Here is a 72,089-nt window from a genome sequence, read left to right as displayed (position 1 = left end):
AAACATTTAAATTCTGGACTTTAGCCACCCTGGTTATCTCGTTACAAAGTATTACTAACAAACCCACACCTAGGCCATTTCTTAAAGGCAAAGTAACTAGCTATTTCATTTTTACGTTCTACCTCTGCTATACGTCCTCCTTGTCATCCTGCTCGGCTTGCTCCTCCTTCAGAGCGTCTGTGTCTGCCTCGTTGGTGGAGGCCTCTATGTGAGCCAACATGTCCGCCATCAGAGCTTCCTCCAGCCTCCTCCTCACACTGTGGACCAGGTCCTCTTGTTTCCTACATACACCAGAGGGAGAGAGAGGAGAGGGGTTAGGGAGCAATGGATGGATGACAGTCCTCGTGGCAGGCTTAAAGGGATACTTATCCAAATTACAAAATGGCATATTGGTTTCCTAACCCTGTAAGCAGTCTATGGATAAGGTATGACAGCAATCCAATGCTTTGGTTTAGTTTGCCTGGAACTGTTTCCACATGTTAACGTTTTAGCAGTAGTGGCACAAATCCCAATCACGGGACCGATATTAGCATTTTTTGAGCACCATGTCCAAATCATCTGAAATCTAAAATGTATTGTGAAGCTCAACATTGTCATTTATTGATGATTTGAACATGATATGTGGCACATTTTTCACACATTTTAAAATCATCTATAAGCGACAATGTTGAGCTTCACAATCAGAGATTATTTCGGATGATTTGGACATGATGCGTAAAAAATGCTAATATCGATCCCATGACTGGGATTTGTGTCACTAATGCTAAAACGTTAGCATGTGGAAACAGTGCCAGCAAACTAAACCAAAGCATGAATTGCTGTCATACCTTGTCCATTGATTACTTACCGGGTAAGGAAACCAATGTGTCATTTTGTGATTTGGGTGAACTATCCCTTTAACAACAAGGCCCAACAGTAGCTGGGTGTTGTTGAGCCAGACCACTGAGTTGTGTGTGTACTTTACCTGATGTCGTCATCGGTAACCATGAAGGCCTTGCAGAGTGGCTGGGTGGTGTTGAGCCACACCCCAGGGTTCTTCTCCACGGCTGCGGTTAGCTGACCAGTGACGGGTGTGGGGCTGGTGTGCAGGGCGCTGGCAATGGCAGAGAGCAGGGTCTTGTCTGAACACACAGGCCCAACACCTGGGGGGAGATTCACAGAGTCAGATATCACAAAACATTGGTTTCATGTGTATATGAGTCTCAAGTACTCTCTGCTGTGTGTACTTACCCTGTAGGCCCTTGGGGAGGTCCATGGTCTTGACCAGCTCCTCTGCAATGTCAAACGCACTCAGACCACTCAGCTTCCTCTCCCAAAACAGCTGAGGACAAACAGTGGGTAAACAGCTCGCCATTTGACTTTAAGCGCATCACATAATGATGTGCCTCATAATTTATGGAAAACCTCTAACAGCTAGTTCAGGTTACATAGCCCTCCCATTATGCTCGTCCAATGAGGACTCTCACTCAGACCACTCCTAGCAAAATGATTTCTTGAGAAATTACTATGTATCTTTTGACTATTTTAATTGAAAACAATCACAGTATAGTACTTAATTGTTACCCAGAAATGATTTGATATTGAGATAAAAACAGCTGCATTAGACATTTAAGTCAGCTTGATAAAGCGAGTGACTCATCCCAATTTGCAATAATACGTTTTCAAAGACTAGGCCAGAGCAGATGACTTCATCTACCAACCATATGGCAGCAATGAAATAAATAACATTACGGCATCGATAAAAGACAAACAATAAGCGCAGAGCATCGTTGGAGTCACCTGTCTTGGTTGGTCGACAGCCTTGTGGGGGTCCGTCTTCACTTTGTTGCTAGGATGATTGGTCACCTTGGTGACCGGCTGTTTAAAGATGGATGCTGTCTGTCGGACTGGTAGGGTCGTGTTCAGGTCCGGCTTAACCTTCAGCACAGACAGAAACAGGTCAGGGATCATAGTTCAATGTTCAAACAGATTACACATGATCCTGGACTCAAACTCCCTCACCTTGATCTGATGGTTGTTGTTGTCATAGCGATGCTTGTGCCTGTTCCTGTGCAGTTTGTTCGTAAGCATCCTTCCTGCACGGGGGTCAATGGCGTGCACCTCCATGGTGTTGCCCAGGTAACGAGCTAGCTGGGGCTTGCTGAGGAATCTCTTTCCAGGGTCACTAAAGGTGCAGGAAAACAGGCCATCAGGAGAACAAAAAACATAGGCAATGAATTGAGGCACAAACCTGCAGGTACAAGAGGCACAAACCTATTGTGGAGGTCAGTGGTGTTGCACTGACAAGACTACAAATGGGCCTAATTCACAAACCTCAGCCTGCAAAACAACCATAGTAGCAGTAGTGAAAGTAGATTTAATGTCTTACTGGTATGGGACACGAAGTGCCTGCACATTTTTCTTTAATGCTACAAAAAATTACAGGGTAGCCTACTCTGCCAAAAATATCAAAAACGATGTCTGACTCATAATTGGCCTACGAAATACAATTCAACATCCATCTAACCTGGAGGGGGAAATTACTATCTAAAAGAAACCCAATGACAAAGACAGTGAATACGCACTCACCAGGGATATGGCCGATGTTCTCTGCTGGTGCCAATAAAATAGGCGACTGTTTGCTCAATTAAGTTTTAAGAATTTTGACACCTAAAAGACAGATTGGAGTCTTTCATTGGCATCTCTTTACAGCAATATCCATTTGCTTTCTAACCGGGTTTTCCGCAATTGTGATTTATAATATTGCGATATGCCTGGCTAGGTCTCCGCGTTTCACTGACAGTAGCAACTCAACCATCATATATCCGACTGTAGGCTATGCAATTTAAAACAATCCACAGCGTTTTTTTTCCAATACGCTAATGATCCTCTGTGGCCAAATCATGCTTTCTGGTGTAGTAGCCTATTTTGAATGATTTGATTTATTTCGGTAAAGATATAAGCTAATTAGGCTATATAATTTTGCCAATTTAATTCAATTCGCTTTAGGGAAGGCTTAGCTTCAACGAGCATTATGGTCACGCCACCTATGCTTTTAATGTGGCATAGACACAACCAGCCAGATGTTTTAAACTCTGATTGCCAAACAATCCCTTAACAAATGCGCTCCTGTAGGCTACCCGCGCACATTCGTCCGCTCACAAAATAATTTCAGCATCCAAACCAACTGTGCACCAGCGGAAGAGACATCTGTTACAAAACACCTACGTGTATTGTAATGCCATTCTGCGATTGTCATTAGGCTTACACTTGTAGTCTGAATTGACGCATTCACTGTTGTCCTCGCACTCCTCGGTCTCCGCCACTAATCTCAGCCTTGTCCGCCACTCATCACGGCCTTGACTGAATATAAGCGTTCTCCTCAAACCACAACGCAATATGGACAGTATAACACCCAGTTTCCAGTCAATTCGAAAAAGCTCATGGGGCTGACATACATAATTGTTAAATAATTGTGTAATAGCCTATAGTTTGGGCATGTATTACTTGTGATAGGCTCACGTTTTACCGGTACGGCGTACCCCCACTATTTATTTTGCCGGGACGCCACACCTGACCGTCTTTCACCCCTGCATAGTAGTAAACAATGAAAGTTAGCTAGCTACTGCCGTGGGTAACCAACAACACTGCACCCATAATAATGTAGTACAACGTCCACATAATCGGAATCAATTTACACAAATCTAAACAAAGACTTGTAACAGAAAGCTATTGATGCTAACGTTACTTGCTAATTTGTTGTCAAATGTGCGGGGAGCTGACGTTTGCTAGCAAGCTAACGTTAGCAATCAATGACTTATCGTTCGCTATCTAATGGTTACTTATCAAATTTGACGTAATCTGTAGACACTGATCATTTGCAATTTTGGTACACAGTTACCTAAGTGGGTGATGTTTTATTTTAGTGGCTAGCTAACGTCTCGGCTACTCCATCGAGAAACAATGCTAGCTAGCTAGAGACATGCTTTCTCTACTGCAGACCAGCTAACATTAGCTAGCTACCGTCTTTTACTTAGCTACTTGTCCTTCTTGCAAGTCGTACAACCCCACCTTTTCCTCTCCATGCTTCTTGCAGGTTATGATTGCTCGATTTATGTTGATTCGGGAATCTGCATGGGGTTTTAAATATTTGGCTATAATTGTTTTGATGTCAGCTGTCCTCCCTGCTTTCTCTTGTCAAGACTCTCAGAAGATCACTCCGCAACGCTAGACCACTGTTACATAAAGTGGACAGCAAGTCATCCGCTGGTCCACAAACTAGTCCCAACTGAAATCCTGTCTTTGTTGGGATCAGTTGAGTGTTTTAATATTGTTTAATCTAGCTGCATTTGCAAGTCTTTTTCGCATCAGTTTAGCTGTATGTTTGTACAAAATTATTTAGATTTCACACTAAACACTTTAAAACTTGCATTTATTCAGGATAGCCCAATTGAGACCAGGGTCGCATTCCCAATGGTGCCCTGAGTACCAACATTGTCTCACAACAGGAAGAACACTTTACATTACAATTAAAACAATAATAAAATATAAAAATCAACCAAGCTGGATGAAATAACCCAATACCAACTTTTTCCAGAAAACAACTATCCATCATGTCAGGTTTGCCAGAAGATACCGACCCTACCTTTGCGATTGTTGACACTTTCGTCTGAACGCAATCATGGTTACAATAAGACACTCTGGAGCCGGTGCGACACATGGGTCGGAAAACATACCTCAATGCAGGGATGCGATATGCCACTGTCCTCCAAATTGTACCTTTATCCACACTGCTCCGTCAAGAAGATTGAAATATTGTTGTTTCTAGGGATGCATATCGAAACGGACGATATTAGCTATAAAAAAAACACCTGCATCGGCCCAACAGTGACAGTGGGCACCGAGGAAGAGACCACAGAAAGAAAGAGCTGAAACTTCACTGCTTGACATGTATGATGCAATCCTGGTTGAGAATGAAACAACTGAACAACGAAACAGCACAGCAAGTGAAATAAATAGGTTTTGATTATGTTTTACTGGTAATGGGGACATACGTAAATGCCAACAAAATAACTTTTTGGTCAGTGTGGTGTGTGGCCTTTCTTTAACTAGGCAAGTCAGTTAAGAACAAATTCTTATTTACAATGAAGGCCTACCCTGTCCAAACCCGGACGACACCCTATGGGACTCCCAATCACAGCAGGATGTGATACAGCCTGGATTCGAACCAGGGACTGTAGTGACACCTCTTGCATTGAGATGCAGTGCCTTAGAACGCTGCGTCCATGTGTGTGTGTTAACTATACTAGAACGCTTAAAGATAGCTAAAATGTAAAATTTCGGTATCGGATTCCTTTTGGAAAGGAAAATATCAGATATCGGACAAAAATGTCATATCGTCGGTGCATCTCTACTAACGTCCCCAGAAAACTGATATTTTCGTCCTCATGCTAACTAGCAGTAGTCACAGCAGCCATTATTGAAAACGGACCATGAAAAGACAAATTTTTTTTACTTTAAAATCAACATAAATCAGACTTCAAACTAACAAAGGAATAACAATGGTATATAAGAGAAATGTTAATTTCTCATGCCTGCATTTCCCATTCCTCCACCTGATTCCTTGGCTGAGCAATTCCCCCCAAACATAAAATGCACAACAGTTATTCCAAAAAATATGTCAAAGATCAGGATGAAAAGTCCAGTTAAGTTTATTGAAAAAGGTGAAAGCATGTTGTTTCTCTTGTCATTGCCCTGGTGTGGAGTTGTCTGATGACATCTGCAGCTCTGGTCACACTGTCCCCATTTCTCTTGGCCTGTCTCTGACAGCACAGACTGACCTACAGGAAAACATAATTGATTTCAGACAGTGGTGGGTGAAGGTGAGTCCAAGGTGAGAATTTATATTTGAGAAGCTCAGTTCCAACTGAAATGAGCCCAATAACATACATATTTTAACATTTTGGACAATGCATATAGCCTATGCATGGTCCATATTATCAGGTATGCTATTAGCAAGATGCATTATCACCTGTAGCCCAACTGATGATGCAGCAGAATAGTGGCTAGGCTGAAGCATGGGGTTGCTCATCTGCATTTACCCTATTGGGCCAATCATTAGCTAAATGTGATATTTTAACTTGTTAGCATCCTATTGATATATTTTATGTCCCAAAAAACTTTATAAACACAGTGAATATAAATTCGGCCTACCTGTTTGGGTAACTTGGTAGTATGCCGCCAGCCAGGATAACATGTCCCTTGCCTGTACTTCTCACAGAAACCTCAATTCTTCCAAACACTTTCCCTGGTTGCCACTACTCTTGCTCAACTAAAAATGTAATCAGTCTCATCATTTTTTAAGTCCCCCAGAAATATTTTGTAGGTAGGGTGGCGTTTTACCCCAAGGTACCGTGTTACACTCTCCCCTGCAGATCCCCATCTTTTTAACAAAGGCTATTAAAAAAACTGCCGTTTTCTCGAGATTGCATTAAGAATTGTTGTGCATTGACTGCTTGGATGTTTCTGCAAAATGAATGCGCCTTGAGAGTAATATTTCTCATATCCAACACACAAGCCGGATAGGTAAATAGATAAACTATTCTACTATGGGGTTGTCGGATTATTCTATTCATTAGTAAATGTGAACTGTTATAGCATCTTCAAAGTGCGTTTCGGCAGAAATATTATTCCAGGGTCCATGTTTTTAGGGCGTGGCGACAATAATTTTTCCGTGGCTAAATGACTGCAGCGGAAACACTGGCCAAATCGACCACTAAACCCAATATATTGTGAAGATCTGAGAACTTACTGTGGCGATTTCACATTGTATAAAGTATACCGAGATAATACCGCATATCCGGGTATAAAATCAGGAAGAAAGGAAGTGAACGATTTGGGATACCACCTAGTCGCGACGCACAGATGCTATCCCTCTTGGACATTATCCGCACACAGAAATCCTTTGCCGAAAACCTTCCAGCTAGCTTCACGTGCACTGTGTTTCACGAATGTTGAATAAAATTACATTTGAATTTCAGCATGAAACACACTGATAATCTCAATAACGATAGACTGCTGCTTGATACTTATTACAGTGGGAGGCCGTTTTGTCTTTGATAGAACAAATGCTGTACCTGCTACGTGTAGACCCCATAGCGACGATCCTGTCTTATCTACTTGTCAGAATCTCAATGCTCGTCAGTGGACAATGACTTGACTTTGAGCCAACCAGAGAGCATGAACCCCCACGTGGGAAGCCAACAGGAGTGACAACAGAATTGAAAAAATGACATTCTCCATACATACACGGTTAAATGTCATGAACCAGTCACACTTAATATGCAATATGGGATAGTAAGTAGCTAAGTGCACAGACGCAATGCACACTAAATACTTCCAAGGAAGCTAACCACTGTAGCTTGTAATGACATAATTAAATCACAATGGATTGCTTTCCATGAAACAGCTGCCGAGTTGGTGCATTTTTTAAATTGTACCTTTATTTAACTAGGCAAGTCAAGTTAAGAACAAATTCTTATTTACAATGACGGCCAACACCGGCCAAAACCAGGCGAACGCTAGGCCAATTGTGCGCCGCCCTTATGGAACTCCCAATCACGGCAAGTTGTGATACAGCCTGGATTCGAACCAGGGTGTCCGTAGTGACACCTCTAGCACTGAGACGAGTGCCTGCGCCACTCGGGAGCATTGTCCTTCGCCAACTAGCTATGTTGTGCTAGCTCGCGAATATGCTAATGTTAGCTAGCTAGCGATGGGCTGGTAGTGGAATTATGGAGATCGAATTAAAGTGCTTCTTCGTGATCTTGCTGTGTAGTTATCTAGCTGTGGCCATCTGGATAGTATCAACAACGGCGGAGCTAGCTAACATTGGAATCTAGACCATGAACAAACAACACACAGACATGCATTGCCGTGCGACGCTACTGCCACCTTCTGGTTTGGAGTATTTTAACATGGCTACGTGTCTGACGACCTCAAGGTCTGTTCAAATCAAATTGTATTGGTCACATACACATATTTTGCAGATGTTTTTACGGGTGTAGCGAAATGCTTGTGTTCCTAGCTCCAAGAGTGCAGTACCATCTAACAATTCACAACAATACACAAATCTAAAAGTAAAATAATGGAATTAAATGTATAAATATTAGGACGAACAATGTCGGAGTGGCATTGACTAAGTACAGTGGAATAGAATACAGTATATACATATAAGATGATTAAAGCAGTATGTAAACATTATTAAATTGACTAATGTTCCATTATTAAACTGTTGTGTGAAAACAAAAGAGACTGACTGTCGACACTATTCAGTGTGGGAGATATTACTCTGCCGATTGTTAGGGAGTTTGTTTCTTATACCGCTCGGAATTTGTAACAAAATATCCAAAGGAACATATTATTAAACAGACTTTCCAAATTCGTCAAAATAAAAGTTATCACTTGCTTCTGTACATATGCCACATGTGCAGGACTTATTTTAACGTAAGGTAAAGCAAGTGATACCTGCAGCAGACCCACGTTTTTAAAGTCCGTTTTAATAACACATTCCTTTGGATATTTTGTCTCTAATTCCCAGAGGTATACGGAACACGCCATTTGAGAAAGGCAGGGAACGTATGTAGTTTTGTCAATTCAAATGAACACAACAATGTTTTCCAAGGGACGTCAGAACGTCAGGGCTAGATAGCACCCAACCCTAGTTAGGTGCTGACGATGAGCATCATACAGGGAGACTACATTATTTCCCATTATCCCATCATTGCCATCAATGTTGCGTTCGAAAGTAACTGCCAAACAGAGGTAGATCGGTGAACTATGCTCTGCAGACTTGTTCGCGCTCAGACTGATCTAGTGCCATATCTTTAGTCCAGTGGGCTAACAGGTTATTGTTGAGTCACATTGACAATCTGTGTTCGTTAATCGTAGAGGGCGAATGCGAGCCTGGGCTGCTGCTTAGTCATTATGAGAGATCTTTCTAGAGCCACATTGACTTCAGGGCAATCACACATCCTTTTATCTCAGATTAGTGGTTAGTATAAAAGTTTGGTAATCATAATGACAAAATCGATTGCTTCAATCTGCCATTCTAGAATTTAGATGACGGTCTTCAGCTAATTCTCCTCAAGCAACTGACATAAAACTTATATCAGATTCAGTGTAGCCTTTGAATAGTGTTAGTTAAACAGTGCATATCACCCAAACGTTTGCTCCCGCTCTATAACTTTTAAGTTATAGATATGAGTGATTATCAAAATAGTGTTGTGTTTACCTTTCCACGTTGGCGACCCACTTGAAACAAAATGCAACAATCCAAAATTGAACCCTCTGTCTTCTACAGGTTGTCCTCTAACCAGTGATATACATAGTATTCCCAGATTCCATGTAGTTTTTCAGTAGTGTTCGTTTGAACAGGACATGCAACCTGACTCCCTCTTGTTTCTATTGATTTCAACATTTTATTTATTTTTATTTTACCTTTATTTAACCAGGCAAGTCAGTTAAGAACAAATTCTTATTTTCAATGACGGCCTAGGAACAGTGGGTTAACTGCCTGTTCAGGGGCAGAACGACAGATTTGTTTTGGCGACCCCTAAATCAAAATAGCTGGTTGTCTTCAGCAGAGTGGTGTACTATGAATCAAGCTCGATCTACTCAGGGTTTTCTAAAGCTAGCCAGCTAGTTAGCTTCACATACCAGCTCAGGCTTCATCCGTACCATGACAGTGGATATTGTCGTCCGCCTGCGGCTAACTCAGTGGGTGCATGTCGCACATGCAGGGTCGGTCCTGGACGTTCTTCCACCCTAGGCGAAACAAAAATATTTTCAGAAAGAGAAAAGCTCAATTAATAGGGACAGAATAGCAAAGTCATTTCAAAATAGAAAATATCCTCGAATATTATTGGCTGCAGTTGAACATCAGATTGTCATAGTGAGGAATCAATGCATCGGAGTCATGTCTTTCACGGGCATTTTAGAGCTTGTTTCTACCATAAGGCATCACCGAGTTAAGCATTGTTATAGAACGCTTGATATAATCTGGATACGTTTTATGTATTTATTTCAAAATATAAAGCGAACAAAATATATCATTTTTGCCCTTTTCTCAAAGGGTATGTGATACACTCACTCAATTCAAGCCCTGGTTTTAGTCAAACACACCAAGCCGTTCTCAGACATGGAGGTATTTAAATAGTGCATGGGACAATATTGGAAAATTTGGCTATACCAACATCTATGGATAGGATAATTGTTTCTGTCAAACAGGGAGGCTTACCACTTATTTTTTGGAAGATGAAGAAATAAGCTCCAATTATCTATGTAATTCTATGTTTATGCCCATAAATTTTTTTGATGGACTCATGCACATATAGGAGGTCCCTTACCAGGCAGAAGGGAATTTTACTTTAACCCCTGCATCAGCGAGTTACATTGTTGCTATCACTATGCAACCAACTACTTATAGTAGGAAAACGAGTTTCTTATTAAATAATATCCCACCTGTTATCACACATGGCACGACTCCATAATTGTTACAATTACAATAAAAATAACACTTTTATATAACATATTTAAATATTCCTATAGAACTGTAAAACAGAGTAAGATCATTTGAGCTTTGGAAAGGAGTGCTTTCATAAATGCATGGCGGCCCTCGTTTGCTGGAGCAGTGTAAAATAAGCTTTATGCCTATGCCTTAAAGAATATTTCGAATTCGATTGTCCAACATCAGCATTTATTTATTTCGTCTCCACCTAGAGTGGCCTCTTTCCTCTGCTGTGGTGCTGCGTTGCAGTCAGCGATTTATTTTAGCTTGGTAGCTGTCCATGGTCCTGAAATCAAATCATCTGAGTTTGCTAAAACACCAGACAGATCTCCAGCTCCTTCCACCTCTGGAAACTATCTAGGTGGTCATGTGACTTCTCATGCGAGCTGAGGAGGTGACACTGATTCTTCCAGTCCCTGGTTCCATCCCTGACCAGCGCAGATTTACACTGTGAAAAACGTTTGCAGCAGAAACAGAAGGCTGCATCGTTTTTGCTTGGAATAGACAAGCCTTGGTCTCTCCACTCTCTCCCCGTTCGCCATCCTCCTATTGTAGTGGGCCACCGAAAACCTTCGTTGCCCCTCATCTCTTGTGAAATTCCCCTCCTTATCCTGATGTGGCCCAGCCTGCACTAACATATCCCGTAAAGATCCATTCTTATATTTTGGCCACTCACCGGGATCTTTTATGTTTTTTGTCTGGGAGTCGGATTTAGCAGCAGCACCACGACTGTCATCCGGGACGGGGAACAACGAATCTGAGTCTGGGTTCAAGATAGTAGGGTCTTCGCTGGCATTGTTTGGAGGTGTTGCTAGGCCTGGTGCGACCACCTGTTCTTGTCAGGCCAGAGAGCTGTCATCATCGGTGGAAGTGCATGGCTCTGACTCCTCCGGTTTGCCCTCTTCGCTGCTAGAATCAGCGATTAGGGGCTCGTCGTTCTCGGCGAATGAATGGCCTGTCCACGTAGGCTTGTCATTCTCCACACCGGCTGATGGACATTGCTGCACACTTAAACATTTCACCCCGAATTTATTTAGTTTAAAGATTGTGACTCCTTTCTCATTGTATTTTTTTAAATATATATATTCGCTTCCTGATAGTTTTAGTCTCTTAAACATGGTAGCAAATTGTTTCAAATCTCTATAGATGACTTTTAGCTCAAATTATATCCACTAGTAGTAGCTAACTAACGTTAACAGGCTAGGTTAGGCTAACGTAAACTCGTACATCGCCTTGGTCCGTACAATTGCCCTCATTTTAGTGCCCCAAAAACGTAATACTTCCAGATCAACTGTAATGTCAATACCATTGTAAAGCACAATTTCTCCCCTTTCCAACAGAATCAATTACATGACCTAAACGCTACCCGTTTCTGCATAATTCAAGCAGGCAATGAGCCCGTCGGGTCTTTTTAAAAAAGGCGGGTGGTGAAGCGAAACTAATAATGTGTGATAGTGAGAAGGAAAGATGTTGTGGTGGGAAAACTGCTTTTTTTCACTCGATCTGTCCAACTTATCACCTCTAAAATGTAAATAAAACACTATAAAGAGTTTATATAATGTGTCATTACTTACCTATTTGAAGGTTTGTGTCGAATTTGAATCTGTTTTTAGGGCGGTGCTAAAGTAATTTTAGAAAAAAACAGTTTACAGTTTACGAAACCGTGTGAAGCGCAAGGCCTTATTTTTATTTGCTAAACAATTTCGAACAGATTTTTGCTTTTTTCAAGAGTCTCACTCAATTTTGGCTGATGCCAATTTCTGGAGGTCACAGTGGGGCAACGATATTTGGCTTTCCCATGGATCTGAACGCTCTGCTGGTGTCACTACAATGAAAAATACCTTTGGTGGTAATATTCTACACTCGGAATGTGACCCATTTGGTCACTTTATTTGTCTTGTGATCAGTTACAATGACATTACACTCATTACTGTAAACTTCTACGGGTACAACACCAAACATGAGAATGATGAGTTGCTTGAATCTATAGAGAAACATATACTTCATTGGTTATCTACATTTCCCAATTCGTTATTATTGATAGGATGGGACTTTAACATTACAATACATAATTCTACTGATAGATGTCCCCCAGGTAGGCCAACCAATCAGAATTTGGGTTTAATACTTTTTATGGAAAAGTTTGATCTTACTGATATATGGAGAGAGAGGTTTCCGGCCGAAAGATCATTCACTTGGAGTAACAAAACAGGCTCCAGACAATCCAGAATAGATTTTTGGCTTATATCCAAATGTATTGATAGTGAGTGTGTTACTACAAATATTTGTACTACTCCCCTCACAGACCATAAGGCCATTTACATTGATATCAAAATATTTACCCCTGATACGAACCTTGGTAGAGCATCCTACTGGAAGCTAAATAGCTCATTATTATGTAATGATATTGTTACATTTGAGGTTAAAGATCTGCTCTCACACTTTTGGGAAAGGGCTTGGGAAGAAAAATCTTATTGCAAGAACTGGGAGCTCTTTAAATTTGAGGTGTCCAAATATCTTAGAAAATATGGTAGTAATCTTGCTAAGACCAGAAGAGCTGAGGAGGAAAAGGTGATCATTAAGATAACTTACCTTTCTCAGAGGTCCCCAGCTGACCTCTTGGGGGAGGAGAAGATGGAACTAATTGAGTTACAAAATAAACTGGATAATATATATATAAATTAAAAGCAGGAGGAGCCTTTATTAGATCTAGGAAAAAATGGATTGAGGGAGAACAGAATTCATCCTATTTTTTTAGACTTGAGAAATTTCACTCTAAAAATAACACTATCCATAAGTTAAACATTGATGGTGTTATTACAGATGACCAAAAATGTATCGCTAAATACTGCAGCAATTTTTACAGAAAATTGTATAGCTCTCTACGTACTGTCAGGAATCCACAGATATGTTTTTTAACTCACTGAATAATGTTCACTCTATCAGTGATATAGAATCTAAACAGTGTGATGAACCCATCAAAGTTGAAGAGATTAGAGTCTATCAAACATCTAAAGAACAATAAATCACCAGGTGTTGATGGTGTTGATGGAATTACATCAGAATTTTACAAATTATTTTCTGAACAAGTAGCTCCCTTCCTATTTGAAGTCTTTTTAGAGAGTATTAAAAACAATGTTCTCCCTCCTACAATGAGTCAGGGGTAAATAACACTAATACCTAAACCTAAAAAAGAAGTGCTGCTCATCGATAACTGGCGTCCAATTTGTCTTCTTAATAATGACTATAAGATATTAGCCTCACTACTTGCAAAAATAATTAAGGAAGTCCTGGATGCAATCATTGATGAAACACAGTCTGGCTTCATGAGGAACAGACATATTTCTAACAATGTCAGACTAGTATTAGATGTATTTCTAGATTTTTATAAAGCATTTGACACAGTATAGCATCAGTTTCTCTTCCACTCCCTTGAGAGACTTGGCTTTGGGGATTTTTTCTGTAAGGCTATTAAGACTCTTTATGCAAATGGTAACAGCTCTATCAAATTGAAATATGGCACCTCACCTAGATTTGAGTTAAAGAGAGGAATTAGGCAAGGTTGTCCTATCTCTCCGTACATGTTTTTATTAATCACCCAACTTCTTGCAAATTCTTTAAATAATAGTCCTGAACAAGGTATTTCCATAGCTGGTAAAGAAATTATTATAAGCCAGCTGGCTGACGATACTACACTTTTTCTGAAAGACGCTAACCAAATTCCCATATCGATCAATGTGATTACAATCCTTTTCCAAAGCGTCTGGTCTATATCTTAACATTAATAAATGTGAACTCATAGCTGTCAAAGATTGTGTGACACCTTCATATTATGGTATTCCAGTAAAAGAAGAACTTACATATTTAGGCATAACCATTACAAAGGATCAGAAGTCTAGAGGCTTACTAAATTTTAACCCTCTTATTAAAAAACCCCAGAAGAAACTAAATCAATGGCTACAGAGGGACTTATCTTTAAAAGGTAGAGTCCTAATAACCAAGGCTGAAGGTATCTCTAGACTAACATATGGTGCTCTATCTTTATATCTTGACCATAACATAAGCAAGGAGATAGACCAGATGCTTTTCAACTTTCTTTGGAGAAACCGTACCCATTACATTAGGAAAACTGTTGTAATGAAAACTTATGAGAATGGTGGACTGAATTTTCTGGACTTTACTACTTTAAATAATACTTTTAAGATCAATTGGATAACACAATTCTGAAGAAGACCCACTTCTATCTGGAATTTTATTCCTCATGTCTTCTCTACTTTTGGTGGCCTTAACTTCATGTTGTTTAGCAATTATAATATTGACAAAGTTCCAGTGAAACTTTCTGCTTTTCATCGGCAGGTTTTCTTGTCATGGTCCTTAATTTATAAACACAATTTTTCTCCACACAGATATTATATATGGAATAATCGAGATATATTATATAAAAATACCTCTCTGTTTTTAGAATATTGGTTCTGAAATAATATCCTATTGGTGAGCCAACTGGTAAATGGAGAGGGTATTTTACTCAGTTATAAAGAATTATTATCACTTTACAAGGTCCCTGTAACACCTAAAGATTTTGCAATTGTTTTAGATGCCATTCCCTTAGGTGTTGCTATTCAGGAACGTGTCAAAACGTGTCAAGACCTGACCCTCAGAGCCTACCTTCTATTGACCCTGTTGACTCATCAGTAGGAAAGATTTGTTTATATTTTGGTCCATTCAACAACAGAGCGATAAGATCCTTGTTTCAGCAGGATGTTTTTTATGGAAACATTTTTATGTAATTCATTTCATTATTCTTTTGGCCAAATTTCATATACACAAATGTAAATTTACAAACAGAAAACCACATTTTCGTACCCTACAAAAAGAAATTGAACTGTATTTTAAGACGGTTAAATGCTCTACTAACAAAAAAGCTGTTAGAATTGTAAGTATATGCATGTCCCTTAAGGTCCTTGTGTAATTGTAATGTGATATTGTACCCCCTAGCTCGATTGTCTATTGTTTGTCATCTATGTATGCTTGTGTTCCCTCATGTGCTTTATGTATTGATTTGTTGTTAATAAAAAAAATATATATATTTTTTAAATTTAATAAAAGTTCTTTGTAGCCTCGTTTGAATGTTGTTGTTTACGTTACTGCCTTAATCACTAATCATCGTCGTAACTCACAAACGTAAAAATGAAAAAAAAAGACAATCATTTATTTGGCAGATTAATTTTGATTAATGTTTCACAATTGGATAAACGCATATAAACACACACATCACCATAGCTACCAAGGACAGTGGGAGTGAACTTCCGGAGAAGCGGGAATGGGGTGGGGGCGGAAACTGTAGCAAAGCTATGGCTGGGGTGCCGCGGGCGGTGTAGTAGCGGATCAGGAGCGCTGGAGGGCGGCAGCCAATTGTCAAAATGCAGCCTCAAATTCAAGTGCCGCCATAGGTAAAGACCTATTCTTGCCGAAAGGGAGGGCCAGACCTGTGCACATGGCTAGTCGAACTCTGCATTGTGACAATGCCGAAACATGAATCCATTTGCAAACCTGTGCCACATATTAATTTAAAGTTCACGCCGCGAAATATGCTTTTACAAGTGCCACCTTTATTTTATTATTAATCGTTAATTCCGTCTTTGGTGTGCTTATCAATGCATGCGCACCTTCCCCCCCTACTCCTATCGATAAAATGATTATCAGAATAATCATTGTATTTGTCATACAAACGTCCTACTGTGCGTGAAGTTTGAACTGCATTCTGTCATTACATGATAATGTGATGGGTACATCAAAATTGAACTTTTTTTTACACAAAAAAAACATTGATTAATAAAATATTTATCAGTCTTCCTCAAATGAATGGAATGAATCTGATTTTTTGGTCCTCAACTGGCAGCTCAGACACTAATAAGTGATGGGCATTCCGGCTCTTTTCAGTGAGCCGGCTTGTTCGGTTCAGTTTGCCAAAAAGAGCCATCTCTTTTGGCTCCCAAACGGCAAAAATATGTTTTGTAATTTTTCAAGTCAAACAGTTAGCGATAGTTTGAATATGATTGATGTTACAACAATTCAAAACAAACTATTGAATGAAATCATACTCTACCTTAACCACAATGTATTTAAAAATGCTTGGTTTGTTAAGAAAAATAATGCTGTTAAACATGTGGATTTAAAGTATAACTTTTTATTGTATATGAAACAAAGTGCACATAAATCTAACCATTCAAAACGAATACAATCTGAACAGCATAATAGAATATTGCACCATATCAAAGAAAAATAAATAACAATTTGCAAAACTGCAGCTTCCTACAAATTGAAATAAATGTAAAAAATGAGGATGCTATTACACAAGTGCATTTAAAGTATATAAACAAAATGCATATAAATGTAACAATTCAAAATGAATACTATCTGAACATAATAGAATATTGCACCATTTTCAAAGAAAAATAAATAACAGTGTGCAAAACTGGTCCCTCTTTTCTGTCATGTGGTTACATTTGCTTCTCTCTGGCGGCTGGCTGTGATTCGCTGCAAACCCTTACACATTTTTGAGGCTGTCACAGAGCTGAAAAGAAAGAACAGCAACTTATTAGTTCAGGTTCATGTTTTGTCTACTGATACTACATTCTCATCTACATATCTAATACTGGATTAAATAATGATGTAGTAATAACTGCTTACTGTACCTCTCTCCACTGATCTCTACAGTGACCTGCTCAAAGGGTTCCAGGACTGCACAGCTCCTCCACCACCTCCCATTCCTCCTGGGTCAGAACATCAGCATGTGCATTGACAATGGCCAGGGTAGAGATGATGGCATCCTTTGACTCAAGAAACCGCTTCAACATATAAAATGTTTAATTCCACCTTATAGTGCAGTCTTGTTTAGGCCTCAGCTCAGGCATCCCCTTCTGGCGTTGTGTAGACTTTAGTTTTTCAGCACCTACTGTGCTCCTGTGGAAGTATTCCACAGCTGCTTTCACTTTGTTCACAGTGGGCTTCATCACTTTCAGAGCATCTCTTACAGTCTGGTTGATTGTGTGGGCAAGACATGGATGATGGGTCCATTTGAATTTTGGGGGGGCTTTTGTTATGTTAGCTGCATTATCGCTAACACAACATACCACTTTTCCATCTACTTGCCATTCTCTGGCCACTCTCAACAGTTCCTCTGCCAAGTTCTCGGAGGTGTGTGTCACTGAACTCACAGTTCACATATGCCGGTGTAGGTTGTGTGTAGAACTGGCTTTATGAGATTTTTGGCAAATTCTACAATGTTCACTAACAGTCTACATTATTAAAATGCATCCAAATGCTACTGTGCTTCTGACTCATTTTCCAGCTGTTGTTTTCACAGCTGTCCTTCCTCTCTCTCCTCGGCTGCTAAGTCCGTGACTGTGAATGAGTTGGCTCGGCCCTCCCTCACGCATCTTTGGTTCATTGGTTGACACTGTCTGTCTGATTGATAGGAACAACAGGTGAGGCTGTTGTCAGAACGAGTGCTTGAGCATTTAGGCCTATATTATTTTTATTTCTTTTTTTACGTTCTTTGAATTAGTTAATTCTATTCACTTCAATCTTTTGATTATTTAGATCTTAATAATTAAAAAAAATTATAAATAGATTTGGCTCTTCTAATATGGGAGCCGGCTCCCAACGTTCACCTACAAGCCGACTCGTTCTCGAACGACCCATCACTATTAGACACGTCATTAAGGATAAATGGAGTTAGCCCTGAGTTAGCCTTCCCCGGAGCAGGTTAATTCTGAAGGATTTGTTGCCATAAAAATATACCTGACTTAAAAAGGTGAGTCACATTCACATGACTAGTTATCTCGAACTGAACTCAGTTGACCAAAGTTACCTCACCAACTCCTCAAAGTTGATTCCTAGGATAGCAGGTTGTTCTCTAACGAGTGATGTAAACAATATTTATGGTTTCCATTTGTTTTTTGAGTTGTTAGCTTCAACAGCACATAGTCGTGGCCAAAAGTTTTGAGAATGACACAAATATTAATTTCCAAAGTTTGCTGCTTCAGTGTCTTTAGATATTTTTGTCAGATGTTACTATGGAATACTAAAGTATAATTACAAGCATTTCATAAGTGTCAAAGGCTTTTATTGACAATTACATGAAGTTGATGCAAAGAGTCAATATTTGCAGTGTTGACCATTCTTTTTCAAGACCTCTGCAATCTGCTCTGGCATGCTGTCAATTAACTTCTGGGCCCCATCCTGATTGATGGCAGCCCATTCTTGCATTATCAATCTTTGGAGTTTGTCAGAATTTGTGGGTTTTTGTTTGTCTACCCGCCTCTTGAGGATTGACCACAAATCCTCAATGGGATTAAGGTCTTGGAGGTTTCCTGGCCATGGACCCATATTATCGATGTTTTGTTCCCCGAGCCACTTAGTTATGGCAATGTGCTCCATCATGCTGGAAAAGGCATTGTTCGTCACCAAACTGTTCCTGGATGGTTGGGAGAAGTTGCTCCCGGAGGATGTGTTGGTACCATTTTTTATTCATGGCTGTGTTCTTCGGCAAAATTGTGAGTGAGCCCACAGCCTTGGCTGAGAAGCAACCCCACACATGAATGGTCTCAGGAAGCTTTACTGTTGGCATGACAGGACTGATGGTAGTGCTCACCTTGTCTTCCTCCGGACAAGCTTTTTTCCGGAGACCCCAAATAATCAGAAAGGGGATTCATCAGAGAAAATGACTTTACCCCAGTTCTCAGCAGTCCAATCCCTGTACCTTTTGCAGAATATCAGTGTGTCCCTGATGTTTTTCCTGGAGAGACGTGGCTTCTTTGCTGCCCTTCTTGACACCAGGCCATCCTCCAAAAGTCTTTGCCTCACTGTGCATGCAGATGCACTCACACCTGCCTGCTGCAATTCCTGAGCAAGCTCTGTACTGGTGGTGCCCCGATCCCGCAGCTGAATCAACTTTAGGAGACGGTTCTGGCGCTTGCTGGACTTTCTTGGGCGCCCTGAAGCCTTCTTCACAACAATTGAACCACTCTCCTTGAAGTTCTTGATGATCCGATAAATGATTGATTTAGGTACAATCTTACTGGCAGCAATATCCTTGCCTGTGAAGCCCTTTTTGTGCAAAACAATGATGACAGCACGTGTTTCCTTGCAGGTAACCATGATTGACAGAGGAAGAACAATGATTCCAAGCACCACCCTCCTTTTGAAGCTTCCAGTCTGTTATTCAAACTCAATCAGCATGACAGAGTGATCTCCAGCCTTGTCCTCGTCAATACTCACACCTGTGTTAACGAGAAAATCACTGACATGATGTTAGCTTGTCCTTTTGTGGCAGGGCTGAAATGCAGTGGAAATGTTTTTTGGGGATTCAGTTCCTTTGCATGGCAAGGAGGGACTTTTCAATTAATTGCAATTCATCTGATCACTCTTCATAACATTCTGGAGTATCGCAAATTGCCATCATACAAACTGAGGCAGCAGACTTTGTGAAAATGAATATTTGTCACTCTCAAAACTTTTGGCCACGACTGTACAACCTGATTTCAAACAATCACTTAAATAGCAGCCAACCGTTGTCGCTGTTGATATCCTATGGTGTCATGATTCGTTGATTTCCATGATAGCAGCCTCCTGAAATCAACATCTGCCATTCCAAAATATAGATAGAAGCCTTCTACTAATTCTCATCTAACCAACTATGTATAGCAGGGTTCCCCAACAGGTGACCCTGCGGGCCAAATTCTGTAATTATATTTGGGCCCCCCCAACAGTGTTGCGTTTTTCTTTTGACGACCCCCATATCAAAATCCAAAACTGAAATGTAGTTGACTGTCTTCTGCAAGTTGTCCTCTAACCAGGTGAGGTAAAAAATATCTCCCTTTCCCATGTTTTTTTTTTTGTTATGTTAAATTCGACAGCATGTACAACCAGATTCAATTTATGTTTTGGGAATATAAATAAGTTTCAACATTTATTTCCAATGTTATTGTACTTAATCAGGTAAAAAAAAAAGACTGCTGAATGAGTCCAAAAACGCGCTGCCATTGATTTTGATGATATACCAGAAATCCTAAAATCGGGTTTGCCCTGCCTACGCAGACATCCTGCAAAGCAGGACAAGCAGTCCTCTTGGTAGAGAGCATATTCACTTACTGATTGGCAGCATGCACAATGATACTCACCTTCAACTACACAAAAAATACCTCTAGTATAATACCTCTAATACCTCTAGTCCTTGAATTTGCTGCTGACATATGGTACATAATCCAAGATCAGTGTACCAATGCCACCCCTCCAACTGAACCCCACAGCACCAACGTTGGAACCCTGCATTTGGGCGGAAGATTGAATAAGTCAATTTACAATCTTAACCAGAATCTGGGTTTAAAAGAGACCTGCAAAAAATATTTCCAGACAGGCCTTTTTTTCAGTTGCATGTACCATACAAGGCAGTGATGCAACCAGTCAGGATGCTCTCGATGGTGCAGCTGTAGAACCTTTTGAGGATCTGAGGATCCATGCCAAATCTTTTCAGTCTCCTGAGGGGGAATAGGCTTCGTCATGCCCTCTTCATGACCATCTTGGTGTGCTTCGACCATGTTAGTTTGTTGGTGATGTGGACACCAAGGTACTTGAATCTCTCAACCTGCTCCACTACAGCCCTGTCAATGAGAATGAGGGCGTGCTCGGCCTTCCTTTTCCTGTAGTCCACAATCATCTCCTTTGTCTTGATCGCGTTGAGGGAGAGGTTGTTGTCCTGGCACCACACAGCCAGGTCTCTGACATCCTCCTTATAGGCGGTCTCGTCATTGATCGGCAAACTTATTGGTGTTGGAGTCGTGCCTGGCCATGCAGTCATGAGGGACTGAGCACGCACCCCTGAGGGGCCCTCCTGTTGAGGATCAGCGTGGCGGATGTGTCGCTACCTACCCTTACCACCTGGGGGTGGCCCGTCAGGAAGCCCAGGATCCAGTTGAAGAGGGAGGTGTTTAGTCCCAGGGTCCTTAGCTTAGTGATGAGCTTTGAGGGCAGTATGGTGTTGAACGCTGAGCTGTAGTCAATGAATAGCATTCTCACATAGGTGTTCCTTTTGTCCAGGTGGGAAAGGGCAGTGTGGAGTGCAATAGAGATTGCATCATCTGTGGATCTGTTGGTGCGGTCTGCAAATTGGAGTAGGTCTAGGGTTTCTGAGATAATGGTATCGATGTGAGCTATGACCAGCCTTTCAAAGCATTTCATGGCTACAGACTTGAGTGCTACGGGTTGGTAATAATTTAGGCAGGTTACCTTAGTGTTCTTGGACACAGGGAGTATGGTGGTCTGCTTGAAACATGTTGGTATTCCATACTCAGTCAGGGAGAGGTTGAAAATGTCAGTGACGACTCTTTCCAGTTGGTCAGCACGTGCTCGGAGTACACGTCCTGGTAATCCATCTGGCCCAGCGGCCTTGTGAATGTTGACCTGTTTAAAGGTCTTACTCACATTGGTTGCAGTCGTCTGGAACAGCTGATGCTCTCATGCATGTTTCAGTGTTACTTGCTTCGAAGCGAACATAGACGAGCTAAATAACTTCTGTTAGGCTCGTGTCACTGGGAAGCTCTCGGCTGTGCTTCCCATTGTGGTCTGTAATAGTTTGCAAGCCCTGCCACATCCGACGAGCTTCGGAGCCGGTGTAGTACGATTCGATCTTAGTCCTGTATTGATGCTTTGCCTGTTTGATGGTTCATCGGAGGGCATAGCCGGATTTCTTATAAGCTTCTGGGTTAGAGTCCCGTTCCTTGTAAGCGGCAGCTCTACCCTTTAGCTCAATGCGAATGTTGCCTGTAATCCATGGCTTCTGGTTGGGGTATGTACAGTTGAAGTCGGAAGTTTACATACACTTAGGTTGAAGTCATTAAGACTTGTTTTTCAACCACTCCACAAATTTCTTGTTGACAAACTATAGTTTTGGCAAGTCAGTTAGTTCATCTACTTTGTTCATTTTTTCCAATTTTTCCAACAATTGTTTACAGACAGATTATTTCACTTATAATTCACTGTATCACAATTCCAGTGGTCCAGAAGTTTACATGCACTAAGTTGACTGTGTCTTTAAAACAGCTTGGAAAATTATGTCACTGCTTTATAAGCTTCTGATGGGGTAATTGACATCAGAGTCAATTGGAGGTGTACTTGTGGGTGTATTTCAAGGCCTACCTTCAAAGTCAGTGCCTCTTTGCTTGACATCATGGGAAAATCAAAAGAAATCAGCCAAGACCCCAGAAAATAAATTGTAAACCTCCACAAGTCTGGTTCATCCTTGGGAGCAATTTCCAAACGCCTGAAGGTACCATTTTTATATGTACAAACAATAGTACGCAAGTATAAACACCATGGGACCACACAGCAGTCATACCGCTCATCTCCTAGAGATGTCTCCTAGAGATGAACGTACTTTGGTGCGAAAAGAGCATATCAATCCCAGATCAACAGCAAAAGACCTTGTGAAGATGCTGGAGGAAACAGGTACAAAAGTATCTATATCCACAGTAAAACGAGTCCTATATCGACATAACCTGAAAGGCCGCTCAGGAAGGAAGAAGCCTCTGCTCCAAAACGGCCATAAAAAGCTAGACTATGGTTTGCAACTGCACATGGGGACAAAGATCATGCTTTTTGGAGAAATGTACTCTTGGTCTGATGAAACAAAAATAACACTGTTTGGCCATAAAGACCATTGTTATGTTTGGAGGGAAAGGGTTGGAGACTTGCAAGCCGAAGAACACCATCCCAACCATGAAGCACGGGGGTGACAGCATTATGTTGTGGGGGTGCTTTGCTGCAGGAGGGACTGGTACACCTCACAAAATAGATGGCTTCATGAGGTAGGAAAATTTGGTGGATATATTGAAGCAACATCTTAAGACATCAGTCAGGAAGTTAAAGCTTGGTCGCAAATGGGTCTTCCAAATGGACAATGACCCCATTTGAGCAAGGAGGCCTACAAACCTGACTCAGTTACACCAGCTCTGTCAGGAGGAATGGGCCAAAATTCACCCAAATTATTGTGGGAAGCTTGTGGAAGGCTACCCGAAACGTTTGACCCAAGTTTAAATTGTTTAAGGCAACGCTAGAAAATACACTCAATTAGTATGTAAGCTGAAAGTCATTCTCTCTACTTTTATTCCTACATTTTACATTATTAAAATAATGTGGTGATCCTAACTGAACTAAGACAGGGAATGTTTACTAGGATTAAATGTCAGAAATTGTGAAAAACTGAGTTTAAATGTATTTGGCTAAGGTGTATGTAAACTTACGACTTCAACTGTATGTACAGTCACTGTGGGGACAACGTCCTCCATGCACTTATTGATAAAGCCAGTATCTGATGGGGTGTACTCCTCAATGCCATCAGAAGAATCCCGGAACATATTCCAGTCTGTGATAGCAAAACAGTCCTGTAGTTTAGCATCTGCTTCATCTGGTCACTTTTTTATAGACCGAGTCACTGGTGCTTCCTGCTTTAATTTTCACTTGTAAGCAGGAATCAGGAGGATAGAGTTATGGTCAGATTTGCTAAATGGAGGGCAAGGGAGAGCATTTGCGCACATCTCTGGGTGTGAAGTAAAGGTGGTCTAGAATTTTTCCCCCTCTGGTTGCACATTTAACATGCTGATAGAAATGGAGGTAAATCTGATTTAGAGCTCTACAGGGAACTTGAGACAGGATTTTGTCGAAGCATAGATATGGGGAAGGGTACCAAAAAATGTCTGCAACATTGAAGGTCCCCAAAAACACAGTGGCCTCCATCATTCTGAAATGTCAGTGGTTTGGAATCACCAAGGCTCTTCCTAGAGCTGGCAGCCCAGCCAAACTGAGCAATTGGGGGAGAAGGGCCTTAGTCAGGGAGGTGACCATGAACCCGATGGTCATTTATTGAATCTGCGGTTATTCTGATATTTTTTTGGTTACCAATATTTACATGTAAATAACTCTCAGGTCTGATGAAACCAAGATTGAACTCGTTGGCCTGAATGCCAAGTGTCACGTCTGGAGGAAACCAGGCACCATGCCTACAGTGAAGCATGGTGGTGACAGAATTATGCAGTCAGGATGAGAATGAGATGTTCGTCGAGCAGGTGTCCACATACTTACAATTTGGAAGCTAATAGATTGCATTTAGTTAAATTAGACAATAATTGTAATAAGATGATACTATTTACATGTAAATATTGGTAACCAAAAAAATATCAGAATAACCGCAGATTCAATAAATGTTATTGAAACGCTATGAAGCTATTTTAGCCTACAGATCACATATTGTAAACAAATAATCTGAACCACACATTTTGGATTTCTGTGCATCCTTCACAATTGCAAATCAATATCCCAAAACAGTACACACGTTTTTTCCCCCGAACCTGCACATCGTCTCTCTTTTGTGGCACCAATGTGAGTACTTATGTTACTGGCAGGGGTAACAGTGTTGCAGTAGTCTTATGTGTAGTGAGTGAATAATAACAAGCAAACCGAACTCCGAACACCTCTCCAGATGGTCTCAGTTCGCTTCAGGGACTCTTTTGAATTGTCTGATTTCCTTTGGAGCGAACCTCACAGAGTTCACAAAGATTGGCTGAAAGGGAAAACTCCCTTTCAGCCAATCTTTGTGGATTGACTGCATTGTTTGAATGGAATGATGGCATATTGGCAGTTAATTTAAACAATTTATGGAATCATTCCCCTGAAAAACTGTCTGGCTCGCTAACAAACATACAGTGCAGATAAATTCAAATGTATTATTTGACATATCTTATCACAGCACTTGCAAACCATGGTCGATCAACTCCCTGACCTTTATCCCATCATAAGAAGGTTCATGTCCATTCTATTATTCTAATTCCTAACAGTATGGTCATCACTATCCGGTCAAGTTAGGAAGTCATAAACCCCACCTATTTCTATAAATTTGTTCTTAATATGACTGATGACTTAATAATTAAGCAATAAGGCCCAAGGGGGTGTGGTATATGGCCAATATACCACCACTAAGAGCTGTTCTTTAGGCACAATGCAACCCGGAGTGCTATATACACAGCCCTTAGCCGTGGTATATTGGCCATATATTTCAAAACCCAGAGGTGCATTATTGAGATTATACACTGGTTACCAACGTAATTAGAACAGTAAAAATAAATGTCATACCCATGGCATACGGTCTGATATACTACGGCTGTCAGCCAATCAGCATTCAGGGCTCGAACCACCCAGTTTATAATTATTAATAACACCTAATAGGTGTTTTTAACACGGGAAATAGTTTGCGAATGTTGGCTAACATTCCATTTGCTTTGTTTGTGTTAGCCGCAACCATTTGCTAAAATGTTAGCAAACAGTCTGAAGGTAGTGTGCAGCGAGCATGTGTCTGTTTCGTGTCTAAACTGCCGCTGTTGACTAAGTAAGTATTTAGCCACATTTTTCGTTCTCATTGAGTCTCTCCTCATAGCTCTAGAATCATTGGAAATTGAATAATCAAACTGACATTGTATGGGGTCATTACTCAAAAAAATGCAAAGGACTGGAGAATATCATAATTAGCCTGTAAATGGGAGTATACTTCCAGTAGCCTTCTTTCAGATCTGTCTTTAGTTGCAATGGAGTATACAGGTATACACTTATAGCCATTTTCCCATCCAGCGCTTTTGTAATTATTCAAAAACATAAAACGCTTGGGGCATTCTCAGCCGCTTCCTTCAGGCTACCTGCAGCACACACCTTCACAAAAGAATTGCCAACAGATCCCAAATATTATGAGGCCTGAGGACTGAAAAGGAACAAATGGTTGTATTGATGCTAGGTCAGGTGGCAATTCAACTATATTTCTTAATTCTACCTATTCCTTCTAAATCCATGAAGAGGGCATGAGCATCAGGCGGAAGGGTGGAATTGCACTGTAGTAGACCTTCGCAGAGAAATAATCATGTTTTCAATACACAGTAGCCTACAAACAAAAGCAAATAATCTAAATATGTTTTCAACCCTTTATTAATGTTTTTTTTCTTATTTAGGTATACAAGCTCAAAAAGACAGACATTGAAAAAAATGTATATTTCTCTTATTAAAAATGGCACATTTATTGCTACATTACTGTTATATACACGACAGTTCTCAATATCTACTTTATATATAAAAAATAGGAAACTGGAGGCACTTTGAGGACAAATGGATTCTGTCCCCAATGTAAGAGAGACAGTGAGTTTTGTAGCAGTGTGTCCATCTGTTAAACAGGGCAGAGATTGGCAGACCATGAGAGGCCCCTTGGCAAAATACTAGTTGTGCATTTTGACAAGGGAAGTTCTAAGGATACTGTACTCAACATTCAGTTAATATTAACGAAAAAGGAACACATGTCAGCGATGTTGAGTTTTCAAATCTCATTCGAGTTATAAATCAAAAGACAATACATGTCCTCTGTGAAACAGACAAACCAATGGCAGTTGAGGTGGAAACAATACATTACTGATACTAATGCTTAGGGTTTCATCTGGAGGATGGTTATTATGAAAGAAACTGACAAAATCAAGACAAATACTGTTATAATTCAGTATCACTCTGCACGGGAAAATACTGTTTAGTTAATAAGTAAAACAAAAAAAACTGGTCAAGTCCTATATACAGGACATGTCAATTTCAGATGTTTGATATGGTAACAAAAAATGAATCTCTGTCCTAATTCAGTAGAAAATAAAGTTCAGACGACTGTTGCAAATAAAAAAGAAGGACATCATACTCTATTCCACATGAGTATTGTTTCCAAATCGCCAATGGTTTGTACAGAAGATAAAAGGTCTGGGGACACTTCTATTATAGAAACTTATAATAGGGCTCAGTAAATCAAAGCGGACTCAGTTGTTTGCCAAAATCTGAGATGCCATCACTAACTGACAGAGAAAAGATGTAAAAAAAAAACTAAAAAAACTTTAGTTTATTTTACTTTGGGCGCTAATAAGAACAATATTCATAGAGATTTACTGAAGCATTGCCCCACTCTTCCCTCCCATGTCAACATGTCCCTCCCATGTTTATCTGTTAAAGGTTCTCTTGGAAAGCCATTCATGCAGAGACAATCACAATTCAACAGTGTTCAGGCACTGGTGAGTAACCACTAACAATGATCCCAAAATCAGGAGAATGACTAAGGTTGCCCTATTCATTAATTCCTCATACATCTTTTTCTGTTTGTTTTGAAATGTTTAACTAGGACCAACAGACATTGACAATACAGCAACTGTAGACCTAGCAAGCCAAAAGGTATTGATATAAAATCTAACTTGTATGAAACACATACAACTTTGTTCCTTTTTCAATTGTTTGTACTAAATGTTTGTGTGACAATGCTTGCCAATAGAGCCCCACAGTAGGAGTCATAATACGCATAAAACCTAGCAATCAAACAGGGAAATGGTTCCAATTGTTTTTCCACCATTAATTTTTCACTCAGGGGATTTTTGGAAACACTTAAAAGGGCTGCTGTGTTTCATGTAGGCTTACCCTGGCCTGACGTTTTGACAACCATGTAAATCTCTCTCAGACAAGGGGACTTTTATCAATATAGTCGGCTCCATTTACTCAGATTCAAAAATGCAAATTACTATCAAATTAGACCATGCAAAACTACAAATCCCTGCAAACCATCTCAAGCGAGCACCTTGAGAAAATGTGCCAATTTATAACTTGCACAAGACAGCTCCCGGAATTGTAAATTGAAAGAAATTTAGCCAATTTATGAATTACAGCAATTAGCTAAGAGATTGTTAATCCAAAGATTACTGCCTTGATTCGGCAGTCTTGTCCAGATCATCATGGCATTGGTATTTGTTTATGATCCCACCCCCAATGCATTTTTTAATTCAAGCGAATACATTGTTAAAAAAATAAAATAAAAATCACCTTGTCCTTAAAAGATTTACTCGGTTTTCAAAACATCACCCAGGGTAAACCTACATGAAACACAGCCCTTATTTTAAGTGTGTCTAAGATCCCTGACGGGAAAAATGAATGGTGGAAAAACAATTGGAAACATCTCTCTCTTTGACCGCTCGGTTTTATGGGTATTATGACTCATACTATGGTACTCTATACTCAGACATTTCCATTTTCCTTTGATAGTGAGTAAGTAGTAATAACTGGTTTAAATTACATATACAGACTTTTTGCATTTTTTTTTTTAAACAGACATTCTCCAAATTACAGGTACTTTCAAAAGTTTGGGGATGTTCTAGCCAGATTAGGAGTTGGCATGAACTACTTTTACACCAAAGAAACTGGCACGTCATGCTTTTCCCAAAGAAGAAGAAGAAAAAAAAGAGATCACTTCGTTTGGGAGGGAAGAGAGACACTTAAAGTTTGTTCCTGGTATCTTTAAAATGAGTCGTCCTTACATTTCAACAATGTTTATGAAAAGAAAGTAAGCAATCCAAAAGAAAACCCATACAGCTATCTTACAAAGTAAAAAACAAACAAAAAACAAATCACTTCTACAAAAAGGATCCTTACAAACAGGCTTCGTAAATTGTTCAAAACACCCAACGCTTCCTGTAATTTAAGGAACACAAATTGTCCATCGATGGCAGTTGAATGCATTCAAGGGAAGATATCCATGACATTTCAGAATGCACACCACAAAATAAACCCTCTTGAAGTCCAACAGCCATTCCTTCTGTATGGGAGAGGCTATACGGATACGCATGGTGCCAAAATGAATGATGCAGCCGAGGGTCGAGTGGAGACGAATGGCTTCGGCGCAGTCTGTCGTCCAGATGAGTCCTTCACAGCTAGCTAGTTTATGCTGGCTAAAACAGCAGCATGGCGATAGTTAAAAAAATAAAAACTTGTAAAAGAAAGTAATGTTTATTTCTATGGTCGAGCAACGACAAAACGGTGCGAATGGCGTGGTGCTTGTCGGCGTGACTTGCTTGCCACTGGGCAGCAGTAGAACATATCCCCAGAGGTAGTTAAAAGGGGCCAATTCGTTCCACCCCACTTGATTTTAATTTGAGTAGGATAGCAGCCTACATGAGAAATAACTTGTACTACTGGTAGTAACCACCTGGATGAACAATTACTCTGATTAAAACTGAACGATTCTGAACACTTCCAAGTCCCAACTTCGGCAGACAAGTTTTAAATTCTTGCTGAATTTTCTAGCCACGAGCATAAACTAGCCAGTTGGGAAGAACTCTTCAGCTCGACTGACTGAGCGGAATCTGTTCAGCTCCACTTGACTCTGCGCGACATACGCCATCAATTTGGGCACCAAGTGTGTACCTATAGCCTCTCCTCTTCAAACTAACTGTAGTCTACTGAAAACCTAGTCTTTTAAGTACGCATGACCTGGACATCTAGGTTTGCCTTGCCAACTGACGACACTTGCGCCACAAACGTGAAGAGAAGGCAATGAAGGCAGGTGGTTGACTGAGTTTGGGGCAGAGTATACTGACCACGTGTCCACATGGACTGGCTGAAATGGAAACAGAACCAGAGGGGCAAAGACGGGTACGGTGGAGTGGGAGAGGCTTGCTCTGGTTCAGAGCACACACACATCCTGCATGTTTCAGTCCAATCTCCCCAAGACAGAGTGAGGAAGTCTTGAGATGACCATGCCAGTGTGATCCTGTGGAATAGTAGGTGAACGGGGAGTGGTTTTCAGCTAGTAGCGAGTCATGACCTGTCCTGGGTCTCGGTATGTATTGATGAGCTCACCTTCCTCACTGGCAGTCCTTCAACTCCACTCATGGCAGTGACGACAAACAGATGAAGACAAAATGGAAGGATTGTAGGATCCCGGGATCAAAAAAAATACACACCATAATAAATCTTCAGACGGGCCTGTGTCTGGGCAGCCCTTACGAGAAGGCATAAAGAAATATGGCCAAAGTTGGCTAGGGTTTCTTTTTTATCATTGTGCTATATAACAGCACTCTGCCTGCCAATTCAGTAAGTGTCCATTCGTCACTATGACAGTCCAGTCTTCTCAATTCTGGTGGCTGGATACCTCAAACTCTACTTCTGTGTTTGACATTGAGGAAAAAAAGTAAAAATGATGGTGGGGATGACGACAACGATTGTAACTTGCCCAAGCCTTGGCGTTATGCATGTACATCAGGCACATAGTTACTCATACAGGTTAGATTCTGATGTCACCTTTTCTTGTGATGAAAGTAAGACCTTACTTTTCAGGTGGGAATGGCAAATGACTATCAAAAGGACACACAATCCTAGGTTGCTCACATGAGCAATTGATCCAAAAATACTATTTGATCCAAACAAATTTTGCTCCCAACACGTAAAGCAACTTCTTCAAAATGTCTTACAAAAACATGACCATTACGCAAAAAAAATAATTGCGTTTAACTTTCCTCTGCCTGTGATCCAGTCTCTCCTTGGAGTTCAGGGTGTTTACTGTAAGTATTCTTCAAAACTCTGTGTATTGGTGTATGTATTGTGTGTTCATGGTCAGGAATGTGGCCACTGGCGTTTGTCAGTTGTGTGCGTGTTTGTGTGAGAATGTGCGTGTGTGTGTTTGTGTGAGAATGTGCTTCTCCACTATATGTGCTAGCATATATAGAGAGCACCTTTGTGGATTGACACACACTGAGATGCATGATAAGAGAATAAGGCCACGTCTTCTAAGAGCTGTACAAATCAACAGGATCAGGAGCTGGAAGAGAGAAACAGGGATTGTTATATTATGGTAACACACACGTGCCACAATACATGCGATATGGACAGTCACAGTATGACAGCAGAGAATGACAACTTACCCGGGTGTTACATATGGCTGACAGAGTTGTGTCCATCGCCCCCTAACCCGGGGTGCCCACCTCCCATCTGCATCTGGGGGTCCACCCCCGAAACCTTCTCTTCCTCCCTCCGCTTCAGACACGCTGCCTTGGGGTTCAGGTTACGCTCTTTAGGAAGAGGCCACACGTTAGAATCAGAGGGGTGGAGTGGATCTACAGGTTTTGGCTGAAAATTCAGGTAAACCGATGGTGGGCACAATCAAGAAGATTGTCAAAGAGATGGAGGCAAGAGGCAAAACCATCAGGTTTCACAGTATATTCTAGTAAACGGAGAAGGTTAGGCGTATAGAAGAACGAGAGTTGTTAAAAACAAAAAGGGTTAGGATTCGACGGGCAAAGAAGGTATGATTAAGGTGCAAATGCTGAGAGATTCTAGTTATGAAAGAAATATTAAAAAGTATATAATCGTCAAGCATGGAGAACAGTAGACCAAATTGGTGAACGGAAGACACAGCTGGACAGGACAGAGGAACAACCAGACGGCAGCAGTGGTGAGATCATTAAGTATCTGACAGAGGTGCAGCCCCCATGTTCCCCGCCTCCGTCGGCATCTTTTTGCTCGCACCTTTTCCATTATCCAAGAGGATAGAAGGACAGTCAGAGGCAGGTGAGTGCATATAGAGGTGAGACTGCTGGTTGGGTGGTTGAGTGGAGGTAGAGGGCCTATAGGTGAATCATACTGGTAAAAGGAAAAAGGAAGCCCTATTCGCACCTGCATCTCCAGGCACAGTATGATCTCTTTAGTCGTCATACTAGTCAAGCCTCAGTTGACTGGTTGGAAGCAGACATTACTGGGTTGGTTGGTACAGGAATCCCTACTTTGTACCTGACTCTCCATGTCCAGTATTAAGAACTAATTGGCTGAGTGAAGGTGGTTGGCGGTACTGGATCTATTCGTAAAGAGAGGCCTACCTCGGACCTGCTTCTCCAGACCCATTATGACCTGCGCGGCCTGCTGCAGGATGATGAGTTTGGTTTGGGCCTTGTCGCTGCGCAGGTGGACCTGCACCATCTTGCCCAGCTCCCTGAACGCCTCGTTAATGTCACGCACGCGCACCCTCTCCCGGACGTTGTTGGCCGAGCGCCGCTCCCGATCACGCTTCTCCTTCTCCTCGGCCGTCAGGTTCTCATCGTTCAGCGAGGCCGTGCTGCAGCTGCTGCTGCTGAGGAGGGAGGAGGGTCGTTATGGTACAGCCCAACACCTGCTGCTTTTACCCTCCAAGTTGCCCTTACAGGTTTAAGTTGCCCCTACCTACAACCCTAAGGACAATTTCTGCGGAAGGTTTCCTTGGATAGCAAATTGCTGTTCCAGGGTCAGTCATCGTTAGATCTGATCCTAGACGAGCATTTAGGGGCAGCCTCTCCCTGGAGTGTGACCTCAGATGGGCTACAGCATTCACTGCACACTACTCAATTCACATCCTAGAGCAGACGGCCTGGTTGGCTGAAGGTGACAGCAGTCATTATTTAAGTGCCATATTTGGCCAGGAGGCCAGCAGCAGAAAGCTGTGGAGGTCCGGATGGACAATGTATTCCAGTGAGGAGGATGGGGGTCACGGATGGATGATCCCAGTGGAGTGGCGCCAAGGTGCAGGAGAGCGAGAGATCGAGCGAAGGGATGGACCGCCAGACATGGTTACTAGAATCCTTTTCTTTAATTAAAAAAAAAAAAATGACATGAAGGAATCTTAATTCCAGAGCACTACTGTTACTGTCAACGAAGGCATCGCGTAGGACCTTGCAAATGACTCACGAAGAAAGAAAAATGGTAACAAAACCGTATTCGCAAAGCAACTTTATTACTTCTCAGCAAACTTTCACTTGGGCAAAATAGATCATTTTAGGGTTCTTTTGTCAATTTGAGCGTTCTGAATGTTGAGCCATTATGGGCTGACAACTATCATACCAAATGTTCCAAATGGAATCTGACAAAGCCAAGACAAGTCTGTCTTCTGCTGATCAGGGTCCAGGGTGGGAGTCAGAGGATAATATGAGGCCTTGGGGGGGGGGGGGGCTGTCAGTTAGGAGGTAAGAAGACCAAGGAAGAGAGGCAGAAAGAGAGCGACACACCCTCTGGCAGGTCTAGATCATACACAAGGCCAGAGAGGAAGCCAGGGGGGAGAGATTGGGAAACAGGACAACAGTAAGCTGAATGCCACTGGTGCCTCATGTTAAATACATCAGCTGCTTTAGATGTATTTATCTGAATGAAAGGTAGCTGAAGTCACTGCTGCCATCTGCAAAAGTTAAAGACGAAAAAAGAAAGAGGGGGTTGAAGAGAGGGAGAAGCGTGGAGATGACCAACGAAATCAGTACATTAAAAAGGTTAACATTTGACAAATAAGGGCATGCAAACAAAGACATTGCAATAAGGAAGTGAAGGGTTAAGTTAATACATCGAGGATTGGGATAGGAGCAGAACAGTGAGCCCCTCCATTCAATCACAACCTGTGTCTGCATTTGTATAGCCAATCAGAAAGCAGAATACAGAGTGTGTGGGGAGGGGAGCGGGGGGGTCTATGCATAGAGCCAGACACAGATAACAGTAACACATTTGTAGAAACAGAAGTGTTTTGTTTTTAAAACAACGTGAGGGGTAAATGTCAAATAATAGCTGCCTGAATTTCTTTCCTTTCTTTTTTTGATAATAGAGGAGACAAGCCCATATAAGTTAACCCAAGAGAAATAAAAAAGACTAGAACGTAACTTGGGACTTGTATTATTATTTTTTTTAATTTTAAGAGGAGGTTTTACATTTTTTCCAAATGTAAAAACACTCATAAGCAATAGATCACATCTTCACACTACAAAATTGGGCCATTCGCCAAAGCTGATGAAACGAATACAGAAGCCATCATCTGGTCCTGAAATCATTTTAACGTGAAGTGTAAGATAACAATGTTGTTAAAAAGAAAATGTGTGTTGTTAAGGCCTCAGACAAGAAGCACAGTGATTGGACACAGACAGCAATAGAAGCAAATAAAATAAATCAGTAATGTTAATATAGTGGAGGGTGAGGCAGTCACATGAAGCATATTTTACAGTGGAGTCAGCTCAGACAGACAGCCCCATGCCATTTAGAGCAGGCAACACATACTTCACCAGACATGAGTCCAGTGCTGGCCTGTATGTGTCCACAGCAGCAAAGCCTTATAGGACTGGAGAAGGGCTAGTCCCAAAACAGTCTAAATAGCCTGCTTCCTCATCCCCTTTCCTCCCATCATCACTGATCAACAAACACACAACTTGATGGTTGGAAACTAGCCTAAAGGCAGCATCTCAATACTTGAAAGTGGCCTCCCCTCCTTCATCTGCAATGATCTAAAAACACAGAACAGGTGAAAGCAATATGGACTGACACCTTTCCAATTACATCACATCAATGAAGGAAGAGAGCCACAGAGACCAAACCATTCAAGACAATTGAGACACACCCCAGGGCCTTCAACCTGAAGAATAGGAGACTAGGAACTCAGAATTGGGACACGGCCCTACCCTGGTCTTTTCTCCTGTCTAAACCTGGATCCCCCAGTGACAGCACACTGACCTCGGACTTGCTGCTCCAGGTTGAGTATAACATTAACGGCCTGGTGCAGAATGAGAAGTTTGGTCTGGGGTTTCTCATTAGTCAGGTGGAGCTGACACATGCGGCCCAGCTCCTTAAAGCCCTCGTTGATGTCCCGTACGCGCAGCCGCTCGCGGGCATTATTCGCCACCCGCCGCTCTTTCTCCCGCTCCACCTTCACCTCCGGCGGCAGATCCTCTTCGTCCTCGTCCTCCTCATCACGACTGATGAAAAGTCAATGTGGACCAAGGGGGGTAGAAGACATTACATGGGTATGACTGACATATTTACTAACATGGACAAGACTGTCCAAACAAGTATTATTTTGTTCACGCAAGATAATTACTCAATTTAATCATTCGGGAGAGTGCTGTACTAGTTTATGGACTATGATTACAAAAAGTACTTTGGGGCAAAATTGTTGCTAGAAATTTTACAACAAAACAGGACTTTATATAAATCAGTTACATATTTCTGCAAACTGACAGAACATAAACGGCTTTTCTTTATAAAGGTATAGCATTTTCTTAAAGCAAGGTTTATATTCATGAAATAGCTCTGACATGATACCATCTTATTTAACTGAAATGCAAGGCATCAAATTGAACATTCATAATACTTACGCCATCAGTTATTAAACTCAGGTTATCTGCTTCAGAGATTGTATGCTATAAGAATGTGTTATAATTTCAAGATTGTATAAACCATTCAAGGCACTAACAGCACCGCTTTTTTTTAATGCTGAAATTCTGCCCAGTCTAAAATGGTTCTGATATAATCCGTTTTATAAAATTTATTCTCAAAATAATTAAATAGCCATCTATATTTATGGCCACACCCCCTTAAGTGTGAGGCTCACGTGATTGGATGCAGACTTACTCTGCTCCCGTGTCTGATAGGGAGGAGGAGAAGGTCTGGAAGGAGAACATCTCTCTGAAAACAACGATAGACACGAGGGCAAATATGACAACAGTGCTACGGAGAATGACCTCTTTGTGGGTGCTGGGGTCGTGTTAAGTTGAAATAATGATGGCAAACCTGCACTCCCTGAATACATTTAATAATTTTCAAGCATCAGAATTTAAATCATTAAATAAATCATGATAATGTTCAGTGAGTGAGAGTTTACCCCCTTTATGACAATGGCACAGACCCCACATACGCGCGTCTCAAGTTAGGATTTGGCCGAGAGAGACGTACTTCAAATGGACGTGTGTGTTTCTGATATGTTTTATCGCTATCAGAAGGATTAGTCACCTTGTTCGAGTGCGGGCCTTCGAGTCTTTCTTCTCATCCTCTGACTTGTCAGCCACAGAGGAATTCTCGTCATCCTCCTTGTCCTCCCTTTTGATGTCAGAGCCACTGGATGAGTGTGTGGAGCGAGAGAGGCCTGAGAGAGGGGGAGATAAGTCAATGAAAAGCACAGCAGATAATTTGAGGAAGAGAGAGAGAGAGATAGACAAACATTGCGTCCTTTCCTGAAATGATGAAAAAAAAAAAAAAGAAAAACTCACTGGTGAAGCCTTCAGGCTGGCTGCCAGAGGGAGGGCCATGATGACCATGCACACCCCCACTAGTCGAGTCCTCGTGGTGGTTCGACATCTATAGAGCAGATGAGAAACATTGTATTAGGCAAGTAGACAGTACTACGGACAAGTAGGTGTTACATTGGTATCACATGAAGGAGGAGGATGTACATAATAGTGTGACACTAATCAATGGACATACCACCCATGTGGCTAGATATGGCCACTACGTATTTATCCCTCCTGTTCTTACCAGGCTGGGCAGTCTGTTGGCCAGTCCCAGGCCAGCGTTGTTGAAGGCCTGGGCGAGCCCTCCTATCCCGGCACTGAGGAGGCTGTGCATGTCAGCTAGTCCCCCTGGACCCCCTTGTCCCCCGGCGTGACGCTGGAGCACGTGGATGGCCTCCTCCAAACGGTCCTCCATCTTGTTTTGCTTTAGGGGGAGGGGGAAAGGGCAGGGTTAAGTAAAACCAATGAGTAAACACTTAATTTATCAACTTCAATTCATCCAACTTGCTTAGGATCAAGGTGGTATTTTTGATCATTGTAACCAGTGCCACTGCACACATACATGGAGTTGAACATGATAAGTTACTCACCAGAGCCTGCAGTCCACCCTCGAAGTTTGGAGAGGGTGTGGCCTGTCCTGAGCCCCGGGGCCACTGAGAGGCAGAACCTACAGAGGTAGAGACATTGAGCATCTGGGTCTGTGAAAATAGTCTGCGCTAACAGCAAGAGTGGGTCTGTCCAGCTACCAGGTAAACAGTCCATTCTTGACGGCAAAAAAGCAGTCAACCCTAAACCCCATTTCAGACGTCACACTCAAAGCACTGTTGTCAAGCAAGAACCTAATCCTATTACTTAGTTCCACTCTAAACCAATAGATGGAGCCATATTATCATTGTAATTGTGTCATTTAAGTTTCCTCTGCAAAATATATTTTCTTGTCATTTTCCATGTGGCTGTAACCTTACACCCCAGGATAGTGCCCCCTAAGGCCTAAAACAGGTGTGATCTCATAGGTCAGTGATTCATTAATGTTTTTGCCCTTTCACTCACCCAAAGACTTAGCGAAATAACACCTTAATCAGTTGTGAATGAAGACTGGGCTAGGAACTAGTAGTAGGATCCAACCCCCCATTTGGGAAACGCTATGCTAAATTAGACTAAGGGCTAACTAACCCAGGTGCGTTCCTCCTAGCTACAGGTGTATTCTCCCTATCCACTCACCTGCTATGGCCTGGGGAGAGCCCACTGGTGTAGATGGAGATGATGGGAAGGTGTTGCTGTTGTGGTCTGAGGGATAAATCTACACAGAAACAAAAAGACAAGAAATGGTAGGCGTTTCTCAATATGCATACTACCGTGCTCCACACTCACGTGCCAAGCACCTTCTTAGAGGACTTTCTTGTAAGGATGAGAGTGTGGAGAACGCAAAAAAACATTACATTGAGAAGCACTCGCACTCCCCCTACTGTATTACCTCACGCTGCACCTCCCAATCACTGAACCTGTACACAGAGCAAACATTTTATCAGCTAGATATGTAAATTGTTGTCATCTAGCCAGCTAGGTAAACATGAAAAAATTACCTAAAATGAATTATGCAAGGTACAGTAGATTTTAACTCTGTGGGTAGTTAACCTAACACTTCTTCGTGGCTTGCCAGTTAGCACTATAAGCAAAAATGACCTAAAAATCATCAATGTCATCCAAGGTAGATGTCAATTCTTCATGGATATCTGGCCAACTAACAGTAGTAGCTAGCCAGTTAGCACTATAGACTTACAACCAACAGTGGGTATTGTAGGCAAGTAACCATGCCAAAATGTATTCAACATGTATTTATTAACGTATCAAGATAAAATATTGTAGTCCGGCAACATATGAGATGTGAATAGGCAACACTTCATTCCAAAGTCGGAGTGTATTTACTCACGTCAGCTCAAATAATTGATTTCAAGAAAATGTGCGTTTTTTATGTGGTCGATTCATATTTCTTTGCATACTAAGCATTGAATCCGTCAAAGTACGCATTCAAAGAAGTGCCCTCCGTACTCCGTTTCGAATACTTTGATTTGGACTCATGCTCCAATATGCATGCTAAGAGCACGGTAGTATGCAATTTGAGAAACACTATTCAATAGTAAGATCTGTGACACACAACTACATAAGACTCAGCATTCTCTTATTTGCAGATAGTTTTTCTTCTAGGGCTGTCCCAAACGAGAAAAAAGAATCATGGTCAACCGAAAGTCGGCTGTTCTTTTGACCAAATAGATTGGGAAAAATACACATTTGAAAATGTCGCCCATATATAGACACACCCAATGTGTTTTAATAAAATCAACTATATGCATTGATCTTGTCTGATGCTTTAAGCTTACGGTTTGATGAAGACAAGTGCCTCAAGAGGGCGCCAGAGATCTAGATAACCAGAAGGAAAAAATAATTAATCTGACCCAACTATTCTCCTCCCGCTCCAGCTGGTTTTCGCAGATTCTTCCATTACTCTCCTGAAGGTGCCAGTAAAGGGCTAAACGAGGAGTCGGCAACCTTTTTCATGTGGATTGCTAATTTATCAAACTATTTCTACCGATCTGCGTGCCCGTTACGATTTTCATTAGCACATTTTCTTGAAATAGTTTAATTTAATTGTATAATTACATCTTCATATGTCAAAATCATTGTCATGGGATTAATCAAAATTCTATCCAACTCTAAATGAAAAGGATACAAACCTAAAAAGTAACTTCTATTGCCATCTATGTAAAAATAGCCTACACAAAGCCAAATAAAAACATTGCAGCCTGCAGGTAATAAATATCCTGGTAAAAATAAATATCCGATGAATCACATTGTTGCAGACAGACCATGTGTAGCCAAACTTGAAACATTCTATCAACTACTAACTTGGGTTCTGCCCGAAGCATGCAACATTGTATAAAATATTCTGGGCCCTCAAGAGTTTCCTGCACCAGTGAGCTCCAGACAGACACAGGTGTAGGCCATTTGCGCAAGGGATAAAAAGCAGTGCTTGACTTGGGCAGGAGCTCACTGTAGCAGAGTACCCGACACCTCAAATTTGTCTTGATTTGTTTAACACTTCTTTGATTACTACATTATTTCATATGTGTTATTTCATAGTTCTAATGTCTTCTAATGTCTGTATGTAATGGGGAATTTATGTACACTAACAATCAAATGCAAACAATTCACACAATGAAGTTAAGAAACAATGAATGTGCACAAATTGGCAGGAGAGACATATTTGAGAGAGAAGTGCATTGTGCATTTGGGCGCATGGTCAATCTGACATCTGCATTGGCCATGCAGCATTTAAGGTGATACGGCCTCAGAAGAAGTTAGGGCATTCATACTTCTAGCGCTTCATGGAGCAGAGCAGAGGTGTTTTCAAGGAAGTAAGTTTGTGTTTATACAGGATGTACCACCCCCACCTACCGTCAACCAGTCATGTCAATGACGAGCTATACAGAGCCCTCTGCATTGTTACAAAATTTGGGAGGCGATGCGGTACAGAGCTGGATTTGGCCTCTGCAATTGTGTCACACTTGTGTCCATATGGAGTCTCCGACAAAATTTTCGTATCAAGCATAAATTGGCTTTTAGTCTAGGCCTCAGCAATGGATTAGTTCACAGAGACGGGCGCATCTATATAACACACACACACACACACACACGTTACTGCTCGACTAAAACAAATTTAGGTCGACCAACACCCTAACAAAAAAATAAAATAGAAAATAAATAAATTGACCAGTCGACTAATTGAGTTCAGCCCTAGTTTTTTTCTTGGTCTACTCACAGATGCTAGGGCTTTGCCGATCTCATCTCCTGAGCTTCCTGTCCCCCGGTTGGCTGTGACGAAACAATAAAGTAGACAGCAAACTATTAGAACTGATATTTCCATTTCGAAGAACATATAGTAGTAAAGGGAGAAACAAACAAACAGGAAGGGCCAGAGAGTAAGAGAAAAATAGACAGAAACAGGAAGCTATATAGAAAAAGACAGTCTACATAGTGTCAGTGGTAGACAGTCATACCCATGATGGTGTCTGTTCCGTTGATGGGGGACGTGTGGTTGGAGACTCCGTAGCCAGTGGATCCTGAGTGGAAGCTCCCGTTCACCTCGCTGCCGTGCAGGGGGTAGTTTTGGGGCGAGAGAGGCAGCGGCTGGCGTTTCTGCACAAAAACAGGCTTAAAGTCATTCTCTGTGTTTGGGGAGGGAGCGAGATGACAGTGGTGTATACTACCATCTTATGTAACCTTTATTTAAACAGAGAACCTTTTGGTGTATGCGTTTGTGACAGAAGTCTCACCAGTCTGTCCTGGGGGTTGATGGCTGTGAAGGGTGTAGGCTGGCCCAGGTGGGGGGAGTTACCCAGCATTGCAGTAGAGTAACCCGGCTGCCCCATCGACCCGCCAGAACTCCACGGGTCAGGGGAGGGGTGCAGGCCTTCTGTCAGGGGGAAACCAGGGGAGGGTAGGGATGGGTGTTTGTGTGTGGAGGGTAGGGGTGTGGACAAAAGAGAGAGAGGGTGAGCACCAGAGGGACGAGCAGCATCCAGAGATAAGACAATAAGGGGCCACAACATATGAAGCATGTCACATACGCCTGATGACTTCATCCTAGTGTACAGATACACCGAGGGCAGGCGGAGTATCACATTAGCTCGGGGCTTTGACTCACTATCAGTAGGCGTTTCCACAGGCAGAAATTGAGAAAATAAAAGACAGGAATGGGTCATCGCCATAGACGTCATTGGTAAGCTAATGCATTATTCAATTGATTGACCTCATCTAAAATGATGTTTTGTTCCACTTTCTCCATATAGCAGAGTTATCACTATGGGCTAACCCACTCTGATAAGTACACTGTGTAGTTTTGGCCCCCAGACACGATCTGATATAAAGTAATGACCTTGCATGTAGAAGGAGCCAGGGTAGCCAACATTTCCAGGCTTGGAGGCAGGATACCCTGCACCGTCTCTGTTATATTCCTCTCCTGAGGCTGATGCATACACCTAGAGAACACACACACACAGTAGGGAGATGAGTACGTCAAACGGACTATTTTCTAATAATAATTCCCAATCGATTGGAGATAGTAGAGAAGGTGTAGTCAAAAAAAACATGTATCGATATCTTGATTGGGATACCCATCCCTCCCTTCATACCCTTGTACAATATAGCGTTAATCAATTGTTGTTTTTTTCTATTGAGGAGTATGTATTTTTATTTATTAATTCAAATCAACAGCCTCTGACATTTGAGGACACTGGGTCATATCTCTAGAACTTAGCAGTGTGGAAGGTTTTTAAGACTGACAATAAACAAATCCACAGACACACTCCCAGTCTTAATACGGCAACCTTTGGGCCACATTAAAAGGCTACTACAAGAAAACTCTGGACGCCTCTGAACTAAATTGTCTCCTTTTGTTTTATGTAATTATTTGGCCTATACACAGTACAGCCCAAACTCTGTACACCTGTATAATCTGCTGGAAAGTATTCACACCCCTCAACTTTTCCCACATTTTGTTAGGTTACATCCTTTTTCAAAAAATGTTAAAGTTGTTATTTCTCCACAATCCACACAATGACAACAAAAAAAACAACGACAAAAAAAACAGGTTTAGAAATGTTAGTACATTTATAATACATTAAAAAAAACACTAACATCACATTCACATAAGTATTCAGACACTTTACTCTGTTGAAGCACATTTGGAAGCGATTACATAGTTCTTGGGTTTGATGCGACAAGCTTGGCACGCCTGTATTTGGGGAGTGTCTCCCATTCTTCTCTGCAGATCCTCTCAAGCCCTGTCAAGTTGGATGGGGAGCGTTGCTGCACAGCTATTTTCAGGTCTCCAGAGATGTTCGGTCGGGTTCAAGTCCGGGCTCTGTCTGGGCCACTCAAAGACGTGTCCCGAAGCTACTCCTTCATTGTCTTGGCTGTGTGCCTAGGGTCGTTGTCCTATTGGAAGGTGAACCTTAGCCCCAGTGAGGTCCTGAGCACTCTGGAGCAGGTTTTCAACAAGGATCTCTATACTTTGCTCCGTTCATCTTTCCCTCAATCCTGACTGACTAGTCTCCCATTCCCTGAAAAACATCCCCACAGCATGATGCTGCCACTACCACCACGTTTCACGGTAGGGATGGTGCCAGGTTTCCTCCAGACGTGACGCTTGGCATTCAGGCCAACAAGTTCAATCTTGAATCTACATTCTCATGGTCTGAGAATCTTTAGGTGCCTTTTGGCAACTCCAAGTGGCCCGTCACATACCTTTTACTGAGTGGCTTACATCTGGCCACTACCATAAAGGCCTAATTGGTGGAGTGCTGTAGAGATGGTTGTCCTTCTGAAAGGTTCTCCCAACTCCACAGAGGAACTCTGGAGCTCTGTCAGTGACCATCGGGTTCTTGGTCACCTCCCTGACCAAATCCCTTCTCCCACGATTGCTCAGTTTGGCCGGGCGGCCAGCTCTAGGAAGAGTCTTGGTGGTTTCAAACTTCTTCCATTTAAGAATGATGGAGGCCACTGTGTTCTTTGGGACCTTCAATGCTGCAAAAGTTTTTGGTACCTTTCCCCAGATCTGTGCCTTGACAAAATCCTGTCTTGGAGTTCTACGGACAATTCCTTCGATCTCATGGCTTGGTTTTTGCTCGGACATGCACTGTGGGACCTTATATAGCCTTTCCAAATCATGTTAAATTCAATTGATTGGACACAGGTCGACCAATTAAGTTGATGATCAATGGAAACAGGATGCGTTGAGCTCAATTCAGAGTCTCATAGCAAAGGGCCTGAATATTTATTTAAATAAGATATCCGTTTTTATTTGTAGTAAATGCGCAAAAACTTCTAAAAACCTGCTTTGTCATTATGGGATAGTGAGTGTAGATTGTTAAGGATTTATTTAATCCATTTTAGTTTAAGGCAATGGAAACAGGATGCGTAACAACGTAACAAAATATGGAAAAAGTCAAGGGGTCTGAATACTTTCCGAAGGCGCTGCCTTGAACTAATGACATGGAGGTTTCCATTAACTCAGCAATGTCTGAACTCCTTATGATCTTAATGCTCTGTTACCAAGACAACAAATGGTTTCTTTAATGGTTGAAAAGGGGGGGGGGGGGGTTTGCCCTCAACTTACTGCTTCTTCTCTGTGATCGCAGGGCCTTACGGCTAGGTTTGCGATATGTGGTGTGTGTTACACACATGATCAAGTTAGGTCTGGTTAACACACATGATCCAGTCTCCTCTGTGGCTTACAGAGCATCACCCATAGGATTGCTAGTAGTCTCTGGCATGTCACTAAAGAGGTGAAGGTCCTGAGGTTGTGAACTACCAGAGCCCTCAGAATCAGCTCTACTCTGGCAGGGGTTAGAGAATCAAACTATGCGCCCGGCAACTCAGATCTTACACAGTGAAGTTTTTTCTGTTATTTGATTGAACAGAGAGAGGAAGAGAGGAGGAGAGGAAGAGAGAAGGAGAGGTACAAAAGGGAATGGAGAGATGCACTACTAATTACTGTGCCATCTGCCCATTCCTGGACTGCAGCCAACTCTACGGGCAGCTGGGAGAGGGATGGGGGAGGGAGAGAACGAGGGGGATGGAGGGGGAGGGGCGAGAGAGAAACAGAAAGGAGGGTAGGAGAGTAGAGCACAAGAGAGAAAAAAGATTGGGAGTTGAAGGGAGAGCGACAGAGGGAGAATTGGAAGGAGAACAGGGGAAGAGCAGAAGCGGTATAGTGAAGTCAGGTAACAGCCAGGTCTGCATGTCATCAAGCATTATTTTTCCCCTTAAGTAATCTGTGGATGAGGGTGCTGGGCTGGAAGGAATGCAAGCACATCTATAAAAAAAAGGTCTATAGATATGACCCTTTATAAAAACATGTCTAAATAAATGAATGGGTGAATGAGTAGGGCTCTGTTTATTTTTTTCCACCTCGTCGGCATTGTAAAGGCACACAGCTGTGGGTCTGGAGGCTCTCTCTCTGCCAGTTAGGCTGCTGCTCTAAACACCAGGGAGAAGCCTGCCATGCCAATGGGACTGTGTGTGTGTGTGTGTGTGTGTGTGTGTGTGTGTGGGGGGGGGGGGGCTTAGTCTGGCTATTGGGAGTGCACACTCAGTGATGATGAGTGCTGGGAGGCATTTTAAGTATGGGGGATGCAAAAAAAATGGGAGCATTCCTGATAATGGCTGGGTAGGTGGGCACATTTTGGGTTTGGAGAGGGCAAAAGGTCTGAGTGTTCTTGGGTGTGGGTGTGTGTTCTTAAGGGGCAAATAGGCAGACTAGGGTGTGGCAGTCTGGTAAGAGGGGGGGTAACGGTGGGGCTGGAGAGGGGGACAGTTTTACAAGCTTTGGTGTTCCATTTATATTTCAAGTTTGGACATTAGCACAATGGGGGCACCAATTGGTGTCACCTGGTTAGTCAGTATGTTACACCTGCGCTGGCTTGTCATCTTGTTAGTCAGAAGATGTTTCAACTGTGCTGGCACAGGTGATATTTAAGAGCGGCTGGCCCAGTGCTCCAGTTGTCTTGATAGACGCGAAAGGTTAACACCTTTAGCTGGCTCTCTCTATTTGATTTCCAGAAAAACATTCCTTTGCCCGATTTCCCTGATTTAGTTTTGCTCCACTGTTTTTTGGTTTGCTTCCTGTCTAAGTTCTGTGTTTTTTTTCTTTTTTCGTTTGCCGCTTAGTGGTTAAATATAGTGGGCGCTCATGGTGAGTGTCTTTTAGGTCCCAGTTGTTGCTATGCAACTTTCAGTGGACACCCCCGTGACTGTCATTTAGAGCCCCTCCTTAAACCCCACCTGTTTTGTTTTAATGGTCGTTGTCAGTTCTCCCTCTTAGTTCTCCCTTCTGTTTGAGCGACTTTTAGTTCTCATGCTGGGGAATGTAACAGTACTTACCGAAGAGGGCAGGCCAGGGGGAACTTTCCTGATCTTTTTTGGCTGGGCATCTGACACACGCACACACACAAAACAAAGTTATGAAAGCAGTTAAGGGCATTCCAAATAATTGTCCATTTGGTAAGCGCTGTGCTGGTAGGAATATCTGCCTTTATGGCCCATAACTTCATCAAATGTAATCTAATCTTATATAACCAATATGTTTATGCAGTGGCCTCACACCACCTCTCCTTCCATTGAATCCCCTGCAGGTTTAGCAGAAGTGCGATTTCTCAGGTTCTTATTTTAAACCTCAGTAGGAGAAGTGAAGGTAATCACAGTCAGAAATATGAACCAGAATAAAGAGCAACTCCTCTCCTTTGACATAGTAAAAGTGGAGCAGATACGGTCATGAATTCCGTGTGATTTTGTACAAAGAGGTAGCAATTATGCAACAGTATACATGTAGAACTAGGGCTGGGCGATTTGGCCTAAAACGCATCTTTTCCCCGATATACATCTAGATTTATAAAAAAAATGTTCTCTCTAAATAAGCTTTGTGGTACAAGGTAAAAATGTAGTGCATTTAAAACAGCAAAAATAAAATCAATTCAGAACTTGGTCAATTATACCTAGGCTGAATATATGCCTTCCACAACCATAAGACTAACACATAAAATAATTAAATTATCAAAATAGTTGTACCTGCTTTTTTTGTTGTTGCAATTCTCACTGATCTGGCTTTCAGGTCGGTCTATCAAAAAATGACCTTTTTGTAACACATTTAACCAGAACCATGCATAATGCAACCCCACTAATAATGTAGAAAATTACCACCAGTCTCAATCTCTCAAGCCAAGCCCACATGCTAGCAATAAGCCAGCTAATATTCATAATTTAAAAGTTTAGTCAACTTGGATCTAGGTATAATTTCACAAGCTCTGAATTCAGCTACAGTTGTTATGAACACAACCTTATGCCTGTATCCAACTGTTTAAAAACGGCATTCTCGCCTTTCCACTTTGATCAGATGTTGAAATCAAATGACCTACCTTATTTCTCAGAATAAGAATGAGTTGCCAATTCCTTATATAATTGTCTTATGATTACACATTTATAATATTATATATTTACTTTGACTAAAATGCTGCTAGCGATACATGGTACAAAAACATTTTCCAGAATGTGTTCATTGGTACAACCGTTTTAGTAGTGTCTGCTTTGCTCGAAATTTGAGGAGTTGAAACAAAACTGGATGGTTGGAAAGGTTAATGTCTCATCTATTACAGTAAAATATTGTCTCCATGTGTTGGTGTCCATATGACCAATTCTGTTGGACCAAACCATAAATTAAACCATGTCAGAGAGGAAGAAGTGATCCCTCATCTTTGTTGTTGTGAGTGGTAGGGGGAAGGGCTTGGGAGAACGAGATGAAGCAAGAGGTTTCACTCTGGCTAAAATCTGTCCAAAATAAGCCTACTGGGTTTCTATGCGCTTATTTTGAACTGAAGCTTGTCGCCTGTCTTCCTTGCCATTGGGACAACGACTCCCATTGTTAAGGCGGAGACATGAGCATCTCGTAATTATATACAGATCTCTGGTGTAAAATGGGAAGGTGCACAGCACAGACGGAGCGAACAAGACCAAAAAGACAACATGAGAACAAGAGGACAAACACTCACAAAAACGAGAAAAAAAAATTCTGCAATACTGCCATTTGGAATATCACACAAAAACAAATTAGAACTAATTTGATATATCGCCCAGCCCTATGTAGAACGTTCGAGATTTACAACAAATGCATTGCAGTAAGCATTTAAATAGAATTGCCATTCCATGGAAGTAATCTTAAATTCAACAAGACCCTCCAATGTGGCCACCAGGAAAATTGGCACTGCTTTACATTAGTATGTCTATTCTACCCATTCTAATTCTGTGCACCATCTTCCTTTCATGTATCCATGCTAGGAAATGGGGATAGCATGAGTGTATTATGGGGTAATTTTCAGTGGTTTCTGTCCTTACCCATGCTCTCCTGGGTGGGTCTCCTGCGAGGGTTGAATTGGGAGGGGTAGAACTGGGAGCCAGACTTCAGGCCCGAGGGTGACAGGGCATCAGGACTGGGCATGGGCATCTCACTGGGCATAAAGCCCGGCTACGCAGGAGAGGAATGAGAGAAGACAAGGTCAGGCACACAAATACTGCATGGGATATTATCCCAATGTGGAGAGAGGAAAGAGGATGAGAAGGTCAACGGGAGGAGAAGGGAGAAAACAACTCAGAGATGATGAAGAAGATGGGACAAGGTGGGCAGATTCACAAGAACTTCCGTCAGAGGAAGAGATGGTAGCTTCAGAGGGGACACAGAAAAAACATTTGACACGTTGGAAGAGAAGCGAGGTCAAGAGAGGAGTCTGATTTTACCTGCGCTCCAAAAGAAGAGTAGGGTCCACGCTCAGCTTTCCCTATAAAAACAAGAGGGACAATCAGGGCAGGCCATTGTAAAGACCTTTAAAGCCACCTTTTACGCATCTCCAGCACATTAACACTCAATCCGGGGTGTTCCCCTTTCTCCAGTTGTTTGTGCTTGGGTGCACCTAAACCCCTAACCCCCTTCCAGCACACAGCCTAAAACACCCTGTCCCCGTGTATGTGCCTAGTCACCCCCACACACACATGGAATGCCCCTGATAGAGATCTCTCATATACAGTGAGGTTCTCTCGCACACAGTCGCTATATCCTTTGAGACACACAACTGCATCTCCATTCACTCGTGTGCATTTCAATTTGCTCCCCTAAAGACGCATCATTATGCAGTCACTTCTCCTGGTCATTTATTGTAAATACAGGGTGGCTTACTGCAGCTCTGAAAGCCACACAAGACCACAGGGACCTGTTAGTGGGTTTACTTGGTCTTGATGGGGCCATCAAATCAGCTGAGCTTAATTAAAGGGTTGAGGGTTGGGGAGAGAACCCGCTCCTGTTCCAAGGTCTAAACCACAGACCAGGTTGAAGGAAATATATTCAGATTTCCTTACCAAGGATCCCCGAGCCGAACAAGGGGGTGGAAGCGAGGCCTTCGTGCTCGTTGTAATGAGCTCCTTCGCCATAACCCTGGAGGGAGAGAGATAATATGAAGACTTAAAATCAATTGCTGTGTCTTAAAAAAACAGATTCAGTATGCCAATCTTCAACCAAACGTACTGCGCATGTGGGCTCTTTGGACTAATCTATGCTTAGGGTTGGGCGATGTCAACCTTTGTACTATCGTGATTATGTACCCGTAAAACATTGTGACATACGATGCTAATCACCCCTATTGGCCAGCCCCATATATATTTTTCTTAATGACAAGAACACAACACAATGCAACTGAACGAATCATAATGAAAGATAATATTGTTGAAAGCCTGGACAGATGCTAAGTGGAGGCAATGGCAAATGTTTTCTGATATTCCTTTCTGTTGAAGGGGCAGAGCAGGTTTGTGTGTGTCTGTCGTGCATATGATGGAAGTGTCTGATGAGGAACGGGCTGTCTTGTCGTAGTGAGCTAGGTTACAGGCCTACATCATGGGACGGATAAAAAGCACTACCGTCCTTATAACTGGATAATAATTGCTTTATTTGCCGCAAAATAAATAATGTTGTCCGCTGTGATTGAGTAGAGCCTATGCTAGTTTAATTTTTTGTTATTTTTGAACGCCACAACAACTTTGGGACGACGCCTTTGTATGATAGAATATTTGGGAAATAAGCTACTGTTCATAACTAACTTGTCGTAAAGTTTTTAGGATAGGCCTAGTAGGAAGATAGGTTATTTGGTTTTTCAACAGCGCATTAAGGGAATTTCCTGGTCCACATGGATAGGTTATTTAAGATAGAGGACTAATAATGAGAGAACAAAATCTCAACAGCCTATAGAAAAATGTAATGACAAGTTTAAGCTTGTGTTTTTAGGCTATTCAAATAACTTTAAGATGGAACTCCATTATTCATTGTTTGATCGGGAAAAAGTCACATAAAACAAAAAGAGTCACCTTCAGTCATATTTATAGCCTATGAAATGGAGCGAAAGGAATAGAGGGGAAAAAATTAAGTATCGGTTATAAAAAATGTAAATACAAAAATGGTTTAGGCTATAGCCTATCGCCAATGCATCCGACAGAGAAACAATATTGTCTGACTGGAGACTGTGCTGCTTTGATGAAATTCTCCACTCTGTCTGGCCTACATTCCTCTCGTGTTCTGTAGGCGAGAACATTAATTGAAATAGGCTATAACAAATAGGAATAGACAAATTACCCAGAATGTCACTTGTGTGCTGCGCTGTGAGACTTTTTTCCTAAGCGGTGCCAGACGAGTTCAAATAGGCTAAACCATTGCCTGTCACATCACAATGTCGTCATCATTGACGATTGCTGTTAATCAATCATCGACGATAGAGTCGCAATATCGCCCAACCCTAGTCCAGATAAGTCATCAGGGCTCTAAAGCGCGACCAAGTTGGTCCCAAACACGACTAAATATTTGGCTATGCGACCCTAAGTTTTATTTAGAACACCAGCGTGACTAAAATCCAATAATTAAAAAAAATAAACGAGTAACATTATTTTGCCGCAACACTTCCCGAACAGATTTTTCCGAAACATGAACATTGCTGCTTTCCACATTCCTTTTAAATAGGAATAAACATGTTCTCTAATTATACTATTAGTTTTTGTATATGGCTCTCTGATTTAGTAGAGCTGGGCGATAGTCAGATTTATCACGATATGACTTGCCTATTTTGTTGGATTAGAAATACATAAAATAAAAATGATATTTGTTTACATTAGCGGCAGTGACCTAGGCAATTTTTACCCACTGCCATGTAAGACAACTGAAACGGTAGCCCATGATTCAAAAAGTAAGCTATTTCAGATTACATATCCAGAGAACGCATGATTCATATTTGGATGTGCAACCTGTCAAAATAGGATCCAGAATTATCAGATTCATTTTTGGCTCTTCAGAGAATTTGCCGACATATTGGCCTATAAAGACACCGGATGGTACGCGAAACAAAAATGTCCAGCTCTTGGCATCGGCTACTTGATGTAGGCCTATTCACTGCAAATGTGGCGCTCGGCTACGTGGCGCATCAAAACCATAGAAATAGATACTAACAGAACGTTGCGATTTTCCCCTTTAAGTGGAACTGTAGTCTCGCTGAAAACTGTATTTTTCCTGCAATTGCATTTTGTGCAAAGGTCATATGCTTGTGCTTCTCGGAATGCATCTCTCCCTCGTCCATGCACACATTGGGGGGAGGGAGAGTGGCTCGCTCACACAGCAGCCGACAGTGAAACAGGCAGATACTTTCATAGCAGGAATCAACATAATGCAGTCGCTATTACTGTTAAAAAAATAATGGTTTTAGAACAATCTACAGAAATGTAGTGTTCAAAGCTGTCATCAAGGCAAAGGGTGGCTACTTTGAGGAATCTCAAATATATTTTGATTTGTTTAACACTTGATTATACACATTCCATTTGTTTTATTTCATAGTTTTGATGTCTTCACTATTATTCCACAATGTAGGAAAAAGTGAAAAATAAAGAAAAACCCTTGAATAAGTAGGTGCATCCAAACCTTTGACTGGTACTGTATGTACAGTGCCCCACGAAAGTATTCACCCTATTGGCATTTCTTATTTTGTTGCCTTACAACCTGGAATTAAATTTGATTTTTGGGGGGTTAGTATAATTTCCACTTCCACTTTGAATATGCAGAATGTTTTTGTGAAACAAACAAGAAAAAAACTGAAAACGTATGTGCAAAACTATTCACCCCCCCCCCCCCGAAGGCAATACTTTGTAGAGCCACCTTTTGCAGAAATTGCAACTACAAGTCTCTTGGGGTATGTCTCTATAAGCTTGGCACATCTAGCCACTGGGATTTTTGTCCATTCTTCAAGGCACAACTGCTCCAGCTCCTTCAAGTTGGATGGGTTCCTGCTGGTGTACAGCAATCTAAGTTATACCACAGATTCTCAATTGGATTGAGATCTGGGCTTTGTCTAGGCCATTCCAAGACATTTAAATATTTCCCCTTAAACCACTCAAGTGTTGCTTTAGCAGTATGCTTATGGTCTTTGTCCTGCTGGAAGGTGAACCTCATCTCAGTATCAAATCTCTGGAAGACAAACAGGTTTTCCTCAAGAACTTCCCTGTATTTAGCGTCATCCATCATTCCTTCAATCCTGACCAGTTTCTCAGTCCCTGCCGATGAAAAACATTCCCACAGCACGATGCTGCCACCGCCAGGCTTCACTGTGGGGATGGTGTTCTTGGGGTGATGAGGTGTTGGGGTTAGCGCCAGACATAGCGCTTTCCTTGATGGCAAAAAGGCTACATTTTAGTCTCATCTGACCAGAGCACATTCTTCCAAATGTTTGGGAAGTCTCCCACGTGGCTTAAAAAAAAAAAAATCTTTAAGCAATGGCTTTTTTATGGCCACTATTCTGTAAAGCCCAGCTCTGTGGGGTGTACGGCTTAATGTGGTCCTATTGAGTCTCTGTCCAATCTCCGCTGTGGACCTTTGCAGCTCCTTCATCTTTTGGCACTTTGCTGCCTCTGATTAATGCCGTCCTTGCCTGGTCCATGAGTTTGTGTTCTTCTCCACAACCTTGTCCCTGGACTGTTTGGAGAGCTCCTTGGTCTTCATGGTGTCACTTGCTTAGTGGTGTTGCAGACTCTGGGGCCTTTCAGAACAGGTGTATATATACACACACTGATCATGTGACAGCTCATGTGACACTTAAAGTCCACCTGTGTGCAATCTATTTGATTAATCACGTAACTTCTGAAGGTAATTGGTTGCACCTGATCTTATTTAGGGGCTTCATAGCAAAGGGGGTGAATTCATATGCACGCACCACTGTTTTTTTATTTAAGAATTTATTTAAAGAAGTTCTTTTTTTCATTTCACTTCACAAATTTCAACTATTTTGTTTATGTCCATTACATAATATCCAAATAAAAATTGATTTAAATTACAGGTCGTAATGCAACAAAATAGGAAAAACACCAAGGGGGTAAATACTTTTGCAAGGCACTGTATGCAAGCATTAAAAAAATATATTCCAATGTGATTACGGGTCCCTTGGGAAACACTGACCAACACTTTGGTTAATACCCAGTCATAACTCATACCAGTCTTTTTAATTTGTTTTCATGACCACCACCAACCGTTGAATAATGATTCTCTTTGATTCCAATGTTTCACCCGTGTTTTGATCTATAGAGCAGAAAAATCACAATACGTTTTGCTCCTATCGTGCAGTCCTCCAAACAACGTGGTAACTTTACCAGTATACGCAAACATTTGGTGCCACAGAAAAAAAGGAACAGTGATATCTTCTTAGGAGCTGTTCTTCAAAAGTAAGTAGGATTCATATAGACCCAATGTAAGCTATATACACAGTTGAAGTCGGAAGTTGACACACACTTAGGTTGGGGTCATTCAAATTCGTTTTTCAACCACTCCACATATTTCTTGTTAACAAACTAAAGTTTTGGCAAGTCGGTTAGGACATCTACTTTGTGCAGGACACAAGTAATTTTTCCAACAACTGTTGACAAATGATTTCACTGTATCACAATTCCACTGGGTCAGAAATTTACATACACTAAGTTGACTGGGCCTTTAAACAGCTTGGAAAAATCCAGAAAATGATGTCACGGCTTTAGAAGCTTCTTATAGGCCAACTCACATAAGAGTTAATAGGAGGTGTACCCGTGGATGCAAGACCTACCTTCAAACTCAGTGCCCCTTTGCTTGATATCATGGCAAAATCTAAAGAAATCAGCCAAGACCTCAGAAAAATAAAATTCAGACCTCCACAAGTCTGGTTCATCCTTGGGAGAAATTTCCAAACGCCTGAAGGTACCATAGTACGCAAGTATAAACACCACAGGACCACGCAGCCGTCATACCGCACAGGAAGGATATGCGTTCAGTCTCCTAGAGATGAACGTACTTTGGTGCGAAAAGTGCAAATCAATCCCAGAACAGCAGCAAAGGATCTTGTGAAGATGCTGGAGAACCCAGATACAAAAGTATCTATATCCACAGTAAACCGAGTCATATATTGACATAACCTGAAAGGCCGCTCAGCAAGGAAGAAGCCACTGCTCCAAAACCACCATAACAAGGCCAAACTACGATTTGCAACTGCACATGGGGACAAAGTTCGTACTTTTTCTGGTCTGATGAAACAAAAAATAGAACTGTTTGGCCATAATGACCATCGTTATGTTTGGAGGAAAAAGGGGGAGGCTTGCAAGCCGAAGAACACCATCCCAACCGTGAAGCACGAGGGTGGCAGCATCAAGTTTTGAGGGTGCTTTGCTGCAGGAGGGACTGGTGCACTATACAAAATAGATGGCACCACGAGGGAGGAAAATTTGGTGAATATATTGAAGCAACATCTCAAGACATCAGTCAGGAAGTTAATGCTTGGTTGCAAATGGGTCTTCCAAATGGACAATGACCCCAAGCATACTTCCAAAGTTGTGGCAAAATGGCTTAAGGTCAACAAAGTCAAGGTATTTGAGTGGCCATCACAAAGCCCTGACCTCAATCCTATAGAAAATGTGTAGGCAGAACTGAAAAATAGTGTGTGAGCAAGGAGGCCTACAAACCTGACTCCGTTACACCAGCTCTGTCAGGAGGAATGGGACGTAACGTATTGTGGGAAGCTTGTTGAAGGCTACCCAAAACGTTTGACCCAATTTAAAGGCAATGCTACCAAATACTAATTGCGTGTATGTAAACTTCTGACCAACCGTGAATGTGATGAAAGAAATAAAAGCTGAAATAATTCTCTACTATTATTCTGCCATTTCACATTCTTAAAATAAAGCGGTGATCCTAACTGACAGGGGATTTTTCACTAGGATTAAAATGTCAGGAATTGTGAAAAACTGAGTTTAAATGTATTTGGCTAAAGGTGCATGTAAACTTCCGACTTATACTTTTGTCTATATAAAGGGTTTGGACACCCCTTCAAATTAGTGGATTCGGCTATTTAAGATACACCCGTTAATGACAGGTGTAGAAAAATCGAGCACACAGCAATGCAATGTCCATAGACAAACATTGTCAGTAGAATGGCCTTACTGAAGAGCTTCGTGAATTTCAATGGTGGCAGTCATAGGATGCCACCTTTCCAACAAGTCAGTTTGTCAAATGTCTTGCCTGCTAGAGCTGCCCTGATCAAAAGTACTGTTATTATGAAGTTGAAACATCTAGGAGCAACAACGGCTGAGCCGGGAAGGGGTAGGCTACACAAGCTCATGGAACAGGACCGCAGATTGCTAAAATAAAAATTGTCTGTCCTCGATTGCAACACTCACTACGAATTTCCAAACGGCCTCTGGAAGAAACATCAGCACAAGAACTGTATGATGGAAGCTTCATGAAATAGATTTTCATTGCCGAGCAGCCACACAAGAGCACCATGCGCAATGACAAGCCTCGGCTGGAGTAGTGTAAAGCTCGCCGCCATTGGACTCTGGAGCAGCGGAAACGTGTTCCCTGGTGATATATCACGCTTCACCACCTGGCAATCCGAAGATAGAATCAGGGTTCAGGGTTTGGAGGATGCCAGAAAAACGCAACCTGCAGTAATGGATAGTGCCAAATGTAAAGTTTGGTGGAGGAGGAACAATGGTCTGGGGCAGTTTTTCCAATGTTTTGGGCTAGGTCCCTTAGTTCCAGTGAAGGGAAGTCTTAACACTACAGCATACAATGATATTCTAGACAATTGTGCTTCCAACTTTGTGGCAACAATTTTGGGATGGCCCTTTCCTGCTTCAGCATGACAATACCCCCGTGCACAAAGCGAGGTCCATACAGAAATGGTTTGTCGAGATTGGTTTGGATGGGCTTGACTGTTCTGCACACAGAGCCCAGACCTCAACCCCACCTTTGGGATGAATTGGAACGCTAACTGATCGACCAACATCAGTGCCTGACTTCACTAATGCTCCTGTGGCTGAATGGAAGCAAGCAATGTTCCTACATCTAGTGGAAAACCTTCCCAGAAGAGTGGCTGTTATAGCAGCAAAGGGGGGACAAACTCCATATTAATGCTCATGATTTTGGAATGAGATGTTTGACAAGCTGGTGTCCACATACTTTTTGTCATGTACATTATTTTCTGTGCTCTTCAAATTGTATGTGGTGCTCCTAACTTTGTTAAAAGCGCCAGTGATAATTTATTTTATTTTATTTAGGGCCCTGCTAGTCATATACTATTAGTAATATTCCCCATGTAAAAAAAACATGTCCATGCTGATCAGCGTGTAGTCACTGTAGTGTACAGTATGAAGTGTGCAGTGTTCCTTTACCCGTCCCTGGTTGAAGGAAGAGCTGTTCTGTTCTCCTGATACCCAGGGGCCAGGACCGCTCCGCTCATCTATACCTAGAAGATGGAACGCACAGGGTTAGACCTGCTCACTCAGAACCATGTAGGACTGGAAAGGGAAAGGAGATAAGAGGAGAGAGGGAAAGGGACCAAAACTAGTAGTAGACTGGTAGTCTTTCACCCAACTCCAAATAAACCCCTAGTTCCTATTACCCTCCCAGAGCATTTGTAGGTTAGAGAAGTTGGAGATGTGACCAAAATGGAAAGAATTCTACCTAGCCAATCAGAGGGCAAGGGGGATCCATTAAGATAATGCCAATACCCATCTTGTCCTTTAAGATCTACACCAGTACCTAGGGAGATAGGGGATATAGGCTAGAAGCCAATATGCAATGGAGGGTGACCCAGTTAGGAAGCACTGCTGCTTCCTCACTGGCTAGAAGTGTTCTAAATAACCTTTGGCTGAGCGCTGCTACTTCAGCTCCCCGTGACAGCCCTGCCACCACACTGTCACTTAGTGTAGCTATGAGCTGTAGGAAGTTTGAATAATTAACACCCAGTATGAGCCTCCTACAATCATCCTCAACATTTGTCATTCTCCCACTCCCCCCACTTCTGTCCATGGCAACGCAGTAGTTGTTCGCATCCCCATCCCTTCACATGACAGCAGACTAAGGAGTACACAAATGACAGAAGGGACACATGTCATGCATGTTGTCCCTGGTCAAAGGATTTGCATTGAAGGGGAAGTAGGGAGAGCGATTTTAAAGATTGCCGAAGCAAAAATTCCTGCCCCCCTCCCCCCCTGTTTCCTCTCTTACCGCTACCCAGCATCTCTGGGGAGAAGCTGAGGCTTAATTGTGTGCTGATTTGCATAATCGTGCATATTAATGAGGCTTCGCACTATGAATATTCATATTTTGGTTTTGTTGTCTAATAAAGAAAAAATGGAAAGGGGCGGAGGGGAGCAGGCTGGAAGCACGACTGGATCAGCCATCAAGGAGAATGATGGGTCCAGAGAGGAAAGAGCTGCTATATCACCGTGACAACTGATCTATAGGAGAGATGGCAGCAGAATCGCAGATGAAGGAGACGAGGGGTTTGTTGCCTCAACCTGACTGTGACTCTCCATGTCCAGCAGTAGAACAGACTCAGAGGACATGTACACAGAGGGATATGGACCAGTCCTTTCCCCTGCTGAAATGACACCAGTGTTTCCCCTAGACATTTCTTAGGTGGATTGCAAAGGCAACAATTAATGACAGCGCCCACAAATGATGAAATGTGCCGAATATTGTGGACTGATAAATGAGGTTGGAATGATACTGTGAAAATGAGAATGCCCTTTTAGTTTAAGAGAGGTTTGAAAAGAATGTCTGAAATGTCAGTATTTTGGTGGGATGTAGTTTTGGCCTTACCATGCAGTGACTTGGTTAATAGACCAATAAAATCTTTAAAAAATAAATAAATAAATAAATAAAAGATTTCCAAACCTCTCTGCCAATAACAGCTAATTCTCAGTTTTCCCCTCCCCACTCAGGACTGTCTGGGAGTGGTCTATCAAAATTCTTGCTTGAGAAATTTCCCTTTTCTAAAGAAGCCCAGTTTGTTTTCAATTAAAATGGTCAAACATTATCACAGTAAGGTACTTAATTATTAACCAGAAATGTTTTGATAGCGGCTGCAATGGACCATTAAATATCTCCATAACTCTGTCGTGGGCTGCCAACAAACATTATCAGGACATCTTAATCTGGCATCCTGCTACTGAATCAGGCCGGACCTTTATAAGCCACTCGCTCCCCCTCACGTCAACACCGTGAATAGGCGGCTAAAATATGGTCATCTGAAGAATGTGGAAGACTTAGCATAGCAGCTGGGATAGGAAATGAACATGGTGGGTATCTCTTACTGCTCTTTAGGAAGACTGACAGATGGGAAGGCAGGGGGATATAGACCTGAACTGACACCCATGGAGATCCACAAAGGCACAGGGATAATAGGGAGCTCTGCAGGTAGCTAGGGCCTCACACCTCGGGCTATTCATGTGTTCTCCTGAGGAGAGGAAGGGTCTACATGAAGTACGGAGAGAATGGAGAAGAGTGTGTCTGGAATGCATGGAAGGAAGCACTCTACAAGACCTTCTGGGGTAAGTAGCATCACAACTCTTATTGCAAGGTATTTTAAAAATGGCAGGTCCAGGGATTTGGACTGCATTGAAATGTATGGACGGGGAGAAAAAAGAGAAAGACAAAGAAAGTTTCACACCACACAAATTACTCACATTGAGTGAGGGAGAGGGCAAGTGAGCAACTCTGAAGTAAAACATCATTAAAATGACTTTCATGCATATTCATTAGGACCACATTTTCCTACTAATTAACAGATCTGCTGATTAGTATAAAGGAGAGAATAAGTGAGACTCCTCTAAGTAGACTCGTTTGTTTTCCTCAAAACTTCAAATGGCTTCCTCCTGCAAGTCGTTACCATGACAGCCTGATATATGACAAATAGACATCAGAGAAAACCACAGAGCTCTTGTCCACAGAACCCTGGTAGAAGAGAGGACCCAGTACTAAACTCCACATTCTAATTATACAGATTAATTTAACCAAGAATCTTGAAAATAGTTGGTCTACTACGTTACCAAGCCATTGCTGATGACAACAAACCTAAAAACATGAGGCAGGAATTCCACACCTTAACCTCTTTTATAGGGTTTGCCCCCCCCCAGGGATACTTCTGTGACTGAGTGAGTTAAGAGCGAGTGAGAGAACGTCTCAGCCTGTTCGCTCAGAGAGCGAGAGGGTTGAGTCAGGCCAGACACATTCACTAGCGAGTCCCCTTTAAACCCGGGTCTCACCACCCCTTCAAGCGAGGTTGGCCTATAATTACATCAGGAAGAGATACTGGAAATGGCCAGTCAGCCTGAGTCACACAAGCTATGAGGCTACAGGACCAATACACAGGGAACATGCAGGCACAAACACTTTGCTTTTATAGGATAATGCCCCGGGCACTTATTGGTGTACTGTCTGGTGTCTACACTTCCTTCCTTCCTTTCATCCCAGCCCTGTATGACAGAAATGTGAGTCAACCAGACATAATACATGATGTCTAATAAGTATTAAGGAGTGTGATTATGATTTAGGGAATGTCTACAATGGATACGCAACAGTATCTTGTGTGTTATAGGATGTGTCTGAAATTATTAACCTCTGCGCACAGAACCCGGTAGCGGGATGAAAGTCAACAACATACGGTGATCGCTACATAAAGTCATATTAAACATTCATGAACATACAAGTGTCTCACTTGTTTTGAAAGCCTAGAATCTTACTAATCCAACTGCGTTATCAGATTTAAAAAATGATTTACTGCGAAAGAATACGATGCGATTATCTGAGGATAGAGCCCCATAAAAAACAACTATTTCAACCAGCACAGGTGTAACAAAATCACAAACTGCTATAAAATAAATTGTTTACCTTTGACGATCTTCCTCTGTTTGCAATCCCAATGCGGATTGTCACACAATGAATGGTCTTTTGTTTGATAAAATCCATTTTATAGCCTAACACGAAACATTTTGTGAACCGCTTGTGTCATGAATTCCGTGTCATTCCATTTGATGAAACATTCGAGGTAAATACACACGAAACGTGACTTTTCCAGTCATGTTTGGTTTCATTGCAATCAACTGGTTTGTTTGTAACACAACCAAACCTGATGGATCATTTCGCGGGACGTATTGACTGAAAGAAACCGATTTGAAGACAACAAGTAATGACATCATTGTGCAATGATTTGCCCGCGGTTTCGTTGATTGACTATTTTAACCCAATGACCACTGATCGTCTTGAAATCTAGCTGGGTAGATAGCCAATGAGCTGAGGTAAACAGAAATATGTAATGTTTGTGTTGGAAGACCAACCCATGTAGTAAACTCTGGCGTAAATTCGTCATTGAAAATTCATACCGGAAGGAGCAATGCATGTTGCGCACAGCATTGTTTTGATAAAGGGCATATTCAGCTATTTATATATCAATCAGTATGGCGACTAAGTCAGGAAAAGCTAAATCTAAGTCTAGATATACAGATGTACACACAATTTTTGAAGAAATCGATCGGGGACGATTCATGTAGCGATTCCCAAATGGAGGAATATTTTTGAGGACATTGTTTTGGACTGGCAAGTTGAGGGGAGGGCAGGCCACAACAATGGCCAAAGTGAAACAGAGACAGTAGATCTAGCAGGTCTATAATAATATAGTCAACCTTATGTTCCCTGTACTTATATATGTTTATTATACCTGTTGATGCAGGGCTCATATGTGAAACTATTCTGATTGAACATTTTCTTTCAGTGACACCGACTCCGAATGGGAGCCCCCAGTGCCAAGGTGTCCATCCCCCACTGAAGCTGGTTCATCCAGGTCCTGCCACGAGTGGTGTTCATCTGCCCAAATTTATTTCTGCATGCATGGATGTGCTATGGCACCTGGCATCAGCAGCATAATATTGTGTAGAGGACTGAGGGTCTTCCAAATATTGAAAGTGTTATTTTGTAAATGTATACATTTCCCCCCGTGTTTTTTCTCCATTGGGGGGGGGGGGGGTGTTAGAATACCATTTTGGTATTTTGTATATAGTTATTCCATTCAAAATGTATAACTTCACCAATTTGGCCACTTGGGTACATTTAGGCTACTTGTGTGGGACACCTGGGTGACTTGATAAATGTAAAATGATGAATGTCATGTCGCACTCATTTGGGAAGTTATCATTCTGAAACAAGTACTGTTGCCCGCCTATGTTTTTCACTGAAATTGTCCCCATCATCCTATCTGAATGTTTGTTTATCTTGTTCATTTTAAAGATAATACAATGAAAAAAAACATACTTTTTTTATTGCGCTATCTAAACCAGATCTAGTGTGTTATATTCTCCTACATTCAATTCACATTTACACAAACTTCAGAGTGTTTCCTTTCAAATGGTACCAATAATATGCATATCCTTGGTTCTGTGCGTGAGCTACAGGCAGTTAGATTTGGGTTTTTCTTCAGGCGGAAATTGAAAAAAGTAGGGGTTAGCTCTAAGAGGTTAAAAAGAGCCAGTGTCATGATGCTGGGAGGACAATATTCAACACCAACTTCAAATTACAATTTTGAACATGATTAGGCATGTTACTTTCCATATTGAAGTTATTTTATAATCATTCAAGTTCACGCGACAAGCATATTCTGGACAATGTATCTTATGTTTGAAGCTCTGTTTGATCAAGTCTGACAGAGTATGCTTCTATACTGCACAAGGAATCCAATTCATGAGCAAATCTGATCAAGTTACTGAATTACCAAAGCCAAATTTCCATTCACATGAAGGAAAGTTCCTAAAGAACAAAAAGTTAATGCAAAATGCATACGTTCCTCTTTTGCATTTCAACCCAAGCCAGAGTTTAAAAATACCAGTTCAGAATCTCAGTTTCTGGTTGCCAGTAAATGAAACTTGGTTGGAAGTTAGTTTACACCTCAAGGGTTTTGCACATAGACACCCAAAGTCAGAGAGAACTAGGGACGCATGACAATGACCGTTCCTACGGGTAAAGATCTCCCAAAGACGCAGATCTGTGATCAGCTTACCCTTCCCCCAAAAATTGATCATAGATCAATATCTTGGGCCAGGCTAAACTCATTCTAATCCATGACAGCACACATCAAACCTTTTCCACTCTACAGGGACGAGCACCAAAAAAATACAAATAAACCACAGCTCATCTAAATCAAATCTAGAAAAAAAAGGCAAGGCAGAGCAGATACTAACCAATGCTACCAAGGAGATGGTAGTGCTGAGAGACTAGGAGCCTTCCCTTATAGAGCCTCTTCCTCCCCATTGTGAGAGGATGGGTGGGGGCTTCCTGGGTGAAATCATACACTAGGCCACATATGCTGCCTGCCTATCCACTTCTCTCTGCGGCCTAGGCCCTTTGTTTTGGCCTCTGATGAGCATTGTGGAGACCTGTGCTGAGGGCTGCCACACAATACCAGGAGCAGCCGTTGGATTGAGAACAGTAACGGCCTTTTTCTGTAAGTGTGCACCTTTTGTCGCTACAAAAGAAAACGTAAGTGGCCCTCAAGCTTAGAGAAACACCATAGTTCGGTTTCCACGCTTCACCTACTCCATCCCTTTCATCTGATTTATGCTACTTCAATATCCTGTTTCTTTTCAGTTACAACCTGAAAATACCTACATCAACGGTTCAGAGATTCGAGGAGGGTGAAAGAAGGTGATTGGAGAAGGGCGGTGAAGGAAAATGATTGGCAGAGAGGAGAGGGTTGAAGAAAAGTGGCTTGAGGCCGAGTAAGAGAGGATGCAAGTTGGATGTGGAGCATTTTTTATTTTACCTTTATTTAACTAGGCAAGTCAGTTAAGAACTAATTATTATTTTCAATGACGGACTAGGAACAGTGGGTTAACTGCCTGTTCAGGGGCAGAATGACAGCTTTGTACCTTGTCAGCTCGGGGATTTGAACTTACAACCTTGCGGTTACTAGTCCAACGCTCTAACCTACCCTGGTTACTGTGTTGATCTTGGATGGTTATCAACAAGAGTAGATGGGATCTATTGAGGGATGGTAGTTGGTTGGTTGTTTGGGGGTGAGGAGGATTGAAGAATAACGGAAATAGTTCCCCCTTCCCCACAGGGTGAGAGATGGGGAATGTGGGGGTGAATAGGGCCATCTCCCCCCCCCCCGTTTTAACACCCTCCGTAGAGTGTGATGGAGAGGCAGCAGCTGAGAAGGTGAGGGCGGGGACACCTGGGGGGGGCTGAGGCTGCTTCCTTTTCATTATGAACTTTATTAACAAACATCTGCAAGGAGAAGACCGGTGGAATCATATCCAATCCTTCGACCCCATCAGTGGTAATGAAGGACAGTATGCCATTTCAGCCTATTTGGATTGATACAGCTACTGTGATTTGACCTCACTGACAACACTCCTGTCGGGGCAGTGAGAGGATGGACAGTGGGGAGGGGTGGGGTCAGAGGTGGGACAGTGGGGAGGGTTCTCAGAAGACAAATAAGAAAGTGTTGTTGAAAGGGCTGTAACAGCCCATCGATGTCATGCTGTTCCTTAAAGACATATATAGGGGACCATTACAAAGCAATAACACCCTTAATGAAAAAGCTTCAGATGAGATGTAGGGAAAAGGTGGATGTTGACCATTTTAGATCATATGGTCACATATGAAGACCATGTTGGTCAAAATGTTGTTGTACTATCACCAAGGTGACCTGAAGAAGACCATGTTAACTGTAATACACAAATGATTGCACCATAATTAGGCTTTATTAAAAATCTATTTGGGAGCTGTAAGCATTCAGTGGGCATTTATTTTTGTATAAAAACCGAGGGCGGGTCTTTACCGGAGCCTCCAAACTGGCTGCTGGCGAGAGTGGTGGGCCTGTTCTTCCCATTTGACACCGGTGGTGCAAACATCTGAAACAGAGACAAACACTGAGTCAAAAACATTCAACCAGAAATGGGGTGTACATTTTTTTTTTTTAAGTCCTGGGGCCATGTCCACAAAGCATCTCAGAGTTGGAACGCTAATCTCGGATCAGTTCATACAATCTTATTCATTATGATGTAAAAGTTCAACCTGATGCCAGAGAAGCACTGTGGATATGGGCCCTAAAGTTCTAAAAAAAAAAAACACAAAAAAACAGAAGTCTCCTTTTGACATCTATGTCTTGAGAAAAATGGCAAGCCTGTGGCAACCACTTCACTAAACTAGTCATCTTCATTAGACTACAGGAAACAAAATCTGCTCTTAATAGACACCAAAGTACAATTACAACGGTTACATTACACCTCTGATGTTACATGGTTTGGTGCTAGGCGCTAATTTAATCTCTGATAGAAGGATTTAGTCGTTCTCAGTTACAACAGACTCCCGCAGCTGTCAACAGTGTGAAGCAATCTAAAAAAACATGCCAATGAGTTAGTCATTGACGCGAGTGACTCACAAAAACAGCCCAATAACAACACTGGCTGATTGATACCGTGCTATTCACTTTATGTACCAACCTTCTATACCAAACAATACAACAAAAAACACTTTTATTATAGTTAAGAGACATTTTAGCAAATGGTCTTTGGCATGTCTATCTTGATGGGTTTGGATTAATACACTCTTGTCAACAAAAGGGTGTGTTGAAGTGTTTCTGTGTACATAAACTATTATCTAAAATAATACATTTTACCAGTCTACGTTTTTCAAGTGCCCATCCCATTATAAGATACTATGTGTATTTGACTACAAACAACCTATTATATACCTGAAGGAGCTGTTCTGGACAAATATATTGCAGTATTGGGAACAAAAATATTGCAGGGCTGTTGACAGCAAAGATGTCTTACCGCGCTGAAATCCAGCAGGTCGCTGAGCTCCTTGTCTGTTCCCACTGTAGCCATTCTCTGCTGCTGTTCCTTTGGCCCTCGCAGTCTCAGCAACTGAGGGGAAGAGAGAGTGAGAGAGAGAGAAGTGATCTTTAGTGGGATAACAGACCAACTGGCAAGGTCTAGAACTGGGTTGTCAAACTCATTCCATGGATGGCCAAGTGTCTGCTGGTTTTTCCCTTTCAATTTGTATCCAATTAAGATCTACACAACCGGGTGAGGGGAGTTCCTAACTAATCAATGACCTTAATTCATCAAGCAAACGCAAGGGGGGAGTGAAAACCAAGCATTTCGCTATACTTGCATTGACATCTGCTAACCATGTGTATGTGACAAATAAAATTTGATATGAAAACCTAACAGAATATTTGCCTGTCTGTGTGGCGTGTGCATTTGTCTGTGTGTAGACCATTGATGCGATAACCGTCTTGTGGGTTGACAGAAATACCTTCCCCAAAATCTTCTCAATTAAATGTTAACTGCAAAGTAGGCTTACCTGGCAGAAGTATATCATGAGTAAGTACATAAATCTGAATTATTTTAATTTGCATACTTTGCCATGAAATTAATAGCAGCAGTAAAGCACCATTGCATGAACGGCACATTCCTCACTCACTAGCTGTAATTAAAGGAGAAGTACACTCAAATCTTCCCAAACTAAAAATAAAATGGTCTTTTGATGTGATTTAAGAATTGGCATGGACACAGGACCTCCATTTCCATTGTTTCTCTAAGAACAATAGACATTTTGAGTGGAAAACTTAAAAAAATCTTACATCAGGAAAAAAATAAAATTGAGATTTTTTTGGGGGGAGGGGGGTACAAAACTGAATTTGTGTGTGGGCCAGGGCTCTCAAAGTAGCTCTCATGCTAGAAAAGGTTGGAGACTCCTGGTCTAGATGTACAAATAGTTGAAAGACAGAAGACAAGAGAATCAGAGTGACAAAAGTGTGAAGTCAAATCTTAATCAATTGATTCCTGTGTCAAGGGTACATTTTCAGCATCAGGATTCAAATCCACCAAGAAATTGCTTATTCAGACAACAAGATTTCTCTACACAAACCATTAACTTGGTTGCAACCACTTTTTACTGTGTGGTTAGACATCTCTTTGTAATGGATACTCCACATTACAATTCCCCTTGTAGAACACAAGTTCACATTTGGCAGAGCATATAGGTGGTCAATGTGATAAGCAACCTTGTCTGAGACCTGAAGACTGAAGTTTGCTCCCTGAGCAAACAAGGGGCTCCCACGCATAGGCTTTAGTACAGTGGGGTAACAGTCTTGGGAATGTAAAAGTAAATCAGGTTTGATACCCGGTCGGCCATCATGGTGAAAATGTCACGAGCATCGAGTCAGCATGATATCACTTGCCTTCTGTATAGAATGACCAACATTAGGGTTGGCAAAACACACAAAGCACCCTTTACACACACTTCAAAAGGCCAATAAGGGAGAGGGATGGCACAAATATAGCCTACTAGTTATTTCACTGCTACAAGTTTCCTGCTCTGTTATTGAGTTAGATGACACAACTCTTTCCCATTCATTTGGAATTGTGGCCTGCAGATTTGTGCTACATAGCTCAATCTACAAAACAGGTGGTGTGGAATCCCTTAAGGTATGGAAACTACTAGTAAACATACACTCTGGGATGAACTACTGGTGATGCTTTAATCATTGGGTATTAGAGGTTTTCAGTGTCTTTATCAAAGATCTAGTGTCACAAACTCTGGGCTTTCCCCATTCTAGCCCACATCAGTCAGCTATCTGGAGTATGGCCTCTGTTCTACCACAAAGCCAATATTCGCCTCTCTCCTCCTTCCTCAGCCCTGACTGCCTCTGCAACCTAAGAAACCAACCTGCTTCAAGAGTCGTTGTCAACAACAACACCAGCCTAGACATCAAAGGCCATTACACATGGTATGAAATATCTGAACTTTACCAGCACAGCAACCCCATGAGTTTATCAAATAAAGGACCTAGTTGTTTTGTTTCACAACATTTCCCCATTTGTACCAGATGAACATAACTCAGGTCTCAAGTGTTTTCCTCAAACTTCAGCCAGAGTAAAGTTTAGGCTACAAAATCTGTGTTCCAAAATCAAACACAATCATCTAAGTAGGCTAATGAACAGCTCAGGGCATCGACAAAATGTGTGAAAGGATTTCAGACACATCAAGAACAAGAGTAGCCTGTGTGCTGAGCATCAGTTTTGTTGGTGATGGTGAGTGTGTCTTCCCTTGAGGGAAGCATCTGAAACACTACCAGGCAGGCAGCACCCCATGGCCAAGAGCCAACACACAAGAAAGTGCAAAGATAAGAGGGGGCCTCATGCAAAACTCAGTTTGGTAAACTTGTCACTGTGAGGAATGTAATCATGAATAGGCTGCATGATAGTTATGTAAGGAGTACACTAACACATGCATTACTACTGAAAAGTAGTATGACCCTATTGGTACAGAAAATCATGCTGCAGCAGACGTTCAACAGTTGCCTGACAGTTCTCTGCAAGTCCCATTTGCTGCGGAAATCTGCCAACTCCCTAAAATCGAAGTTCCATAATGGGCCCCACTGACGACCCCCCCCCCCCCCCAATACTTGGGCCTTCCCGGACGGCGAATCTAAATAGTTTGTGGATTTCGACGGAATCCCCCAAGTGCAGGTTTTACCATTGTCAGCCCATAAATTATTGTTCAGTCCGTGCGTTTGGGATGGGTGAGAAACCGGTTGTGAATTAGCTGTCGAATCCACACGACTTCTCCACTAGTCTGTTAGTCTAGAACACAAAGAGAGTCAGGCCCTGATAAAGTTTGTGATAACGGCTAGAACAATGGGGTAAAATTTGCTCTCCTTACCTATTAAATTAAATGTGCATGATGGAAAAACGATAATAAAATGTGTCGAACCTGTGTAAAGAATGTACATTGCTTATGTTCATGTTCACGGGGTTCAACGCGACAGAATAGGGGGGGGGGTTACTGCCAAATGTGAAATAAACAGAGTGGAAAATGTTGAGGAGCACATAACTGGGAATTGAGATAAATTAGATCGTACGTGTATTATAAAATAAATGTAAAATATATAAACAGCCTATTTGACCCAGAAAATAGAGGCATGCATGCGTGCCTTTCTGGGCGCAACTTTCCTCTACACCACAAAGTTTTCCACTAAATATTTAACCAAATTTCGAACCGTCTAAAAAAAAAACAATTTCGTTTGTTATTCCAAAAAATATTTATACAGAAATGCCAGTAGCATCACTACAATGATTTAGCCGTTCGAACTGGCATGTTAGTTTACTTTTAAAACTTGACAATGTTGTCCAAAGTGAACAAAGAAGTAACGTTATTTTCCGACAAGCCTGCAAGTAGCTGACGTTACTGCCCAACTGCTGCATGCTCGCTCCCATGGCCCAGGCCGGACAAAAATTCAAGACCCCGTTTTCTACGGGAGTGCTACTCACACAACTCATTATTGTTATTATTCGCTAAAGTTACACAATGCCCCCGCCAAACATATGCCGGTCAATATCATAATATCTCTCACAAATATACAGTGTGTGATGTGGTGTATTTACCTTTCAGTAACCTCTTTAATTATGTAGCATCCAACAAGGGGGGGGGGGGAGAACGCTTGTAGAGAGAAAAACAAAGTTGGGGATAGATTCCCTCTCTGTGCTCCGGACTGTAAATGAAGAGCGAACGACGATATCGTGTTCTCCCAAACCCTTATTGGTTCGTTATAGAGTCCACGTCAGGAAAATGAGACAACGTTTCCAAATAGCTTCATCACTCTTGTGATATCTCAATCGATTATTTTAGTTGCGACAATTGTAACCATTTTATCCTCGGAGTAGACATGTTAACAGCCTCCACAATTGTCGGTTCCAAAAGAGTATCCCTCCGCGGCTTACGAGGATCGTAAAAACACCAGTGGTGTCCGATTTCAAACGCCCTACAACTAAAAACTGCCGTTTTCAATAAACATCCAGTAACACATCGATATGGAGATACACTAAAATGCTGTACAGCACCCGTGTTATTGTCGATGCATTAAAAGTACATATTTTTTAAATCACAAACCATGAGAACTACGTTAATTTGCGGAGGGAGACTGCGGAAAACCGAATAGTGGCAGACCAGAAACAGTGTGAGATGGAACGATAATACAGCAGACGCACAACCAATGGTATGCCACGAGAATCTGATTGACAGTAAGAAAGTCCAAATATATATCGACATTGTTCGTTGGGCCTGCCTCCAAGGTTACCCCATCATGGACCCGCTATGGTCAGTGTTATGGACAGCATTTCATTTTAATAATGTGTTTAACTGCAATAACAGTGCATGATGCAGTTATTGGTAAAGGCTGAACTTGAAAACCATTGCAAAATATGTATCCTCATATTAGGTACATCAACAAGCCGTACATATATCCTATTAGCACAGGGCCTATACAATTCAGTCACAAATTCTGTAAAAACAACAACAAAAAAACATGAATATAGGCTACTAAGATAATGCGTGAAGGTTACTAGTATCCTAATCCATTTAGACCTAATGTGATCTACCAGCCCACCCTATCCTCCAACAAAAGAGTATTGCAGATTTAAGCACATAGATAGTTTCTGTTAATAATAATCTAGCCTACCAGTATTAACATTTATTTTACACAAAATGTGTGTGTGTGTGTGTGTGTGTGTGTGTGTGTGTGTGTGTGTGTGTGTGTGTGTGTGTGTGTGTGTGTGTGTGTGTGTGTGTGTGTGTGTATGTGTTTGTGTGTGTGTCACTCCAAAGGCAGCATTGGACAAATGGCTCCACCTCAGTGGTGTGAAAGTGTGGTTAAAGAGGGGGTTTAAAAGTACAGGATACAGCAGCATTTGCCTTTTATATTGATCCTTTGTGAGAACAGCTTGTGAGCTAAGAAGTTTTCATCTAAGTATATAAAAAAAAATCTGTCTCATATAAGGTTCACCGGGAGAGAATAGTGCATAGTGTTTTCTTTTGCAACCGATCTGGACCTGAAACAGGACTAACCATCCCTGATGGCCCTATCTTATGACTCAATATACATTGGGAGGTGAGGAATTAGTGGACAAGACCACAACAAGAATTTATAGCGTGGCGGCAGGGAAACTGTATGGGCAGCAACATATGCCATGTGTTATAGAGAAAGGGAAAGGAGTGCATATAACAGGAAAATGTGTTATTACTGTTCTATTACACTGTGATTAGTTAGTATAGACAGACACCTTTTCTCCATTTGGGAGGAGGATGATACATTTGTTTGACTGACAAGATTCAGATTATTTGATTTGAAGTGCGTCTCATTTCCTATTTCTTAGGTTTTTGGACCCCGTTTGTATCGTTGAGACTTGTGTCACTATAAGCCCACTATGGTAAGCCCACTAATGGTGTTAGCCGTTGGCTTAAATCCAAAATCCCTGTCAACATTATTTGTGTCCATCAGTAGTATAATGAAATGGAAGTTTGGATGATTGTAGCGTTCCCTCCACAGGGGCAAGTAGTCTGTTATGAATTGTCTGAATGCACCAAGGCTTCATCAGTTGAGGGGGGTCGGGCACTGAGTAACAGCTGGGTCTGACATGAAGTGTGTATTGTATAAAGGAGTGTGTGTGTGTGTGTGTGTGTGTGTGTGTGTGTGTGTGTGTGTGTGTGTGTGTGTGTGTGTGTGTGTGTGTGTGTGTGTGTGTGTGTGTGTGAGAGAGAGAAAAGGGCAAAAGAGCGCCTGGTTTTCCCCTATGGTTTTGTAGAGGGAATGGCAAGTAATACAGACTCTTGACCTGGTTCTCGTGAGACAGGTATTTCAGTGGTAAAATAAACAAGCACAGCATGTGTCTGGCTCATGTTAGTTTTTGTGTGTTTGTGTATGTGTGTGTGTTTATGTGTTTCAAAAGAAAGAAAAAAAAAATCAGTGGTATCGAGTTGAGCTACATCTGCCCCAGCCTTCACAAGAGTACAGAGCGCACCACATGTGTGGCTTCACAAACCAAGGGTGAGATGTTCACTTCGTTTCCTGACCTGCTCTTTCCTCCCTCACCTCGTTTCTACTATTCTGCTGTTGTAATGATTTTTTATGCCGATTCGAAGTTGATATCATTGCTGTCATACATTTGTATCTACGTTGTGTTTTTTCCTCCCCTCTCAGCTATGAGTAGTTTATGTCAAAAGGTTACTATGTCCTAGATTTACTAGGCTTTTTTGCACCTGTGGAAAGGTCTTACCACTTCTTCTGTAAAAGCGTGAAATTCTGTTTTATATAAGTATTGCCATCTTTGCACTGTAGCATTGTACGGTGGTGTGGTTTACCTATAGGCCTACGCAAAGTATGAAAAGCTATTTTAAGCGTGGAACCCCATCCTCCTAACCCTAAAGCACCCTCTCCTCCACCCACGCTTTCCTGGGCTCCCTCTCTCTACAGTTGTACAGCTCCCCTTTCTTAGCAGGTAGGCCCCGTGCAGCCACCCACGCATCAGGTACAGTGTGCAAAACCTGGGGCTTCCTGTTATGACTATGGTTTCCTGTTTCCTGTAACAAATGCAACAAACTCCCAATAGTGCAGATCTGGGACCAGCTTGCCATAATTACTGCCCAAATAAATTATTACAAGAAAAAAAACATAAAACTGATCTTAGATCAGTGCAGAAGGGCAACTTAATTCTAAAGCAACAAAATTACTTCTGTGGTGATGTTTGGAAAGAGGTGTTGTTGCCATAATATGCAAGCGAACGATAGAGAGATAGAAAGAGATGAAGATGGGTGGGGGTTGAAGGCTATGTAAGGAGAGTGGGGGGGGGGGGGATTAGGGGTGCCAAGGGAGCACTGAAGCAACAATAACAGCAGTGTGTCTGCCCGTGGGTGAGGTTACTGCTTGCCAAAAATATAAAATAACATCCTTCGTGCTCAATGACACATATGCTGCCATTGCAACCCCCCCGCCAGGCTACCTCTTGCTCTTTTTCTCTCCATACTGCTCTCTTTTTCTCTCCCTCTCTAGCTCAACGGGGGTCATAAGAATCACCGTTAACCAGCATGCATCTCTCTTGCTCCCCGTAGCGGGTCTGGCTTGCACCATGCTGTGTGTTTGGTGATGATGTACGTTAATCACTGTTTAACAACAACCACACCCTTCACTCTCTGACAGAGACAACATTCTGTCATGACAATCGACAAAAGCATTCATCTATTTTTCATTTATCCATCTAAGCATTCATGCATAGGCCTATTCACCCTCTAATGATGGACCCCCATTACCCTTTCCTGTTTTCACAGAACGTGATTAGAGGTGCAATATACCTCTCTACTTTTCTCTGTCTCTCTTTTCCACTTGCTTTTTCCTCATCTTCCCCTCCCCTTTCTTGCAGATTGGAATTCATTAGCAATCAAAGAGCTACTGACGAACGCAGGATCTTAATTACCCTCTAATTTGCATATTTGCATATTAATGACTGCAGACTTTGCTGTTTTACTGCCGCAGTGGCTTAGAGCAACCCACCCCCTCATCTCCCTCATAGCCCCCCTCCTCTCTAAGTTCTAGAATTACCCCCACCACACAAACGTGTGCACACACACACAGACTTATATGCAAAAACCTGCACACTCTCTGCTAGAATCTGAGCTCTTTAAGCTTTAGACTTATCCCCAACACACTCATACACACACACGCTCAAGCGTGAGTGTACACACAAAACCTACACAGTCAACATCCTTAGCACATAGGTAAGGTCGGCTGTGAGGAATTTGTTTACTCTACTGAAGTGGCCTTTGAAGGGATATG

At 41.8% G+C, this 72,089-nt stretch overlaps 2 protein-coding genes and 1 long non-coding RNA gene across 8 annotated transcripts in view; all 3 read right to left on the bottom strand.

Moving 5' to 3' along the window:
* Positions 1-4,874, bottom strand: part of LOC135558927 (methyl-CpG-binding domain protein 3-like) — a 6,193-nt gene extending 1,319 nt beyond the window's left edge. Inside the window, exons 1-6 of one of the 3 annotated variants that reach the window (XM_064993157.1) lie at positions 4,716-4,874; positions 2,002-2,164; positions 1,780-1,917; positions 1,231-1,321; positions 965-1,142; positions 123-281 (exon numbers count right to left, since the gene is read on the bottom strand). In XM_064993157.1, the coding sequence (XP_064849229.1) occupies positions 128-281; positions 965-1,142; positions 1,231-1,321; positions 1,780-1,917; positions 2,002-2,106 (666 nt within the window). In that variant the 5' untranslated portion in view covers positions 2,107-2,164; positions 4,716-4,874 and the 3' untranslated portion in view covers positions 123-127. Of the gene's footprint in view, positions 1-122; positions 282-964; positions 1,143-1,230; positions 1,322-1,779; positions 1,918-2,001; positions 2,165-2,568; positions 3,573-4,050; positions 4,205-4,715 lie in introns of those variants that run through there. The other 2 variants (XM_064993156.1, XM_064993158.1) reach the window with 2 other exon arrangements.
* Positions 4,875-5,674: 800 nt separating this feature from the next.
* LOC135558928 (uncharacterized) lies at positions 5,675-11,461 on the bottom strand. Its single transcript, XR_010458416.1, has 3 exons — positions 11,223-11,461; positions 9,697-9,804; positions 5,675-5,819 (listed from the first exon to the last, which is right to left on the bottom strand). It is a non-coding gene; the product is annotated as an uncharacterized LOC135558928 (long non-coding RNA).
* A 15,093-nt stretch (positions 11,462-26,554) lies between these two features.
* LOC135558926 (transcription factor E2-alpha-like) lies at positions 26,555-68,419 on the bottom strand. 4 transcript variants are annotated; one of them, XM_064993151.1, is made up of 21 exons: positions 67,870-68,419; positions 64,249-64,341; positions 63,252-63,324; positions 55,804-55,877; positions 48,448-48,523; positions 47,833-47,873; positions 47,434-47,563; positions 45,430-45,479; positions 41,423-41,525; positions 40,821-40,960; positions 40,545-40,683; positions 40,307-40,359; positions 37,711-37,789; positions 37,080-37,156; positions 36,734-36,913; positions 36,469-36,556; positions 36,212-36,344; positions 35,834-35,887; positions 32,302-32,552; positions 31,351-31,497; positions 26,555-31,247 (listed from the first exon to the last, which is right to left on the bottom strand). In XM_064993151.1, exons 2-20 carry the CDS (start codon positions 64,300-64,302, stop codon positions 31,358-31,360), a joined length of 1,935 nt encoding a protein of 644 aa, XP_064849223.1. In that variant the 5' UTR covers positions 64,303-64,341; positions 67,870-68,419; the 3' UTR covers positions 26,555-31,247; positions 31,351-31,357. The 4 variants fall into 4 exon arrangements, with proteins under 4 accessions (XP_064849223.1, XP_064849224.1, XP_064849225.1 ...); XM_064993152.1 differs by having other exon boundaries at positions 32,302-32,549; XM_064993153.1 differs by lacking the exon at positions 32,302-32,552 and adding an exon at positions 34,937-35,178 and having other exon boundaries at positions 67,870-68,416.
* Positions 68,420-72,089: the final 3,670 nt, after the last annotated feature.

This window comes from Oncorhynchus masou, chromosome 17 (assembly GCF_036934945.1).
Source record: "Oncorhynchus masou masou isolate Uvic2021 chromosome 17, UVic_Omas_1.1, whole genome shotgun sequence".
NCBI lineage: Eukaryota > Metazoa > Chordata > Actinopteri > Salmoniformes > Salmonidae > Oncorhynchus > Oncorhynchus masou.
This window is presented reverse-complemented; position numbering and strand designations above follow the sequence as displayed.

What these genes read in the sequence shown, in the direction of transcription:
- LOC135558926 (XM_064993151.1), bottom strand. Translation starts at nt 64,302, where the DNA reads ATGGCTACAGTGGGAACAGACAAGGAGCTCAGCGACCTGCTGGATTTC. An exon ending in ACTCTTCTTTTGGAGCGCAG is followed by an intron (nt 47,564 to 47,832) that starts GTAAAATCAGAC and finishes TCTCCTGCGTAG; the next exon opens with CCGGGCTTTATGCCCAGTGA. An exon ending in ACCCACCCAGGAGAGCATGG is followed by an intron (nt 45,480 to 47,433) that starts GTAAGGACAGAA and finishes TGCGTGTGTCAG; the next exon opens with ATGCCCAGCCAAAAAAGATC.